At 38.3% G+C, this 72089-nt stretch overlaps 2 protein-coding genes across 4 annotated transcripts; both read right to left on the reverse strand.

Moving 5' to 3' along the window:
* Window positions 1-12225: 12225 nt before the first annotated feature.
* On the reverse strand, window positions 12226-13768 carry LOC148165942 (uncharacterized). 2 transcript variants are annotated; one of them, XM_088049580.1, is made up of 2 exons: window positions 12364-13768; window positions 12226-12310 (listed from the first exon to the last, which is right to left on the reverse strand). In XM_088049580.1, exon 1 carries the CDS (start codon window positions 13125-13127, stop codon window positions 12630-12632), a length of 498 nt encoding a protein of 165 aa, XP_087905706.1. In that variant the 5' UTR covers window positions 13128-13768; the 3' UTR covers window positions 12226-12310; window positions 12364-12629. The 2 variants fall into 2 exon arrangements, with proteins under 2 accessions (XP_087905706.1, XP_087905707.1); XM_088049581.1 differs by having other exon boundaries at window positions 12230-12310; window positions 12367-13768.
* Window positions 13769-19766: 5998 nt separating this feature from the next.
* LOC148165943 (uncharacterized) lies at window positions 19767-20772 on the reverse strand. 2 transcript variants are annotated; one of them, XM_088049582.1, is made up of 2 exons: window positions 19905-20772; window positions 19767-19851 (listed from the first exon to the last, which is right to left on the reverse strand). In XM_088049582.1, the coding sequence occupies exon 1, from the start codon at window positions 20666-20668 to the stop codon at window positions 20171-20173; it is 498 nt and encodes a 165-aa protein (XP_087905708.1). In that variant the 5' UTR covers window positions 20669-20772; the 3' UTR covers window positions 19767-19851; window positions 19905-20170. The 2 variants fall into 2 exon arrangements, with proteins under 2 accessions (XP_087905708.1, XP_087905709.1); XM_088049583.1 differs by having other exon boundaries at window positions 19771-19851; window positions 19908-20772.
* Between the last annotated feature and the right edge of the window lie 51317 nt (window positions 20773-72089).

Genomic DNA, 72089 nt, shown 5'->3' on the forward strand with positions numbered 1-72089 from the left:
TTCAACGGCTGAATTGCAAGAAAACAGCAGAATTCTGCACGAAATCATCAAAATTCTTACAGAAATCCGCATATTTCGATGCAAAACAACGATTTCTCGCCGATTTTCGTTGTTTTCTATCTTGAATTCGCCAAGAAGAGCACGAAATCTACAAAATCATGACTTTTTACCTAGATTCAACGGCTGAATTGCAAGAAAACAGCAGAATTCTGCACGAAATCATCAAAATTCTTACAGAAAACCGGATATTTCGATGCAAAACGACGATTTCTCGCCGATTTTCGTTGTTTTCTGGCTTGAATTCGCAAAGAAGAGCACGAAATCTACAAAATCATGACTTTTTACCAAGATTCATGGCTGAATTGCAAGAAAACAGCAGAATTCTGCACGAAATCATCAAAATTCTTACAGAAAACCGCATATTTCGATGCAAAACGACGATTTCTCGCTGATTTTCGCTGTTTTCTATCTTGAATTCGCAAAGAAGAGCACGAAATCTACAAAATCATCATTTTTTACCAAGATTCAACGGCTGAATTGCAAGAAAACAGCAGAATTCTGCACGAAATCATCAAAATTCTTACAGAAAACCGCATATTTCGATGCAAAACGACGATTTCTCGCCGATTTTTGTTGTTTTCTGGCATGAATTTGCAAAGAAGAGCACGAAATCCACAAAATCATGACTTTTTACCAAGATTCAACGGCTGAATTGCAAGAAAACAGCAGAATTCTGCACGAAATCATCAAAATTCTTAGAGAAAAGAAGAGCACGAAATCCACAAAATCATGAATTTTTACCAAGATTCAACGGCTGAATTGCAAGAAAACAGCAGAATTCTGCACGAAATCATCAAAATTCTTAGAGAAAACCGCATATTTCGATGCAAAACGACGATTTCTCGCTGATTTTCGTTGTTTTCTATCTTGAATTCGCAAAGAAGAGCACAAAATCTACAAAATCATGACTTTTTACCAAGATTCAACGGCTGAATTGCAAGAAAACAGCAGAATTCTGCACGAAATCGTCAAAATTCTTAGAGAAAACCGCATATTTCGATGCAAAACGACGATTTCTCGCCGATTTTCGATGTTTTCTGGCTTGAATTCGCAAAGAAGAGCACGAAATCTACAAAATCATGACTTTTTACCAAGATTCAACTGCTGAATTGCAAGAAAACAGCAGAATTCTGCACGAAATCGTCAAAATTCTTAGAGAAAACCGCATATTTCGATGCAAAACGAAGATTTCTCGCCGATTTTCGTTGTTTTCTGGCTTGAATTCGCAAAGAAGAGCACGAAATCTACAAAATCATCACTTTTTACCAAGATTCAACGGCTGAATTGCAAGAAAACAGCAGAATTCTGCACGAAATCATCAAAATTCTTAGAGAAAACCGCATATTTCGATGCAAAACGACGATTTCTCGCCGATTTTCGTTGTTTTCTGGCTTGAATTCGCAAAAGAGTACGAAATCTACAAAATCATCACTTTTTACCAAGATTCAACGGCTGAATTGCAAGAAAACAGCAGAATTCTGCACGAAATCATCAAAATTCTTAGAGAAAACTGCATATTTCGATGCAAAACAACGATTTCTCGCCGATTTTCGTTGTTTTCTATCTTGAATTCGCCAAGAAGAGCACGAAATCTACAAAATCATGACTTTTTACCAAGATTCAACTGCTGAATTGCAAGAAAACAGCAGAATTCTGCAGGAAATCATCAAAATTCTTACAGAAAACCGCATATTTCGATGCAAAACAACGATTTCTCGCCGATTTTCGTTGTTTTCTATCTTGAATTCGCCAAGAAGAGCACGAAATCTACAAAATCATGACTTTTTACCTAGATTCAACGGCTGAATTGCAAGAAAACAGCAGAATTCTGCACGAAATCATCAAAATTCTTACAGAAAACCGCATATTTCGATGCAAAACGACGATTTCTCGCCGATTTTCGTTGTTTTCTGGCTTGAATTCGCAAAGAAGAGAACGAAATCTACAAAATCATGACTTTTTACCAAGATTCAACGGCTGAATTGCAAGAAAACAGCAGAATTCTGCACGAAATCATCAAAATTCTTAGAGAAAACCGCATATTTCGATGCAAATCGACGATTTCTCGCTGATTTTCGTTGTTTTCTATCTTGAATTTGCAAAGAAGAGCACGAAATCTACAAAATCATGACTTTTTACCAAGATTCAACGGCTGAATTGCAAGAAAACAGCAGAATTCTGCACGAAATCGTCAAAATTCTTAGAGAAAACCGCATATTTCGATGCAAAACGACGATTTCTCGCCGATTTCCGTTGTTTTCTGGCTTGAATTCGCAAAGAAGAGCACGAAATCTACAAAATCATCACTTTTTACCAAGATTCTACGGCTGAATTGCAAGAAAACAGCAGAATTCTGCACGAAATCATCAAAATTCTTACAGAAAACCGCATATTTCGATGCAAAACGACGATTTCTCGCCGATTTTCGTTGTTTTCTGGCTTGAATTCGCAAAGAAGAGCACGAAATCTACAAAATCATGACTTTTTACCAAGATTCAACGGCTGAATTGCAAGAAAACAGCAGAATTCTGCACGAAATCGTCAAAATTCTTAGAGAAAACCGCATATTTCGATGCAAAACGAAGATTTCTCGCCGATTTTCGTTGTTTTCTGGCTTGAATTCGCAAAGAAGAGCACGAAATCTACAAAATCATCACTTTTTACCAAGATTCAACGGCTGAATTGCAAGAAAACAGCAGAATTCTGCACGAAATCATCAAAATTCTTAGAGAAAACCGCATATTTCGATGCAAAACGACGATTTCTCGCCGATTTTCGTTGTTTTCTATCTTGAATTCGCCAAGAAGAGCACGAAATCTACAAAATCATGACTTTTTACCTAGATTCAACGGCTGAATTGCAAGAAAACAGCAGAATTCTGCACGAAATCATCAAAATTCTTACAGAAAACCGGATATTTCGATGCAAAACGACGATTTCTCGCCGATTTTCGTTGTTTTCTGGCTTGAATTCGCAAAGAAGAGCACGAAATCTACAAAATCATGACTTTTTACCAAGATTCATGGCTGAATTGCAAGAAAACAGCAGAATTCTGCACGAAATCATCAAAATTCTTACAGAAAACCGCATATTTCGATGCAAAACGACGATTTCTCGCCGATCTTCGTTGTTTTCTGGCATGAATTTGCAAAGAAGAGCACAAAATCTACAAAATCATGACTTTTTATCAAGATTCAACTACTGAATTGCAAGAAAACAGCAGAATTCTGCACGAAATCATCAAAATTCTTAGAGAAAACCGCATATTTCGATGCAAAACGACGATTTCTCGCTGATTTTCGCTGTTTTCTATCTTGAATTCGCAAAGAAGAGCACGAAATCTACAAAATCATCATTTTTTACCAAGATTCAACGGCTGAATTGCAAGAAAACAGCAGAATTCTGCACGAAATCATCAAAATTCTCAGAGAAAACCGCATATTTCGATGCAAAACGACGATTTCTCGCCGATTTTCGTTGTTTTCTGGCTTGAATTCGCATAAGAGCACGAAATCTACAAAATCATCACTTTTTACCAAGATTCAACGGCTGAAATGCAAGAAAACAGCAGAATTCTGCACGAAATCATCAAAATTCTTAGAGAAAACTGCATATTTCGATGCAAAACAACGATTTCTCGCCGATTTTCGTTGTTTTCTATCTTGAATTCGCCAAGAAGAGCACGAAATCTACAAAATCATGACTTTTTACCTAGATTCAACGGCTGAATTGCAAGAAAACAGCAGAATTCTGCACGAAATCATCAAAATTCTTAGAGAAAACCGCATATTTCGATGCAAAACGACGATTTCTCGCTGATTTTCGTTGTTTTCTATCTTGAATTTGCAAAGAAGAGCACAAAATCTACAAAATCATGACTTTTTACCAAGATTCAACGGCTGAATTGCAAGAAAACAGCAGAATTCTGCACGAAATCGTCAAAATTCTTAGAGAAAACCGCATATTTCGATGCAAAACGACGATTTCTCGCCGATTTTCGTTGTTTTCTGACTTGAATTCGCAAAGAAGAGCACGAAATCTACAAAATCATGACTTTTTACCAAGATTCAACGGCTGAATCGCAAGAAAACAGCAGAATTCTGCACGAAATCATCAAAATTCTTACAGAAAACCGCATTTTTCGATGCAAAACGTCGATTTCTCGCCGATTTTCGTTGTTTTCTGGCTTGAATTCGCAAAGAAGAGCACGAAATCTACAAAATCATGACTTTTTACCAAGATTCAACGGCTGAATTGCAAGAAAACGGCAGAATTCTGCACGAAATCATCAAAATTCTTACAGAAAACCGCATATTTCGATGCAAAACAACGATTTCTCGCCGATTTTCGTTGTTTTCTGGCTTGAATTCGCAAAGAAGAGCACGAAATCTACAAAATCATCACTTTTTACCAAGATTCTACACTGAATTGCAAGAAAACAGCAGAATTCTGCACGAAATCATCAAAATTCTTACAGAAAACCGCATATTTCGATGCAAAACGACGATTTCTCGCCGATTTTCGTTGTTTTTTGGCTTGAATTCGCAAAGAAGAGCACGAAATCTACAAAATCATGACTTTTTACCAAGATTCAACGGCTGAATTGCAAGAAAACAGCAGAATTCTGCACGAAATCATCAAAATTCTTAGAGAAAACCGCATATTTCGATGCAAAACGACGATTTCTCGCCGATTTTCGTTGTTTTCTGGCTTGAATTCGCAAAGAAAAGCACGAAATCTACAAAATCATCACTTTTTACCAAGATTCAACGGCTGAATTGCATGAAAACAGCAGAATTCTGCACGAAATCATCAAAATTCTGAGAGAAAACTGCATATTACGATGCAAAACAACGATTTCTTGCCGATTTTCGTTGTTTTCTATCTTGAATTCGCCAAGAAGATCACGAAATCTACAAAATCATGACTTTTTACCTAGGTTCAACGGCTGAATTGCAAGAAAACAGCAGAATTCTGCACGAAATCATCAAAATTCTTACAGAAAACCGCATATATCGATGCAAAACGACGATTTCTCGCCGATTTTCGTTGTTTTCTGGCTTGAATTCGCAAAGAATAGCACGAAATCTACAAAATCATCACTTTTTACCAAGATTCTACGGCTGAATTGCAAGAAAACAGCAGAATTCTGCACGAAGTCATCAAAATTCTTACAGAAAACCGCATATTTCGATGCAAAACGACGATTTCTCGTCGATTTTCGTTGTTTTCTGGCTTGAATTCGCAAAGAAGAGCACGAAATCTACAAAATCATCACTTTTTACCAAGATTCTACGGCTGAATTGCAAGAAAACAGCAGAATTCTGCACGAAATCATCAAAATTCTTACAGAAAACCGCATTTTTCGATGCAAAACGTCGATTTCTCGCCGATTTTCGTTGTTTTCTGGCTTGAATTCGCAAAGAAGAGCACGAAATCTACAAAATCATGACTTTTTACCAAGATTCAACAGCTGAATTGCAAGAAAACAGCAGAATTCTGCACGAAATCATCAAAATTCTTACAGAAAACCGCATATTTTGATGCAAAACAACGATTTCTCGCCGATTTTCGTTGTTTTCTGGCTTGAATTCGCAAAGATGAGCACGAAATCTACAAAATCATCACTTTTTACCAAGATTCCACGGCTGAATTGCAAGAAAACAGCAGAATTCTGCACGAAATCATCAAAATTCTTACAGAAAACCGCATATTTCGATGCAAAACGACGATTTCTCGCCGATTTTCGTTGTTTTCTGGCTTGAATTCGCAAAGAAGAGCACGAAATCTACAAAATCATCACTTTTTACCAAGATTCTACGGCTGAATTGCAAGAAAACAGCAGAATTCTGCACGAAATCATCAAAATTCTTACAGAAAACCGCATATTTCGATGCAAAACGACGATTTCTCGCCGATTTTCGTTGTTTTCTGGCTTGAATTCGCAAAGAAGAGCACGAAATCTACAAAATCATGACTTTTTACCAAGATTCAACAGCTGAATTGCAAGAAAACAGCAGAATTCTGCACGAAATCATCAAAATTCTTTGAGAAAACTGCATATTTCGATGCAAAACAACGATTTCTCGCCGATTTTCGTTGTTTTCTATCTTGAATTCGCCAAGAAGAGCACGAAATCTACAAAATCATGACTTTTTATCAAGATTTAACGGCTGAATTGCAAGAAAACAGCAGAATTCTGCACGAAATCGTCAAAATTCTTAGAGAAAACCGCATATTTCGATGCAAAACGACGATTTCTCGCCGATTTTCGTTGTTTTCTGGCTTGAATTCGCAAAGAAGAGCACGAAATCAACAAAATCATCACTTTTTACCAAGATTCAACGGCTGAATTGCAAGAAAACAGCAGAATTCTGCACGAAATCATCAAAATTCTTACAGAAAACCGCATATTTCGATGCAAAACGACGATTTCTCGCCGATTTTCGTTGTTTTCTGGCTTGAATTCGCAAAGAAGAGCACGAAATCTACAAAATCGTGACTTTTTACCAAGATTCAACGGCTGAATTGCAAGAAAACGGCAGAATTCTGCACGAAATCATCAAAATTCTTACAGAAAACCGCATTTTTCGATGCAAATCGACGATTTCTCGCCGATTTTCGTTGTTTTCTGGCTTGAATTCGCAAAGAAGAGCACGAAATCTACAAAATCATGACATTTTACCAAGATTTAACGGCTGAATTGCAAGAAAACAGCAGAATTCTGCACGAAATCATCAAAATTCTTAGAGAAAACCGCATATTTCGATGCAAAACGACGATTTCTCGTCGATTTTCGTTGTTTTCTGGCTTGAATTCGCAAAGAAGAGCACGAAATCTACAAAATCATGACTTTTTACCAAGATTCAACGGCTGAATTGCAAGAAAACAGCAGAATTCTGCACGAAATCATCAAAATTCTTACAGAAAACCGCATTTTTCGATGCAAAACGACGATTTCTCGCCGATTTTCGTTGTTTTTTGGCTTGAAAGATTCAACAGCTGAATTGCAAGAAAACAGCAGAGTTCTGCACGAAATCATCAAAATTCTTAGAGAAAACCGCATATTTCGATGCAAAACGACGATTTCTCGCCGATTTTCGTTGTTTTCTGGCTTGAATTCGCAAAGAAGAGCACGAAATCTACAAAATCATCACTTTTTACCAAGATTCAACGGCTGAATTGCAAGAAAACAGCAGAATTCTGCACGAAATCATCAAAATTCTTAGAGAAAACCGCATATTTCGATGCAAAACGACGATTTCTCGCTGATTTTCGTTGTTTTCTATCTTGAATTCGCAAAGAAGAGCACGGAATCTACAAAATCATGACTTTTTACCAAGATTCAACGGCTGAATTGCAAGAAAACAGCAGAATTCTGCACGAAATCATCAAAATTCTTACAGAAAACCGCATATTTTGATGCAAAACGACGATTTCTCGCCGATTTTCGTTGTTTTCTGGCTTGAATTCGCAAAGAAGAGCACGAAATCTACAAAATCATGACTTTTTACCAAGATTCAACGGGTGAATTGCAAGAAAACAGCAGAATTCTGCACGAAATCATCAAAATTCTTACAGAAAACCGCATTTTTCGATGCAAAACGACGATTTCTCGCCGATTTTCGTTGTTTTCTGGCTTGAATTCGCAAAGAAGAGCACGAAATCTACAAAATCATGACTTTTTACCAAGATTCAACGGCTGAATTGCAAGAAAACAGTAGAATTCTGCACGAAATCATCAAAATTCTTACAGAAAACCGCATATTTCGATGCAAAACAACGATTTCTCGCCGATTTTCGTTGTTTTCTGGCTTGAATTCGCAAAGAAGAGCACGAAATCTACAAAATCATCACTTTTTACCAAGATTCTACGGCTGAATTGCAAGAAAACAGCAGAATTCTGCACGAAATCATCAAAATTCTTACAGAAAACCGCATATTTCGATGCAAAACGACGATTTCTCGCCGATTTTCGTTGTTTTCTGGCTTGAATTCGCAAAGAAGAGCACGAAATCTACAAAATCATGACTTTTTACCAAGATTCAACGGCTGAATTGCAAGAAAACAGCAGAATTCTGCACGAAATCATCAAAATTCTTAGAGAAAACTGCATATTTCGATGCAAAACGACGATTTCTCGCCGATTTTCGTTGTTTTCTGGCTTGAATTCGCAAAGAAGAGCACGAAATCTACAAAATCATCACTTTTTACCAAGATTCAACGGCTGAATTGCAAGAAAACAGCAGAATTCTGCACGAAATCATCAAAATTCTTAGAGAAAACCGCATATTTCGATGCAAAACGACGATTTCTCGCCGATTTTCGTTGTTTTCTGGCTTGAATTCGCAAAGAAGAGCACGAAATCTACAAAATCATCACTTTTTACCAAGATTCAACGGCTGAATTGCAAGAAAACAGCAGAATTCTGCACGAAATCATCAAAATTCTTACAGAAAACCGCATATTTTGATGCAAAACGACGATTTCTCGCCGATTTTCGTTGTTTTCTGGCTTGAATTCGCAAAGAAGAGCACGAAATCTACAAAATCATCACTTTTTACCAAGATTCAACGGCTGAATTGCAAGAAAACAGCAGAATTCTGCACGAAATCATCAAAATTCTTACAGAAAACCGCATATTTCGATGCAAAACGACGATTTCTCGCCGATTTTCGTTGTTTTCTGGCTTGAACTCGCAAAGAAGAGCACAAAATCTACAAAATCGTGACTTTTTACCAAGATTCAACGGCTGAATTGGAAGAAAACGGCAGAATTCTGCACGAAATCATCAAAATTCTTAAAGAAAACCGCATTTTTCGATGCAAATCGACGATTTCTCGCCGATTTTCGTTGTTTTCTGGCTTGAATTCGCAAAGAAGAGCACGAAATCTACAAAATCATGACCTTTTACCAAGATTCAACGGCTGAATTGGAAGAAAACAGCAGAATTCTGCACGAAATCATCAAAATTCTTACAGAAAACCGCATATTTCGATGCAAAACAACGATTTCTCGCCGATTTTCGTTGTTTTCTGGCTTGAATTCGCAAAGAAGAACACGAAATCTACAAAATCATCACTTTTTACCAAGATTCAACGGCTGAATTGCAAGAAAACAGCAGAATTCTGCACGAAATCATCAAAATTCTTAGAGAAAACCGCATATTTCGATGCAAAACGACGATTTCTCGTCGATTTTCGTTGTTTTCTGGCTTGAATTCGCAAAGAAGAGCACGAAATCTACAAAATCATGACTTTTTACCAAGATTCAACGGCTGAATTGCAAGAAAACAGCAGAATTCTGCACGAAATCATCAAAATTCTAACAGAAAACCGCATTTTTCGATGCAAAACGACGATTTCTCGCCGATTTTCGTTGTTTTCTGGCTTGAATTCGCAAAGAAGAGCACGAAATCTACAAAATCATGACTTTTCACCAAGATTCAACGGCTGAATTGCAAGAAAACAGCAGAATTCTGCACGAAATCATCAAAATTCTTACAGAAAACCGCATATTTCGATGCAAAACAACGATTTCTTGCCGATTTTCGTTGTTTTCTGGCTTGAATTCGCAAAGAAGAGCACGAAATCTACAAAATCATCACTTTTTACCAAGATTCTAAGGCTGAATTGCAAGAAAACAGCAGAATTCTGCACGAAATCATCAAAATTCTTACAGAAAACCGCATATTTTGATGCAAAACGACGATTTCTCGCCGATTTTCCTTGTTTTCTGGCTTGAATTTGCAAAGAAGAGCACGAAATCTACAAAATCATGACTTTTTACCAAGATTCAACGGCTGAATTGCAAGAAAACAGCAGAATTCTGCACGAAATCATCAAAATTCTTACAGAAAACCGCATATTTCGATGCAAAACGACGATTTTTCGCCGATTTTCGTTGTTTTCTGGCATGAATTTGCAAAGAAGAGCACGAAATCTACAAAATTATGACTTTTTACCAAGATTCAACGGCTGAATTGCAAGAAAACAGCAGAATTCTGCACGAAATCATCAAAATTCTTAGAGAAAACCGCATATTTCGATGCAAAACGACGTTTTCTCGCTGATTTTCGTTGTTTTCTATCTTGAATTCGCAAAGAAGAGCACGAAATCTACAAAATCATGACGTTTTACCAAGATTCAACGGCTGAATTGCAAGAAAACAGCAGAATTCTGCACAAAATCATCAAAATTCTTAGAGAAAACTGCATATTTCGATGCAAAACAACGATTTCTCGCCGATTTTCGTTGTTTTCTATCTTGAATTCGCCAAGAAGAGCACGAAATCTACAAAATCATGACTTTTTACCTAGATTCAACGGCTGAATTGCAAGAAAACAGCAGAATTCTGCACGAAATCATCAAAATTCTTACAGAAAACCGCATATTTCGATGCAAAACAACGATTTCTCGCCGATTTTCGTTGTTTTCTGGCTTGAATTCGCAAAGAAGAGCACGAAATCTACAAAATCATGACTTTTTACCAAGATTCAACGGCTGAATTGCAAGAAAACAGCAGAATTCTGCACGAAATCATCAAAATTCTTAGAGAAAACTGCATATTTCGATGCAAAACAACGATTTCTCGCCGATTTTCGTTGTTTTCTATCTTGAATTCGCCAAGAAGAGCACGAAATCTACAAAATCATGACTTTTTACCTAGATTCTACGGCTGAATTGCAAGAAAACAGCAGAACTCTGCACGAAATCATCAAAATTCTTACAGAAAACCGCATATTTCGATGCAAAACAACGATTTCTCGCCGATTTTCGTTGTTTTCTATCTTGAATTCGCCAAGAAGAGCACGAAATCTACAAAATCATGACTTTTTACCTAGATTCAACGGCTGAATTGCAAGAAAACAGCAAAATTCTGCACGAAATCATCAAAATTCTTACAGAAAACCGCATATTTCGATGCAAAACGACGATTTCTCGGCGATTTTCGTTGTTTTCTGGCTTGAATTTGCAAAGAAGAGCACGAAATCTACAAAATCATGACTTTTTACTAAGATTCAACGGCTGAATTGCAAGAAAACAGCAGAATTCTGCACGAAATCATCAAAATTCTTACAGAAAACCGCATATTTCGATGCAAAGCGACGATTTCTCGCCGATTTTCGTTGTTTTCTGGCATGAACTTGCAAAGAAGAGCACGAAATCTACAAAATCATGACTTTTTTCCAAGATTCAACGGCTGAATTGCAAGAAAACAGCAGAATTCTGCACGAAATCATCAAAATTCATAGAGAAAACCGCATATTTCGATGCAAAACGACAATTTCTCGCTGATTTTCGTTGTTTTCTGGCTTGAATTCGCAAAGAAGAGCACGAAATCTACAAAATCATCACTTTTTACCAAGATTCAACGGCTGAATTGCAAGAGAACATGTCACGCAATAAAAAAACAAACTGACCGACTAAAGTCGCTCGGGCCGGCTGGTGACAAAATTACGCCGGTAGCTCAGTCTGGGTGGGTTCGTTAAAACTCACCGACCCGACAATCTTGAGGGCGCCAGGATCCTCCGGCTACGACTTGCGAGTACCCGGATCCAAAGTACTCGGTGTAGCTTACCCGAACGAGAGAAAAAAAAAGAAAACGAAAAGAATTCTAACCAGGAACGAATATATTAAAAAAAACACACTAATAAAACCTAAACAAAAAAATACAGGAAAACAAAGACGTCGTCTTTACACCGGCAATCGTTGCTGTTAGATTTACGACGATTCGCTGTAGACCGAACGCTTGCGCAAGCCGACGGCACACCGAAAATCCGCGCAACAATTCGATCGTACAAACTCGCAATTACCGGGTCCCGACTTACAAGGACGTCTGTACAACAAAAAAACAGAAAAAGAAATGACCAAGTGTGAAACGGTTGATTACAGTGAAGCTGTAATCTCCCAACTACTAATTACAAGTAACAATTAACAAGGACGGTTACGGTGAAGCCGTAAACTCCTACAGGAACAAGTTAACAAAACGGTGACACGATGACTCGAACAAAACGTGGATAAAACGATCTGACCTTGACTCCTACAGCTCCTCCTACCGACTCTCCTCTAGGTGCTCCCGACTGGTGAGCCTTCCCGAATCCAACAGGGAAGAGGTTGTACGGCTCGGTCAAAACGGTCAGCCGCAATCCAGTTTCGAACTTCCAGTTCGCACCCCCAACCAAAAGGGGAAAAAAACGAAACAGAGAATAGCCCAGAATAGAACAGGCTAGAACCCAAAATAGAAGGCCCTAGGGTGGAAAATACCCTTAGGAAGATGAATACACTGGAATACTTTACTTACTACGATGGAAAGCGGCCTTAAAGTTTTCCACGTGGTTCACGTCGTGGTGGCTTTACTCGATCTCGAGACCCGACAAATTCCGGTTGCCTCCAGGAACCTTAGTGACCCAATCCAGATACCAATGTACCAATCAAACCAAAAAGGCCACTAAGTCACACTCCAAATTCCAAAATACCGAAACACTCTGGAGCACCGTACGCCACGAGATCTAAAACGCAAGAGAACCACGGAACCAGAATGGCTGCTATCGCTTCTTCGGCTCTACGTCACATTTCGTCATTGAGAAGGTGACCCCTTGACAGGTGAAAATTTGGGGTTATTCGAATCAAAACAAAGAATGAAAGTGATCGTAAAGAGTAGCAAAACGAAGCCAACGGTAAGTAAACAGCTGGAAAATTATTCATCAACCAATCGTAGACCTCAACGCACACTATGAACAAAATAAACAATCGCCAGAAGACAAAAATAGCAAGAGTAGCACCGTTGATGTTGCGGTCAAAAAGAAGAACGACCCACGACACGATCAACACCAAGCAGGCTAACGTGGTTGTGAAAAGGAAGAAAATAGAAGTTAGAAAAGTTGAAGCAAAGACGAAAACTAAAGAGTTGCAACCTAGACAACCCCGAGGAACTTGTAGCAGTCCTCCAGCTAAAATTCTGAGGCTCAAACGTATTCCTCCAGTCACCTCCGAACTGGTACCTAACAAACTGGTAACTATAAACATAATTGAGCAGAATTCGTAACGGACAATGTAACTCGCCATGCGGTTACACTAAAATAGGCAACCAATAAATTACAGGAGTCAAAAGGTCTCGAAAATCAACCCTTTCTAACACCTTCCCGTTTAACTCGAAATTGTCACGTTACAAATCCCTAACACAAATTTATACCGTTACATAAATCCCACCCTTTCCTCGTTAGAAATTTTCCCAAAATTTCTCAGTGTGAGGTATCGGCGAAATTTGTACTTCTCAACCTAATGTTCTCCACAACTTACTAAAACCCGAAAATATTACATTTGTTACGAGCGATTGGATCACCCTTGTGCCCACACTCTAAATTATGCAGCTACCTTAAAGGTTGGGCGCTTGATCCTCTCGTCAAAACAAAAACCACTAAACAAAATCAAAATAAAACTCTCTCGAAAAGAACAATACAACGGAGTGTCAAAAGTTCACCGACGACCACGAAAATCGACCGGATCATCACAACATGAGGTCAAAGGCTCAGCTCGGACCCTCGACTCCTTGCATCATAGCTCCTTAGTGAGACGAAAGTTCTCAATACATAATTGTCAACAACAAAAGAAAAGAAGACGTAGCCGAACACCTGTATAGCCAATGGAAGACCGAATCAAACTCCCTAATCAAGGCGCCAATGCCAACTTCGGAACTTCACTAGCTGTATAAGAGGCTGAGGTACAGATCGATACGACTCAACATCCCGACTGCAGCGGAAAACAACCTAACGAATCGCACCTACCCGTACAAACTGTCAAATCCTAAACCAAAACGGAATCAATCACAATATACCAAAGAACAACCAAACCAAATTGCGAATGATCCCCAATACAGTAACACAGCCGATGGAATCAAAACTACACCTCATACAAGGACTAATCAACGTAGCACACCGCAAAACGAATCTCCACTCCACACAGGAAAATTCGGTGTCAACCTAGCCTTAAACAAAAGAGGTTTGTCGGCGTTGCGAACTACTTCGACTTTACGACAATTATACCATCTACAAATATCAACACCAAAACCATCAAGAAAACCACAGATCCAAAGATACAAAAATACACGAACGATGACACTATTAACGTCGCTCCTCTGGAGACAGACACGATAACAGCTCATTATTGGACACAACCACACGACCGCTTCTTCGAAGACAGACGCCGAAGTGGCTGATTTCGGTAGCCGACCACTCTGGTGCAGACGCTACTGAAATCCACACTGGGGAAACTGGCTGTACGGACTACCCATATCACCGTAGCAGGTTACCCTGGCCAGACATTCCTGGGGTTTACACGTCGGGGGGATCTCCGGGGTCTTCCTTAAGGTCTTTGATGTTCCAAACTCCACTTCTCTTACCTTGAAGGTCCTCTAATTCGTAATTCCAGGGGTTCAAGCGTTTCCGAATCACAAATGGCCCTACAAACTTAGGCAATAGCTTGGAGGTGACATACGCAGCGGCATTCGATTGTGCCATATTCCTTCGCCAAACCCGCTGGCCCTCCGAAAATTGTACCTTCCGGTGTCGTAGGTCGTAAATTCGGCGGTTGCGTTCAAAAGCCTTATCAAGTCGTTTACGAATATCCTTGTACAGTTCTCCAAAAGCAGTAGCACGGTGTTCTGGTGAGGGTGGTTCGACTTCCTCCTCGGCTGTTGGTACAGAGCGGGGTCGCCCATCTAAACGAATTTCGCGACCGAAATTTATAAAGAATGGCGTTTGGTTGGTGGTCTCGTGTTTCGATGTCCGAAGACAACATGCCACCTTTTGGAGGTCTTTGTCCCAGTGTCTATGGTTGTCCGTCGTATATGACCTCAGAATCATATTGAGGGTCCGATGTCGTCTCTCCACCGCATTAGCCTGGGGATGATAAAGGGAAGTAAACTGCACCCGAACTCCATACCTCTGCAGCATGTCACTCAGTTCACGACTAACCAGTTGTTTCCCATTGTCACACACCAAGACTTCAGGCACCCCAAATACACAGAACACGTGATCTTCCAGTAACTTCGCCATAGACTTTGCGACGGCCTTACGCAGTGGGAATAACAAAACGAACTTACTAAAATAATCCTCCACTGTCATAATATACTCGTGACCCTGCGTCGAGCGCGGAAGCTTGCCAACAATGTCGATGCAGATAAGTTGCCAGGGCCTGGTGATGTTCGGTCGGCCTGCCATTTGTCCAGCTGGTGGCTTATTGTCAGTTTTGCTGGCGATGCATGTCCTGCAGTGCTTCACGTAACGAGCGACGTCGGCTCTCATGCGCGGCCAATAGTACCGTTCCGCGAGGCGGTGGTAAGTTTTGAAGACGCCGGTGTGACCGGCAAAGACGTCGTCGTGGTTCTCTCGCAGGAGGGTTAGTCGTCGGTCCTTCGGCACTACAATTTTCCAGGCAAACTCCGAGCCCCGTAAATCTGTGTTGGGTGTCTTCGTCCTTTTATACAAGACCCCATCCTCTACGCGCCACAACGGGTATGACAACGGCTTATCCTCGACCTCTGTCGTCATACGCTTGTGCCAAGCGTCACCATTGCCTACGACATCCACTCGAGGAACCGCTCGGGATAACGCATCAGGCACCACATTGTCCTTGCCCTTCCTATGCACCACGGCAAAATCGTATTGTTGTAGGGTCACACTCCACCTTGACAGCCGACCTGAGGGCGACTTCAAACTATGCAGCCATTTTAGACTGTAATGATCCGTGACGACAGTGAACTTATATCCTTCCACGTAAGCTCGAAATTTCTCTATCGCAAAGACCACAGCCAAACACTCCTTTTCGGTGACCGTAAACTTGCGCTCACTCGCTGACAAGGATCTACTCGCATAGGCAATCACGTGATCACCATCAGGATAGTTTTGATAGAGCACTCCCCCTAGACCATAGTCGCTGGCGTCGGTTTGCACAAAAAATTCTCGCTCGAAGTCCGGACAATACAAAACGGGGGCGGAAACGAGTGCCTCTTTCAAAGTCCTGAAGGCGTCCCTGCACTCAGGTGTCCATAGGAATTTCTTGTTCTTCTGTAGCAGTGCGTTGATGGGTGCGACAATCGCGGAAAAATCCGGTATAAACCTGCGGTACCACGAAGCCATGCCATGTAGGCGACGCACTTCCCGTACGTTGTTGGGAACAGGGAAGTTAATGATCGCGTCTACTTTATCCGGATCCACCCGAAGGCCTCTCGAATCCACCACATAACCTAAAAACTTAAGCTCCGACCGACATAGACAACACTTATCACGACTGACCGTCAACCCAGCTTCCCTGAGACGACGGAAGACTTCGCCCAGAATCCGCATATGCGACTCGAAGTCACTAGAAACCACGATAATGTCATCCAGGTAAACGAAAACCGACGGTGCCAAGTCAAAACCTAAAACGTGGTCTATAAATCGTTGCCAAGTCGCTGGGGCATTATGGAGGCCGAATGGCATTCTTCGGAACTGAAAGAGTCCGCGTCCGGGAACAGCAAAGGCGGTTTTTGGACGACTTATTTCCTCCACAGGAATGTGCCAGTAGGCCGATTTGATGTCTATCGAGGAGAGGAAGGTAGCGTCACGGAGACGATCTAAAATTGTGCTCACCCGTGGCAATGGGTAAGAGTCTCGCTGAGTAACCGCATTGAGTTTGCGGTAATCCACGCAAAACCTGTAGCTATTGTCCTTCTTCTTGACCAGCACTATCGGCGAGCTCCACGGGGATGAACTCGGTTCCACAACACCCTCTCGTATCATGGTGTCAAGTTCTTTGTTTACGTGCTTCCACAACGCCGGTGAAATGGGGTATGTTCTTTGCCGTATAGGCTCAGCCTCCGTCCTGATCTTGTGTTCCACTTGATGTGTGACACCTATGCCATGGTCCGCGAATGGAATGGTTAACCTCAATTCTTCCAGGCGTCTGGTCTGCTCCGCTGTTAAGCTGTGAGAGCTTTCGATGGCGTTGATTTGCGTTGGCTGACCCTTACTGTACACCCATTCCCCACGTCTGACATCTGGAACTAATCCAACGTTTGTCCAAAAATCTATCCCCAAAATCAGGACATGTGGGAGAGACGGTATTGCTAGAACCTCCAAAACATGCACACGATCCTTTACCCTAAACGGTACGTGAAAGATACCCTTAACCTGACATCTATCCCCATTAGCCACCACGCACGACGATACATTGGCGGGGTGGTCCAGCCTTAACCCTAACGATTCAAAGATGGAAATACCGGGTTGCCCAACGCAAGTCCTACTGGCTCCTGAATCCAATAAACCTAACACCCTATGACCTAAAACAACAACACTCAAATAAGGTCGTTCATCTCCGACCGCACCTTCCAAAATAAAATCCAGCCGAGCTCTCAGCGAGGTCGCTAGCCTAACCCGATCACCGTTAGATCCAGAACCCACGGAGCGGTTGAACTTCTTGAAACCAGCCAGCCGCCCTACTGTTGGTTTCGTGCGTCGTTTCCCGACGTCGACGGTCTATCGCGGTTACAATCCGGGCAGTTCCTCGTAGTGACGCCTTCGCGCTGGCATCGAAAGCAACGTAGTCTCCGAGGTTGTCGACATTCTCTGGAGAAGTGGCCTGTCCGTTGGCAGTTGTAACAACGACGATCGTTGTCTGGAGTTGATCGTTGGACAGCCGAAATTTCGGTGGGAGCCACGTACGCTAGCGAGGGTTCCACGAGATCGCGACTTCTTCGCGGTGGCGGCTGGTAGCTGTCTACTCGATACTTGGTTACCTCTAATCTAAGACATTGTCTCTCCAATTCCTCTAAGCTTTCCACAACTGGTAATTGTTGGACGTAGAACGGAGCGAGGTTACGGGTAAGGATGTCCAATCTCAGCTCCCTCGGAATGGCTCCATGTCGATCAAACAGTGACGTCATACACGCGAGGTACTCGATAAACTTCTCTTGCTCGCCCTGCTTCCGTGCCAAGATCTCTCCAAATAACCGGTGGCTGTAGTCCGGCGGCAAATAGTGGTACCGTAGCAGATCCACCAACTCTCCCCAATTGTGTACTCGAGGCCGTACCGAACGGAACCACGTTAGGGCCTTTCCCTCAAACAAATCGATGGCCGCAATGAATAAATCGCGTTCGGAGAACCTTCGTGCTACCCTCAACTCGGAAACCCTATCTAAAAATTCGGGCACCGATAATCCTGATGGCTCTCCCGAAAATTTGACACCCCATTTGTGTACGGGCATATCGCGATGCTCCGTCGGGCCTCTCACGACGCGACTGGAGTTACCCTGCGGGCTGCCCTCCGTGTCGTCTAAATCACCAGACTCCTCATCCTCCGACTCCACGGATTCGTCTCCCGAAGGTGGAACCACTCCCATAATGGCGCTAAGGTTGAAGTTGCCAAGGCTGCGACGGGCCTTGGTTGCTTTATCCAGAGTTTCAAACAGCTCCGACACCTGGGAAACCAAGGAAGCCCGGGACGCTAGATGTTCCGCCGCAGCATCTTCCAACGGTGCGCGGTTAACCCTGTGGAGGAGGTGAAGCAACCGACTATAAATGCGTTTGAGCCTATTATCACGCGTCGAAGGTTCCTGATACACGTTGATCGCCGTCAGCAGTTCCTTATACTTGGCCTTTATCCTCGGCACCTCGACCTCATACTCATACACAAACTGTGCGTCGGTAGGGTGAGAGGTACCGTCCGCTTCCGCTTTGAGAAATACCCCCAATTCCTCTCGTAACACCTCCACCGACCTCCCGCTGGGGTCTACTCCCCTAACCCGCAGTTCAAATTCGAGCTCGTCGCGTCTTAGGTGCCTTGCCTCCATCACCACGGCCGCAAAAAAAATAATTTCCAAAAGAGCAGGAAAAAAAATAAATAAAAAATTGAGTTAAATGAGCTGTCTCTACTTGGGCCCCACGTTGGGCGCCAAAAATGTCACGCAATAAAAAAACAAACTGACCGACTAAAGTCGCTCGGGCCGGCTGGTGACAAAATTACGCCGGTAGCTCAGTCTGGGTGGGTTCGTTAAAACTCACCGACCCGACAATCTTGAGGGCGCCAGGATCCTCCGGCTACGACTTGCGAGTACCCGGATCCAAAGTACTCGGTGTAGCTTACCCGAACGAGAGAAAAAAAAAGAAAACGAAAAGAATTCTAACCAGGAACGAATATATTAAAAAAAACACACTAATAAAACCTAAACAAAAAAATACAGGAAAACAAAGACGTCGTCTTTACACCGGCAATCGTTGCTGTTAGATTTACGACGATTCGCTGTAGACCGAACGCTTGCGCAAGCCGACGGCACACCGAAAATCCGCGCAACAATTCGATCGTACAAACTCGCAATTACCGGGTCCCGACTTACAAGGACGTCTGTACAACAAAAAAACAGAAAAAGAAATGACCAAGTGTGAAACGGTTGATTACAGTGAAGCTGTAATCTCCCAACTACTAATTACAAGTAACAATTAACAAGGACGGTTACGGTGAAGCCGTAAACTCCTACAGGAACAAGTTAACAAAACGGTGACACGATGACTCGAACAAAACGTGGATAAAACGATCTGACCTTGACTCCTACAGCTCCTCCTACCGACTCTCCTCTAGGTGCTCCCGACTGGTGAGCCTTCCCGAATCCAACAGGGAAGAGGTTGTACGGCTCGGTCAAAACGGTCAGCCGCAATCCAGTTTCGAACTTCCAGTTCGCACCCCCAACCAAAAGGGGAAAAAAACGAAACAGAGAATAGCCCAGAATAGAACAGGCTAGAACCCAAAATAGAAGGCCCTAGGGTGGAAAATACCCTTAGGAAGATGAATACACTGGAATACTTTACTTACTACGATGGAAAGCGGCCTTAAAGTTTTCCACGTGGTTCACGTCGTGGTGGCTTTACTCGATCTCGAGACCCGACAAATTCCGGTTGCCTCCAGGAACCTTAGTGACCCAATCCAGATACCAATGTACCAATCAAACCAAAAAGGCCACTAAGTCACACTCCAAATTCCAAAATACCGAAACACTCTGGAGCACCGTACGCCACGAGATCTAAAACGCAAGAGAACCACGGAACCAGAATGGCTGCTATCGCTTCTTCGGCTCTACGTCACATTTCGTCATTGAGAAGGTGACCCCTTGACAGGTGAAAATTTGGGGTTATTCGAATCAAAACAAAGAATGAAAGTGATCGTAAAGAGTAGCAAAACGAAGCCAACGGTAAGTAAACAGCTGGAAAATTATTCATCAACCAATCGTAGACCTCAACGCACACTATGAACAAAATAAACAATCGCCAGAAGACAAAAATAGCAAGAGTAGCACCGTTGATGTTGCGGTCAAAAAGAAGAACGACCCACGACACGATCAACACCAAGCAGGCTAACGTGGTTGTGAAAAGGAAGAAAATAGAAGTTAGAAAAGTTGAAGCAAAGACGAAAACTAAAGAGTTGCAACCTAGACAACCCCGAGGAACTTGTAGCAGTCCTCCAGCTAAAATTCTGAGGCTCAAACGTATTCCTCCAGTCACCTCCGAACTGGTACCTAACAAACTGGTAACTATAAACATAATTGAGCAGAATTCGTAACGGACAATGTAACTCGCCATGCGGTTACACTAAAATAGGCAACCAATAAATTACAGGAGTCAAAAGGTCTCGAAAATCAACCCTTTCTAACACCTTCCCGTTTAACTCGAAATTGTCACGTTACAAATCCCTAACACAAATTTATACCGTTACAAACAGCAGAATTCTGCACGAAATCATGAAAATTCTTACAGAAAACCGCATATTTCGATGCAAAACGACGATTTCTCGCCGATTTTCGTTGTTTTCTGGCTTGAATTCGCAAAGAAGAGCACGAAATCTACAAAATCATGACTTTTTACCAAGATTCAACGGCTGAATTGCAAGAAAACAGCAGAATTCTGCACGAAATCATCAAAACTCTTACAGAAAACCGCATTTTTCGATGCAAAACGACGATTTCTCGCCGATTTTCGTTGTTTTCTGGCTTGAATTCGCAAAGAAGAGCACTAAATCTACAAAATCATGACTTTTTACCAAGATTCAACGGCTGAATTGCAAGAAAACAGCAGAATTCTGCACGAAATCATCAAAATTCTTAGAGAAAACTGCATATTACGATGCAAAACAACGATTTCTCGCCGATTTTCGTTGTTTTCTATCTTGAATTCGCCAAGAAGAGCACGAAATCTACAAAATCATGACTTTTTACCTAGATTCAACGGCTAAATTGCAAGAAAACAGCAAAATTCTGCACGAAATCATCAAAATTCTTACAGAAAACCGCATATTTCGATGCAAAACGACGATTTCTCGCCGATTTTCGTTGTTTTCTGGCTTGAATTCGCAAAGAAGAGCACGAAATCTACAAAATCGTGACTTTTTACCAAGATTCAACGGCTGAATTGCAAGAAAACGGCAGAATTCTGCACGAAATCATCAAAATTCTTACAGAAAACCGCATTTTTCGATGCAAATCGACGATTTCTCGCCGATTTTCGTAGTTTTCTGGCTTGAATTCTCAAAGAAGAGCACGAAATCTACAAAATCATGACATTTTACCAAGATTTAACGGCTGAATTGCAAGAAAACAGCAGAATTCTGCACGAAATCATCAAAATTCTTAGAGAAAACCGCATATTTCGATGCAAAACGACGATTTCTCGTCGATTTTCGTTGTTTTCTGGCTTGAATTCGCAAAGAAGAGCACGAAATCTACAAAATCATGACTTTTTACCAAGATTCAACGGCTGAATTGCAAGAAAACAGCAGAATTCTGCACGAAATCATCAAAATTCTTACAGAAAACCGCATTTTTCGATGCAAAACGACGATTTCTCGCCGATTTTCGTTGTTTTCTGGCTTGAAAGATTCAACAGCTGAATTGCAAGAAAACAGCAGAGTTCTGCACGAAATCATCAAAATTCTTAGAGAAAACCGCATATTTCGATGCAAAACGACGATTTCTCGCCGATTTTCGTTGTTTTCTGGCTTGAATTCGCAAAGAAGAGCACGAAATCTACAAAATCATCACTTTTTACCAAGATTCAACGGCTGAATTGCAAGAAAACAGCAGAATTCTGCACGAAATCATCAAAATTCTTAGAGAAAACCGCATATTTCGATGCAAAACGACGATTTCTCGCTGATTTTCGTTGTTTTCTATCTTGAATTCGCAAAGAAGAGCACGGAATCTACAAAATCATGACTTTTTACCAAGATTCAACGGCTGAATTGCAAGAAAACAGCAGAATTCTGCACGAAATCATCAAAATTCTTACAGAAAACCGCATATTTTGATGCAAAACGACGATTTCTCGCCGATTTTCGTTGTTTTCTGGCTTGAATTCGCAAAGAAGAGCACGAAATCTACAAAATCATGACTTTTTACCAAGATTCAACGGGTGAATTGCAAGAAAACAGCAGAATTCTGCACGAAATCATCAAAATTCTTACAGAAAACCGCATTTTTCGATGCAAAACGACGATTTCTCGCCGATTTTCGTTGTTTTCTGGCTTGAATTCGCAAAGAAGAGCACGAAATCTACAAAATCATGACTTTTTACCAAGATTCAACGGCTGAATTGCAAGAAAACAGTAGAATTCTGCACGAAATCATCAAAATTCTTACAGAAAACCGCATATTTCGATGCAAAACAACGATTTCTCGCCGATTTTCGTTGTTTTCTGGCTTGAATTCGCAAAGAAGAGCACGAAATCTACAAAATCATCACTTTTTACCAAGATTCTACGGCTGAATTGCAAGAAAACAGCAGAATTCTGCACGAAATCATCAAAATTCTTACAGAAAACCGCATATTTCGATGCAAAACGACGATTTCTCGCCGATTTTCGTTGTTTTCTGGCTTGAATTCGCAAAGAAGAGCACGAAATCTACAAAATCATGACTTTTTACCAAGATTCAACGGCTGAATTGCAAGAAAACAGCAGAATTCTGCACGAAATCATCAAAATTCTTAGAGAAAACTGCATTTTCGATGCAAAACAACGATTTCTCGCCGATTTTCGTTGTTTTTTATCTTGAATTCGCCAAGAAGAGCACGAAATCTACAAAATCATGACTTTTTACCTAGATTCAACGGCTGAATTGCAAGAAAACAGCAGAATTCTGCACGAAATCATCAAAATTCTTACAGAAAATCGCATATTTCGATGCAAAACGACGATTTCTCGCCGATTTTCGTTGTTTTCTGGCTTGAATTTGCAAAGAAGAGCACGAAATCTACAAAATCATGACTTTTTACCAAGATTCAACAGCTGAATTGCAAGGAAAACAGCAGAATTCTGCACGAAATCATCAAAATTCTTACAGAAAACCGCATATTTCGATGCAAAACGACGATTTCTCGCCGATTTTCGTTGTTTTCTGGCTTGAATTCGCAAAGGAGAGCACGAAATCTACAAAATCATGACTTTTTACCAAGATTCAACGGCTGAATTGCAAGAAAACAGCAGAATTCTGCACGAAATCATCAAAATTCTTAGAGAAAACTGCATATTTCGATGCAAAACGACGATTTCTCGCCGATTTTCGTTGTTTTCTGGCTTGAATTCGCAAAGAAGAGCACGAAATCTACAAAATCATCACTTTTTACCAAGATTCAACGGCTGAATTGCAAGAAAACAGCAGAATTCTGCACGAAATCATCAAAATTCTTAGAGAAAACCGCATATTTCGATGCAAAACGACGATTTCTCGCCGATTTTCGTTATTTTCTGGCTTGAATTCGCAAAGAAGAGCACGAAATCTACAAAATCATCACTTTTTACCAAGATTCAACGGCTGAATTGCAAGGAAAACAGCAGAATTCTGCACGAAATCATCAAAATTCTTACAGAAAACCGCATATTTTGATGCAAAACGACGATTTCTCGCCGATTTTCGTTGTTTTCTGGCTTGAATTCGCAAAGAAGAGCACGAAATCTACAAAATCATCACTTTTTACCAAGATTCAACGGCTGAATTGCAAGAAAACAGCAGAATTCTGCACGAAATCATCAAAATTCTTAGAGAAAACCGCATATTTCGATGCAAAACGACGATTTCTCGCCGATTTTCGTTGTTTTCTGGCTTGAATTCGCAAAGAAGAGCACGAAATCTACAAAATCGTGACTTTTTACCAAGATTCAACGGCTGAATTGCAAGAAAACGGCAGAATTCTGCACGAAATCATCAAAATTCTTACAGAAAACCGCATTTTTCGATGCAAATCGACGATTTCTCGCCGATTTTCGTTGTTTTCTGGCTTGAATTCGCAAAGAAGAGCACGAAATCTACAAAATCATGACCTTTTACCAAGATTCAACGGCTGAATTGGAAGAAAACAGCAGAATTCTGCACGAAATCATCAAAATTCTTACAGAAAACCGCATATTTCGATGCAAAACAACGATTTCTCGCCGATTTTCGTTGTTTTCTGGCTTGAATTCGCAAAGAAGAACACGAAATCTACAAAATCATCACTTTTTACCAAGATTCAACGGCTGAATTGCAAGAAAACAGCAGAATTCTGCACGAAATCATCAAAATTCTTAGAGAAAACCGCATATTTCGATGCAAAACGACGATTTCTCGTCGATTTTCGTTGTTTTCTGGCTTGAATTCGCAAAGAAGAGCACGAAATCTACAAAATCATGACTTTTCACCAAGATTCAACGGCTGAATTGCAAGAAAACAGCAGAATTCTGCACGAAATCATCAAAATTCTTACAGAAAACCGCATATTTCGATGCAAAACAACGATTTCTTGCCGATTTTCGTTGTTTTCTGGCTTGAATTCGCAAAGAAGAGCACGAAATCTACAAAATCATCACTTTTTACCAAGATTCTAAGGCTGAATTGCAAGAAAACAGCAGAATTCTGCACGAAATCATCAAAATTCTTACAGAAAACCGCATATTTCGATGCAAAACGACGATTTCTCGCCGATTTTCCTTGTTTTCTGGCTTGAATTTGCAAAGAAGAGCACGAAATCTACAAAATCATGACTTTTTACCAAGATTCAACGGCTGAATTGCAAGAAAACAGCAGAATTCTGCACGAAATCATCAAAATTCTTACAGAAAACCGCATATTTCGATGCAAAACGACGATTTTTCGCCGATTTTCGTTGTTTTCTGGCATGAATTTGCAAAGAAGAGCACGAAATCTACAAAATTATGACTTTTTACCAAGATTCAACGGCTGAATTGCAAGAAAACAGCAGAATTCTGCACGAAATCATCAAAATTCTTAGAGAAAACCGCATATTTCGATGCAAAACGACGTTTTCTCGCTGATTTTCGTTGTTTTCTATCTTGAATTTGCAAAGAAGAGCACGAAATCTACAAAATCATGACGTTTTACCAAGATTCAACGGCTGAATTGCAAGAAAACAGCAGAATTCTGCACAAAATCATCAAAATTCTTAGAGAAAACTGCATATTTCGATGCAAAACAACGATTTCTCGCCGATTTTCGTTGTTTTCTATCTTGAATTCGCCAAGAAGAGCACGAAATCTACAAAATCATGACTTTTTACCTAGATTCAACGGCTGAATTGCAAGAAAACAGCAGAATTCTGCACGAAATCATCAAAATTCTTACAGAAAACCGCATATTTCGATGCAAAACAACGATTTCTCGCCGATTTTCGTTGTTTTCTGGCTTGAATTCGCAAAGAAGAGCACGAAATCTACAAAATCATGACTTTTTACCAAGATTCAACGGCTGAATTGCAAGAAAACAGCAGAATTCTGCACGAAATCATCAAAATTCTTAGAGAAAACTGCATATTTCGATGCAAAACAACGATTTCTCGCCGATTTTCGTTGTTTTCTATCTTGAATTCGCCAAGAAGAGCACGAAATCTACAAAATCATGACTTTTTACCTAGATTCTACGGCTGAATTGCAAGAAAACAGCAGAACTCTGCACGAAATCATCAAAATTCTTACAGAAAACCGCATATTTCGATGCAAAACAACGATTTCTCGCCGATTTTCGTTGTTTTCTATCTTGAATTCGCCAAGAAGAGCACGAAATCTACAAAATCATGACTTTTTACCTAGATTCAACGGCTGAATTGCAAGAAAACAGCAAAATTCTGCACGAAATCATCAAAATTCTTACAGAAAACCGCATATTTCGATGCAAAACGACGATTTCTCGGCGATTTTCGTTGTTTTCTGGCTTGAATTTGCAAAGAAGAGCACGAAATCTACAAAATCATGACTTTTTACAAAGATTCAACGGCTGAATTGCAAGAAAACAGCAGAATTCTGCACGAAATCATCAAAATTCTTACAGAAAACCGCATATTTCGATGCAAAGCGACGATTTCTCGCCGATTTTCGTTGTTTTCTGGCATGAATTTGCAAAGAAGAGCACGAAATCTACAAAATCATGACTTTTTTCCAAGATTCAACGGCTGAATTGCAAGAAAACAGCAGAATTCTGCACGAAATCATCAAAATTCATAGAGAAAACCGCATATTTCGATGCAAAACGACAATTTCTCGCTGATTTTCGTTGTTTTCTGGCTTGAATTCGCAAAGAAGAGCACGAAATCTACAAAATCATCACTTTTTACCAAGATTCAACGGCTGAATTGCAAGAGAACAGCAGAATTCTGCACGAAATCATGAAAATTCTTACAGAAAACCGCATATTTCGATGCAAAACGACGATTTCTCGCCGATTTTCGTTGTTTTCTGGCTTGAATTCGCAAAGAAGAGCACGAAATCTACAAAATCATGACTTTTTACCAAGATTCAACGGCTGAATTGCAAGAAAACAGCAGAATTCTGCACGAAATCATCAAAATTCTTACAGAAAACCGCATTTTTCGATGCAAAACGACGATTTCTCGCCGATTTTCGTTGTTTTCTGGCTTGAAATCGCAAAGAAGAGCACTAAATCTACAAAATCATGACTTTTTACCAAGATTCAACGGCTGAATTGCAAGAAAACAGCAGAATTCTGCACGAAATCATCAAAATTCTTAGAGAAAACTGCATATTACGATGCAAAACAACGATTTCTCGCCGATTTTCGTTGTTTTCTATCTTGAATTCGCCAAGAAGAGCACGAAATCTATAAAATCATGACTTTTTACCTAGATTCAACGGCTAAATTGCAAGAAAACAGCAAAATTCTGCACGAAATCATCAAAATTCTTACAGAAAACCGCATATTTCGATGCAAAACGACGATTTCTCGCCGATTTTCGTTGTTTTCTGGCTTGAATTCGCAAAGAAGAGCACGAAATCTACAAAATCATGACTTTTTACCAAGATTCAACGGCTTAATTGCAAGAAAACAGCAGAATTCTGCACGAAATCATCAAAATTCTTACAGAAAACCGCATATTTCGATGCAAAACGACGATTTCTCGCCGATTTTCGTTGTTTTCTGGCATGAATCCGCAAAGAAGAGCACGAAATCTACAAAATCATGACTTTTTACCAAGATTCAACGGCTGAATTGCAAGAAAACAGCAGAATTCTGCACTAAATCATCAAAATTCTTAGAGAAAACCGCATATTTCGATGCAAAACAACCATTTCTCGCTGATTTTCGTTGTTTTCTATCTTGAATTTGCAAAGAAGAGCACGAAATCTACAAAATCATGACTTTTTACCAAGATTCTACGGCTGAATTGCAAGAAAACAGCAGAATTCTGCACGAAATCATCAAAATTCTTACAGAAAACCGCATATTTCGATGCAAAACAACGATTTCTCGCCGATTTTCGTTGTTTTCTGGCTTGAATTCGCAAAGAAGAGCACGAAATCTACAAAATCATCACTTTTTACCAAGATTCAACGGCTGAATTGCAAGAAAACAGCAGAATTCTGCACGAAATCATCAAAATTCTTAGAGAAAACCGCATATTTCGATGCAAAACGACGATTTCTCGCCGATTTTCGTTGTTTTCTGGCTTGAATTCGCAAAGAAGAGCACGAAAACTACAAAATCATCACTTTTTACCAAGATTCAACAGCTGAATTGCAAGAAAACAGCAGAATTCTGCACGAAATCATCAAAATTCTTACAGAAAACCGCATATTTTGATGCAAAACGACGATTTCTCGCCGATTTTCGTTGTTTTCTGGCTTGAATTCGCAAAGAAGAGCACGGAATCTACAAAATCATCACTTTTTACCAAGATTCAACGGCTGAATTGCAAGAAAACAGCAGAATTCTGCACGAAATCATCAAAATTCTTACAGAAAACCGCATATTTCGATGCAAAACGACGATTTCTCGCCGATTTTCGTTGTTTTCTGGCTTGAATTCGCAAAGAAGAGCACGAAATCTACAAAATCGTGACTTTTTACCAAGATTCAACGGCTGAATTGCAAGAAAACGGCAGAATTCTGCACGAAATCATCAAAATTCTTACAGAAAACCGCATTTTTCGATGCAAATCGACGATTTCTCGCCGATTTTCGTAGTTTTCTGGCTTGAATTCGCAAAGAAGAGCACGAAATCTACAAAATCATGACCTTTTACCAAGATTCAACGGCTGAATTGGAAGAAAACAGCAGAATTCTGCACGAAATCATCAAAATTCTTACAGAAAACCGCATATTTCGATGCAAAACAACGATTTCTCGCCGATTTTCGTTGTTTTCTGGCTTGAATTCGCAAGGAAGAGCACGAAATCTACAAAATCATCACTTTCTACCAAGATTCAACGGCTGAATTGCAAGAAAACAGCAAAATTCTGGACGAAATCATCAAAATTCTTAGAGAAAACCGCATATTTCGATGCAAAACGACGATTTCTCGTCGATTTTCGTTGTTTTCTGGCTTGAATTCGCAAAGAAGAGCACGAAATCTACAAAATCATGACTTTTTACCAAGATTCAACGGCTGAATTGCAAGAAAACAGCAGAATTCTGCACGAAATCATCAAAATTCTTACAGAAAACCGCATTTTTCGATGCAAAACGACGATTTCTCGCCGATTTTCGTTGTTTTCTGGCTTGAATTCGCAAAGAAGGGCACGAAATCTACAAAATCATGACTTTTCACCAAGATTCAACGGCTGAATTGCAAGAAAACAGCAGAATTCTGCACGAAATCATCAAAATTCTTACAGAAAACCGCATATTTCGATGCAAAACAACGATTTCTTGCCGATTTTCGTTGTTTTCTGGCTTGAATTCGCAAAGAAGAGCACGAAATCTACAAAATCATCACTTTTTACCAAGATTCTACGGCTGAATTGCAAGAAAACAGCAGAATTCTGCACGAAATCATCAAAATTCTTACAGAAAACCGCATATTTCGATGCAAAACGACGATTTCTCGCCGATTTTCCTTGTTTTCTGGCTTGAATTTGCAAAGAAGAGCACGAAATCTACAAAATCATGACTTTTTACCAAGATTCAACGGCTGAATTGCAAGAAAACAGCAGAATTCTGCACGAAATCATCAAAATTCTTACAGAAAACCGCATATTTCGATGCAAAACGACGATTTTTCGCCGATTTTCGTTGTTTTCTGGCATGAATTTGCAAAGAAGAGCACGAAATCTACAAAATTATGACTTTTTACCAAGATTCAACGGCTTAATTGCAAGAAAACAGCAGAATTCTGCACGAAATCATCAAAATTCTTACAGAAAACCGCATATTTCGATGCAAAACGACGATTTCTCGCCGATTTTCGTTGTTTTCTGGCATGAATCCGCAAAGAAGAGCACGAAATCTACAAAATCATGACTTTTTACCAAGATTCAACGGCTGAATTGCAAGAAAACAGCAGAATTCTGCACTAAATCATCAAAATTCTTAGAGAAAACCGCATATTTCGATGCAAAACAACCATTTCTCGCTGATTTTCGTTGTTTTCTATCTTGAATTTGCAAAGAAGAGCACGAAATCTACAAAATCATGACTTTTTACCAAGATTCTACGGCTGAATTGCAAGAAAACAGCAGAATTCTGCACGAAATCATCAAAATTCTTACAGAAAACCGCATTTTTCGATGCAAAACGACGATTTCTCGCCGATTTTCGTTGTTTTCTGGCTTGAATTCGCAAAGAAGAGCACGAAATCTACAAAATCATGACTTTTTACCAAGATTCAACGGCTGAATTGCAAGAAAACAGCAGAATTCTGCACGAAATCATCAAAATTCTTACAGAAAACCGCATATTTCGATGCAAAACAACGATTTCTCGCCGATTTTCGTTGTTTTCTGGCTTGAATTCGCAAAGAAGAGCACGAAATCTACAAAATCATCACTTTTTACCAAGATTCAACGGCTGAATTGCAAGAAAACAGCAGAATTCTGCACGAAATCATCAAAATTCTTAGAGAAAACCGCATATTTCGATGCAAAACGACGATTTCTCGCCGATTTTCGTTGTTTTCTGGCTTGAATTCGCAAAGAAGAGCACGAAATCTACAAAATCATCACTTTTTACCAAGATTCAACAGCTGAATTGCAAGAAAACAGCAGAATTCTGCACGAAATCATCAAAATTCTTACAGAAAACCGCATATTTTGATGCAAAACGACGATTTCTCGCCGATTTTCGTTGTTTTCTGGCTTGAATTTGCAAAGAAGAGCACGAAATCTACAAAATCATGACTTTTTACCAAGATTCAACGGCTGAATTGCAAGAAAACAGCAGAATTCTGCACGAAATCATCAAAATTCTTACAGAAAACCGCATATTTCGATGCAAAACGACGATTTTTCGCCGATTTTCGTTGTTTTCTGGCATGAATTTGCAAAGAAGAGCACGAAATCTACAAAATTATGACTTTTTACCAAGATTCAACGGCTTAATTGCAAGAAAACAGCAGAATTCTGCACGAAATCATCAAAATTCTTAGATAAAACTGCATATTTCGATGCAAAACAACGATTTCTCGCCGATTTTCGTTGTTTTCTATCTTGAATTCGCAAAGAAGAGCACGAAATCTACAAAATCATGACTTTTTACCAAGATTCAACGGCTGAATTGCAAGAAAACAGCAGAATTCTGCACGAAATCGTCAAAATTCTTAGAGAAAACCGCATATTTCGATGCAAAACGACGATTTCTCGCCGATTTTCGTTGTTTTCTGGCTTGAATTCGCAAAGAAAAGCACGAAATCTACAAAATCATCACTTTTTACCAAGATTCAACGGCTGAATTGCAAGAAAACAGCAGAATTCTGCACGAAATCATCAAAATTCTTAGAGAAAACCGCATATTTCGATGCAAAACGATTATTTCTCGCCGATTTTCGTTGTTTTCTGGCTTGATTTCGCAAAGAAGAGCACGAAATCTACAAAATCATGACTTTTTACCAAGATTCAACGGCTGAATTGCAAGAAAACAGCAGAATTCTGCACGAAAACATCAAAATTCTTAGAGAAAACCGCATATTTCGATGCAAAACGACGATTTCTCGCTGATTTTCGTTGTTTTCTATCTTGAATTCGCAAAGATGAGCACGAAATCTACAAAATCATGACTTTTTACCAAGATTCAACGGCTGAATTGCAAGAAAACAGCAGAATTCTGCACGAAATCATCAAAATTCTTAGAGAAAACTGCATATTTCGATGCAAAACGACGATTTCTCGCAGATTTTCGTTGTTTTCTGGCTTGAATTCGCAAAGAAGAGCACGAAATCTACAAAATCATGACTTTTTACCAAGATTCAATGGCTGAATTGCAAGAAAACAGCAGAATTCTGCACGAAATCATCAAAATTCTTAGAGAAAACCTCATATTTCGATGCAAAACGACGATTTCTCGCTGATTTTCGTTGTTTTCTATCTTGAATTCGCAAAGAAGAGCACGAAATCTACAAAATCATGACTTTTTACCAAGATTCAACGGCTGAATTGCAAGAAAACAGCTGAATTCTGCACGAAAACATCAAAATTCTTAGAGAAAACCGCATATTTCGATGCAAAACGACGATTTCTCGCTGATTTTCGTTGTTTTCTATCTTGAATTCGCAAAGATGAGCACGAAATCAACAAAATCATGACTTTTTACCAAGATTCAACGGCTGAATTGCAAGAAAACAGCAGAATTCTGCACGAAATCATCAAAATTCTTAGAGAAAACCGCATATTTCGATGCAAAACGACGATTTCTCGCCGATTTTCGTTGTTTTCTGGCTTGAATTCGCAAAGAAGAGCACGAAATCTACAAAATCATGACTTTTTATCAAGATTCAACGGCTGAATTACAAGAAAACAGCAGAATTCTGCACGAAATCATCAAAATTCTTAGAGAAAACCGCATATTTCGATGCAAAACGACGATTTCTCGCCGATTTTCGTTGTTTTCTGGCTTGAATTCGCAAAGAAGAGCACGAAATCTACAAAATCATGACTTTTTATCAAGATTCAACGGCTGAATTACAAGAAAACAGCAGAATTCTGCACGAAATCATCAAAATTCTTACAGAAAACCGCATTTTTCGATGCAAAACGACGATTTCTCGCCGATTTTCGTTGTTTTCTGGCTTGAATTCGCAAAGAAGAGCACGAAATCTACAAAATCATAACTTTTTACCAAGATTCAAGGGCTGAATTGCAAGAAAACAGCAGAATTCTGCACGAAATCATCAAAATTCTTACAGAAAACCGCATATTTCGATGCAAAACAACGATTTCTCGCCGATTTTCGTTGTTTTCTGGCTTGAATTCGCAAAGAAGAGCACGAAATCTACAAAATCATCACTTTTTACCAAGATTCTACGGCTGAATTGCAAGAAAACAGCAGAATTCTGCACGAAATCATCAAAATTCTTACAGAAAACCGCATATTTCGATGCAAAACGACGATTTCTCGCCGATTTTCGTTGTTTTCTGGCTTGAATTCGCAAAGAAAAGCACGAAATCTACAAAATCATCACTTTTTACCAAGATTCAACGGCTGAATTGCAAGAAAACAGCAGAATTCTGCACGAAATCATCAAAATTCTTAGAGAAAACCGCATATTTCGATGCAAAACGATTATTTCTCGCCGATTTTCGTTGTTTTCTGGCTTGATTTCGCAAAGAAGAGCACGAAATCTACAAAATCATGACTTTTTACCAAGATTCAACGGCTGAATTGCAAGAAAACAGCAGAATTCTGCACGAAAACATCAAAATTCTTAGAGAAAACCGCATATTTCGATGCAAAACGACGATTTCTCGCTGATTTTCGTTGTTTTCTATCTTGAATTCGCAAAGATGAGCACGAAATCTACAAAATCATGACTTTTTACCAAGATTCAACGGCTGAATTGCAAGAAAACAGCAGAATTCTGCACGAAATCATCAAAATTCTTAGAGAAAACCGCATATTTCGATGCAAAACGACGATTTCTCGCCGATTTTCGTTGTTTTCTGGCTTGAATTCGCAAAGAAGAGCACGAAATCTACAAAATCATGACTTTTTATCAAGATTCAACGGCTGAATTACAAGAAAACAGCAGAATTCTGCACGAAATCATCAAAATTCTTAGAGAAAACCGCATATTTCGAAGCAAAACGATGATTTCTCGCCGATTTTCGTTGTTTTCTGGCTTGAATTCGCAAAGAAGAGCACGAAATCTACAAAATCATCACTTTTTACCAAGATTCTACGGCTGAATTGCAAGAAAACAGCAGAATTCTGCACGAAATCATCAAAATTCTTACAGAAAACCGCATATTTCGATGCAAAACGACGATTTCTCGCAGATTTTCGTTGTTTTCTGGCATGAATTCGCAAAGAAGAGCACGAAATCTACAAAATCATGACTTTTTACCAAGATTCAATGGCTGAATTGCAAGAAAACAGCAGAATTCTGCACGAAATCATCAAAATTCTTAGAGAAAACCGCATATTTCGATGCAAAACGACGATTTCTCGCTGATTTTCGTTGTTTTCTATCTTGAATTCGCAAAGAAGAGCACGAAATCTACAAAATCATGACTTTTTACCAAGATTCAACGGCTGAATTGCAAGAAAACAGCAGAATTCTGCACGAAAACATCAAAATTCTTAGAGAAAACCGCATATTTCGATGCAAAACGACGATTTCTCGCTGATTTTCGTTGTTTTCTATCTTGAATTCGCAAAGATGAGCACGAAATCTACAAAATCATGACTTTTTACCAAGATTCAACGGCTGAATTGCAAGAAAACAGCAGAATTCTGCACGAAATCATCAAAATTCTTAGAGAAAACCGCATATTTCGATGCAAAACGACGATTTCTCGCCGATTTTCGTTGTTTTCTGGCTTGAATTCGCAAAGAAGAGCACGAAATCTACAAAATCATGACTTTTTATCAAGATTCAACGGCTGAATTACAAGAAAACAGCAGAATTCTGCACGAAATCATCAAAATTCTTAGAGAAAACCGCATATTTCGATGCAAAACGACGATTTCTCGCCGATTTTCGTTGTTTTCTGGCTTGAATTCGCAAAGAAGAGCACGAAATCTACAAAATCATGACTTTTTATCAAGATTCAACGGCTGAATTACAAGAAAACAGCAGAATTCTGCACGAAATCATCAAAATTCTTACAGAAAACCGCATTTTTCGATGCAAAACGACGATTTCTCGCCGATTTTCGTTGTTTTCTGGCTTGAATTCGCAAAGAAGAGCACGAAATCTACAAAATCATAACTTTTTACCAAGATTCAAGGGCTGAATTGCAAGAAAACAGCAGAATTCTGCACGAAATCATCAAAATTCTTACAGAAAACCGCATATTTCGATGCAAAACAACGATTTCTCGCCGATTTTCGTTGTTTTCTGGCTTGAATTCGCAAAGAAGAGCACGAAATCTACAAAATCATCACTTTTTACCAAGATTCTACGGCTGAATTGCAAGAAAACAGCAGAATTCTGCACGAAATCATCAAAATTCTTACAGAAAACCGCATATTTCGATGCAAAACGACGATTTCTCGCCGATTTTTGTTGTTTTCTGGCTTGAATTTGCAAAGAAGAGCACGAAATCTACAAAATCATGACTTTTTACAAAGATTCAACGGCTGAATTGCAAGAAAACAGCAGAATTCTGCACGAAATCATCAAAATTCTTAGAGAAAACCGCATATTTCGATGCAAAACGACGATTTCTCGCTGATTTTCGTCGTTTTCTATCTTGAATTCGCAAAGAAGAGCACGGAATCTACAAAATCATGACTTTTTACCAAGATTCAACAGCTGAATTGCAAGAAAACAGCTGAATTCTGCACGAAATCATCAAAATTCTTACAGAAAACCGCATATTTCGATGCAAAACGACGATTTCTCGCCGATTTTCGTTGTTTTCTGGCTTGAATTCGCAAAGAAGAGCACGAAATCTACAAAATCATGACTTTTTACCAAGATTCAACGGCTGAATTGCAAGAAAACAGCAGAATTCTGCACGAAATCATCAAAATTCTTACAGAAAACCGCATATTTCGATGCAAAACGACGATTTCTCGCCGGTTTTCGTTGTTTTCTGGCTTGAATTCGCAAAAAAGAGCACGAAATCTACAAAATCATGATTTTTTACCAAGATTCAACGGCTGAATTGCAAGAAAACAGCAGAAATCTGCACGAAATCATCAAAATTCTTACAGAAAACCGCATATTTCGATGCAAAACGACGATTTCTCGCCGATTTTCGTTGTTTTCTGGCTTGAATTCGCATAGAAGAGCACGAAATCTACAAAATCATGACTTTTTACCAAGATTCAACGGCTGAATTGCAAGAAAACAGCAGAATTCTGCAGGAAATCATCAAAATTCTTACAGAAAACCGCATATTTCGATGCAAAACGATGATTTCTCGCCGATTTTCGTTGTTTTCTGGCTTGAATTCGCAAAGAAGAGCACGAAATCTACAAAATCATCACTTTTTACCAAGATTCTACGGCTGAATTGCAAGAAAACAGCAGAATTCTGCACGAAATCATCAAAATTCTTACAGAAAACCGCATATTTCGATGCAAAACGACGATTTCTCGCCGATTTTCGTTATTTTCTGGCATGAATTCGCAAAAAAGAGCACGAAATCTACAAAATCATGACTTTTTACCAAGATTCAACGGCTGAATTGCAAGAAAACAGCAGAATTCTGCACGAAATCATCAAAATTCTTAGAGAAAACCGCATATTTCGATGCAAAACGACGATTTCTCGCTGATTTTCGTTGTTTTCTATCTTGAATTCGCAAAGAAGAGCACGAAATCTACAAAATCATGACTTTTTACCAAGATTCAACGGCTGAATTGCAAGAAAACAGCAGAATTCTGCACGAAATCGTCAAAATTCTTAGAGAAAACCGCATATTTCGATGCAAAACGACGATTTCTCGCCGATTTTCGTTGTTTTCTGGCTTGAATTCGCAAAGAAAAGCACGAAATCTACAAAATCATCACTTTTTACCAAGATTCAACGGCTGAATTGCAAGAAAACAGCAGAATTCTGCACGAAATCATCAAAATTCTTAGAGAAAACCGCATATTTCCATGCAAAACGATTATTTCTCGCCGATTTTCGTTGTTTTCTGGCTTGATTTCGCAAAGAAGAGCACGAAATCTACAAAATCATGACTTTTTACCAAGATTCAACGGCTGAATTGCAAGAAAACAGCAGAATTCTGCACGAAAACATCAAAATTCTTAGAGAAAACCGCATATTTCGATGCAAAACGACGATTTCTCGCTGATTTTCGTTGTTTTCTATCTTGAATTCGCAAAGATGAGCACGAAATCTACAAAATCATGACTTTTTACCTAGATTCAACGGCTGAATTGCAAGAAAACAGCAGAATTCTGCACGAAATCATCAAAATTCTTAGAGAAAACCGCATATTTCGATGCAAAACGACGATTTCTCGCCGATTTTCGTTGTTTTCTGGCTTGAATTCGCAAAGAAGAGCACGAAATCTACAAAATCATGACTTTTGATCAAGATTCAACGGCTGAATTACAAGAAAACAGCAGAATTCTGCACGAAATCATCAAAATTCTTAGAGAAAACCGCATATTTCGATGCAAAACGATGATTTCTCGCCGATTTTCGTTGTTTTCTGGCTTGAATTCGCAAAGAAGAGCACGAAATCTACAAAATCATCACTTTTTACCAAGATTCTACGACTGAATTGCAAGAAAACAGCAGAATTCTGCACGAAATCATCAAAATTCTTGCAGAAAACCGCATATTTCGATGCAAAACGACGATTTCTCGCAGATTTTCGTTGTTTTCTGGCATGAATTCGCAAAGAAGAGCACGAAATCTACAAAATCATGACTTTTTACCAAGATTCAATGGCTGAATTGCAAGAAAACAGCAGAATTCTGCACGAAATCATCAAAATTCTTAGAGAAAACCGCATATTTCGATGCAAAACGACGATTTCTCGCCGATTTTCGTTGTTTTCTGGCTTGAATTCGCAAAGAAAAGCACGAAATCTACAAAATCATCACTTTTTACCAAGATTCAACGGCTGAATTGCAAGAAAACAGCAGAATTCTGCACGAAATCATCAAAATTCTTAGAGAAAACCGCATATTTCGATGCAAAACGATTATTTCTCGCCGATTTTCGTTGTTTTCTGGCTTGATTTCGCAAAGAAGAGCACGAAATCTACAAAATCATGACTTTTTACCAAGATTCAACGGCTGAATTGCAAGAAAACAGCAGAATTCTGCACGAAAACATCAAAATTCTTAGAGAAAACCGCATATTTCGATGCAAAACGACGATTTCTCGCTGATTTTCGTTGTTTTCTATCTTGAATTTGCAAAGATGAGCACGAAATCTACAAAATCATGACTTTTTACCAAGATTCAACGGCTGAATTGCAAGAAAACAGCAGAATTCTGCACGAAATCATCAAAATTCTTAGAGAAAACCGCATATTTCGATGCAAAACGACGATTTCTCGCCGATTTTCGTTGTTTTCTGGCTTGAATTCGCAAAGAAAAGCACGAAATCTACAAAATCATCACTTTTTACAAAGATTCAACAGCTGAATTGCAAGAAAACAGCAGAATTCTGCACGAAATCATCAAAATTCTTAGAGAAAACCGCATATTTCGATGCAAAACGATTATTTCTCGCCGATTTTCGTTGTTTTCTGGCTTGATTTCGCAAAGAAGAGCACGAAATCTACAAAATCATGACTTTTTACCAAGATTCAACGGCTGAATTGCAAGAAAACAGCAGAATTCTGCACGAAATCATCAAAATTCTTACAGAAAACCGCATATTTCGATGCAAAACGACGATTTCTCGCCGATTTTCGTTGTTTTCTGGCATGAATTCGCAAAGAAGAGCACGAAATCTACAAAATCATGACTTTTTACCAAGATTCAACGGCTGAATTGCAAGAAAACAGCAGAATTCTGCACGAAATCATCAAAATTCTTAGAGAAAACCGCATATTTCGATGCAAAACGACGATTTCTCGCTGATTTTCGTTGTTTTCTATCTTGAATTCGCAAAGAAGAGCACGAAATCTACAAAATCATGACTTTTTACCAAGATTCAACGGCTGAATTGCAAGAAAACAGCAGAATTCTGCACGAAATCGTCAAAATTCTTAGAGAAAACCGCATATTTCGATGCAAAACGACGATTTCTCGCCGATTTTCGTTGTTTTCTGGCTTGAATTCGCAAAGAAAAGCACGAAATCTACAAAATCATCACTTTTTACCAAGATTCAACGGCTGAATTGCAAGAAAACAGCAGAATTCTGCACGAAATCATCAAAATTCTTAGAGAAAACCGCATATTTCCATGCAAAACGATTATTTCTCGCCGATTTTCGTTGTTTTCTGGCTTGATTTCGCAAAGAAGAGCACGAAATCTACAAAATCATGACTTTTTACCAAGATTCAACGGCTGAATTGCAAGAAAACAGCAGAATTCTGCACGAAAACATCAAAATTCTTAGAGAAAACCGCATATTTCGATGCAAAACGACGATTTCTCGCTGATTTTCGTTGTTTTCTATCTTGAATTCGCAAAGATGAGCACGAAATCTACAAAATCATGACTTTTTACCTAGATTCAACGGCTGAATTGCAAGAAAACAGCAGAATTCTGCACGAAATCATCAAAATTCTTACAGAAAACCGCATATTTCGATGCAAAACGACGATTTCTCGCCGGTTTTCGTTGTTTTCTGGCTTGAATTCGCAAAAAAGAGCACGAAATCTACAAAATCATGATTTTTTACCAAGATTCAACGGCTGAATTGCAAGAAAACAGCAGAAATCTGCACGAAATCATCAAAATTCTTACAGAAAACCGCATATTTCGATGCAAAACGACGATTTCTCGCCGATTTTCGTTGTTTTCTGGCTTGAATTCGCATAGAAGAGCACGAAATCTACAAAATCATGACTTTTTACCAAGATTCAACGGCTGAATTGCAAGAAAACAGCAGAATTCTGCAGGAAATCATCAAAATTCTTACAGAAAACCGCATATTTCGATGCAAAACGATGATTTCTCGCCGATTTTCGTTGTTTTCTGGCTTGAATTCGCAAAGAAGAGCACGAAATCTACAAAATCATCACTTTTTACCAAGATTCTACGGCTGAATTGCAAGAAAACAGCAGAATTCTGCACGAAATCATCAAAATTCTTACAGAAAACCGCATATTTCGATGCAAAACGACGATTTCTCGCCGATTTTCGTTATTTTCTGGCATGAATTCGCAAAAAAGAGCACGAAATCTACAAAATCATGACTTTTTACCAAGATTCAACGGCTGAATTGCAAGAAAACAGCAGAATTCTGCACGAAATCATCAAAATTCTTAGAGAAAACCGCATATTTCGATGCAAAACGACGATTTCTCGCTGATTTTCGTTGTTTTCTATCTTGAATTCGCAAAGAAGAGCACGAAATCTACAAAATCATGACTTTTTACCAAGATTCAACGGCTGAATTGCAAGAAAACAGCAGAATTCTGCACGAAATCGTCAAAATTCTTAGAGAAAACCGCATATTTCGATGCAAAACGACGATTTCTCGCCGATTTTCGTTGTTTTCTGGCTTGAATTCGCAAAGAAAAGCACGAAATCTACAAAATCATCACTTTTTACAAAGATTCAACAGCTGAATTGCAAGAAAACAGCAGAATTCTGCACGAAATCATCAAAATTCTTAGAGAAAACCGCATATTTCGATGCAAAACGATTATTTCTCGCCGATTTTCGTTGTTTTCTGGCTTGATTTCGCAAAGAAGAGCACGAAATCTACAAAATCATGACTTTTTACCAAGATTCAACGGCTGAATTGCAAGAAAACAGCAGAATTCTGCACGAAATCATCAAAATTCTTACAGAAAACCGCATATTTCGATGCAAAACGACGATTTCTCGCCGATTTTCGTTGTTTTCTGGCATGAATTCGCAAAGAAGAGCACGAAATCTACAAAATCATGACTTTTTACCAAGATTCAACGGCTGAATTGCAAGAAAACAGCAGAATTCTGCACGAAATCATCAAAATTCTTAGAGAAAACCGCATATTTCGATGCAAAACGACGATTTCTCGCTGATTTTCGTTGTTTTCTATCTTGAATTCGCAAAGAAGAGCACGAAATCTACAAAATCATGACTTTTTACCAAGATTCAACGGCTGAATTGCAAGAAAACAGCAGAATTCTGCACGAAATCGTCAAAATTCTTAGAGAAAACCGCATATTTCGATGCAAAACGACGATTTCTCGCCGATTTTCGTTGTTTTCTGGCTTGAATTCGCAAAGAAAAGCACGAAATCTACAAAATCATCACTTTTTACCAAGATTCAACGGCTGAATTGCAAGAAAACAGCAGAATTCTGCACGAAATCATCAAAATTCTTAGAGAAAACCGCATATTTCCATGCAAAACGATTATTTCTCGCCGATTTTCGTTGTTTTCTGGCTTGATTTCGCAAAGAAGAGCACGAAATCTACAAAATCATGACTTTTTACCAAGATTCAACGGCTGAATTGCAAGAAAACAGCAGAATTCTGCACGAAAACATCAAAATTCTTAGAGAAAACCGCATATTTCGATGCAAAACGACGATTTCTCGCTGATTTTCGTTGTTTTCTATCTTGAATTCGCAAAGATGAGCACGAAATCTACAAAATCATGACTTTTTACCTAGATTCAACGGCTGAATTGCAAGAAAACAGCAGAATTCTGCACGAAATCATCAAAATTCTTAGAGAAAACCGCATATTTCGATGCAAAACGACGATTTCTCGCCGATTTTCGTTGTTTTCTGGCTTGAATTCGCAAAGAAGAGCACGAAATCTACAAAATCATGACTTTTGATCAAGATTCAACGGCTGAATTACAAGAAAACAGCAGAATTCTGCACGAAATCATCAAAATTCTTAGAGAAAACCGCATATTTCGATGCAAAACGATGATTTCTCGCCGATTTTCGTTGTTTTCTGGCTTGAATTCGCAAAGAAGAGCACGAAATCTACAAAATCATCACTTTTTACCAAGATTCTACGACTGAATTGCAAGAAAACAGCAGAATTCTGCACGAAATCATCAAAATTCTTGCAGAAAACCGCATATTTCGATGCAAAACGACGATTTCTCGCAGATTTTCGTTGTTTTCTGGCATGAATTCGCAAAGAAGAGCACGAAATCTACAAAATCATGACTTTTTACCAAGATTCAATGGCTGAATTGCAAGAAAACAGCAGAATTCTGCACGAAATCATCAAAATTCTTAGAGAAAACCGCATATTTCGATGCAAAACGACGATTTCTCGCCGATTTTCGTTGTTTTCTGGCTTGAATTCGCAAAGAAAAGCACGAAATCTACAAAATCATCACTTTTTACCAAGATTCAACGGCTGAATTGCAAGAAAACAGCAGAATTCTGCACGAAATCATCAAAATTCTTAGAGAAAACCGCATATTTCGATGCAAAACGATTATTTCTCGCCGAGTTTCGTTGTTTTCTGGCTTGATTTCGCAAAGAAGAGCACGAAATCTACAAAATCATGACTTTTTACCAAGATTCAACGGCTGAATTGCAAGAAAACAGCAGAATTCTGCACGAAAACATCAAAATTCTTAGAGAAAACCGCATATTTCGATGCAAAACGACGATTTCTCGCTGATTTTCGTTGTTTTCTATCTTGAATTCGCAAAGATGAGCACGAAATCTACAAAATCATGACTTTTTACCAAGATTCAACGGCTGAATTGCAAGAAAACAGCAGAATTCTGCACGAAATCATCAAAATTCTTAGAGAAAACCGCATATTTCGATGCAAAACGACGATTTCTCGCCGATTTTCGTTGTTTTCTGGCTTGAATTCGCAAAGAAAAGCACGAAATCTACAAAATCATCACTTTTTACAAAGATTCAACAGCTGAATTGCAAGAAAACAGCAGAATTCTGCACGAAATCATCAAAATTCTTAGAGAAAACCGCATATTTCGATGCAAAACGATTATTTCTCGCCGATTTTCGTTGTTTTCTGGCTTGATTTCGCAAAGAAGAGCACGAAATCTACAAAATCATGACTTTTTACCAAGATTCAACGGCTGAATTGCAAGAAAACAGCAGAATTCTGCACGAAATCATCAAAATTCTTACAGAAAACCGCATATTTCGATGCAAAACGACGATTTCTCGCCGATTTTCGTTGTTTTCTGGCATGAATTCGCAAAGAAGAGCACGAAATCTACAAAATCATGACTTTTTACCAAGATTCAACGGCTGAATTGCAAGAAAACAGCAGAATTCTGCACGAAATCATCAAAATTCTTAGAGAAAACCGCATATTTCGATGCAAAACGACGATTTCTCGCTGATTTTCGTTGTTTTCTATCTTGAATTCGCAAAGAAGAGCACGAAATCTACAAAATCATGACTTTTTACCAAGATTCAACGGCTGAATTGCAAGAAAACAGCAGAATTCTGCACGAAATCGTCAAAATTCTTAGAGAAAACCGCATATTTCGATGCAAAACGACGATTTCTCGCCGATTTTCGTTGTTTTCTGGCTTGAATTCGCAAAGAAAAGCACGAAATCTACAAAATCATCACTTTTTACCAAGATTCAACGGCTGAATTGCAAGAAAACAGCAGAATTCTGCACGAAATCATCAAAATTCTTAGAGAAAACCGCATATTTCCATGCAAAACGATTATTTCTCGCCGATTTTCGTTGTTTTCTGGCTTGATTTCGCAAAGAAGAGCACGAAATCTACAAAATCATGACTTTTTACCAAGATTCAACGGCTGAATTGCAAGAAAACAGCAGAATTCTGCACGAAAACATCAAAATTCTTAGAGAAAACCGCATATTTCGATGCAAAACGACGATTTCTCGCTGATTTTCGTTGTTTTCTATCTTGAATTCGCAAAGATGAGCACGAAATCTACAAAATCATGACTTTTTACCTAGATTCAACGGCTGAATTGCAAGAAAACAGCAGAATTCTGCACGAAATCATCAAAATTCTTAGAGAAAACCGCATATTTCGATGCAAAACGACGATTTCTCGCCGATTTTCGTTGTTTTCTGGCTTGAATTCGCAAAGAAGAGCACGAAATCTACAAAATCATGACTTTTGATCAAGATTCAACGGCTGAATTACAAGAAAACAGCAGAATTCTGCACGAAATCATCAAAATTCTTAGAGAAAACCGCATATTTCGATGCAAAACGATGATTTCTCGCCGATTTTCGTTGTTTTCTGGCTTGAATTCGCAAAGAAGAGCACGAAATCTACAAAATCATCACTTTTTACCAAGATTCTACGACTGAATTGCAAGAAAACAGCAGAATTCTGCACGAAATCATCAAAATTCTTGCAGAAAACCGCATATTTCGATGCAAAACGACGATTTCTCGCAGATTTTCGTTGTTTTCTGGCATGAATTCGCAAAGAAGAGCACGAAATCTACAAAATCATGACTTTTTACCAAGATTCAATGGCTGAATTGCAAGAAAACAGCAGAATTCTGCACGAAATCATCAAAATTCTTAGAGAAAACCGCATATTTCGATGCAAAACGACGATTTCTCGCCGATTTTCGTTGTTTTCTGGCTTGAATTCGCAAAGAAAAGCACGAAATCTACAAAATCATCACTTTTTACCAAGATTCAACGGCTGAATTGCAAGAAAACAGCAGAATTCTGCACGAAATCATCAAAATTCTTAGAGAAAACCGCATATTTCGATGCAAAACGATTATTTCTCGCCGATTTTCGTTGTTTTCTGGCTTGATTTCGCAAAGAAGAGCACGAAATCTACAAAATCATGACTTTTTACCAAGATTCAACGGCTGAATTGCAAGAAAACAGCAGAATTCTGCACGAAAACATCAAAATTCTTAGAGAAAACCGCATATTTCGATGCAAAACGACGATTTCTCGCTGATTTTCGTTGTTTTCTATCTTGAATTCGCAAAGATGAGCACGAAATCTACAAAATCATGACTTTTTACCAAGATTCAACGGCTGAATTGCAAGAAAACAGCAGAATTCTGCACGAAATCATCAAAATTCTTAGAGAAAACCGCATATTTCGATGCAAAACGACGATTTCTCGCTGATTTTCGTTGTTTTCTATCTTGAATTCGCAAAGAAGAGCACGAAATCTACAAAATCATGACTTTTTACCAAGATTCAACGGCTGAATTGCAAGAAAACAGCAGAATTCTGCACGAAATCGTCAAAATTCTTAGAGAAAACCGCATATTTCGATGCAAAACGACGATTTCTCGCCGATTTTCGTTGTTTTCTGGCTTGAATTCGCAAAGAAAAGCACGAAATCTACAAAATCATCACTTTTTACCAAGATTCAACGGCTGAATTGCAAGAAAGCAGCAGAATTCTGCACGAAATCATCAAAATTCTTAGAGAAAACCGCATATTTTGATGCAAAACGATTATTTCTCGCCGATTTTCGTTGTTTTCTGGCTTGATTTCGCAAAGAAGAGCACGAAATCTACAAAATCATGACTTTTTCCAAGATTCAACGGCTGAATTGCAAGAAAACAGCAGAATTCTGCACGAAAACATCAAAATTCTTAGAGAAAACCGCATATTTCGATGCAAAACGACGATTTCTCGCTGATTTTCGTTGTTTTCTATCTTGAATTCGCAAAGATGAGCACGAAATCTACAAAATCATGACTTTTTACCAAGATTCAACGGCTGAATTGCAAGAAAACAGCAGAATTCTGCACGAAATCATCAAAATTCTTAGAGAAAACCGCATATTTCGATGCAAAACGACGATTTCTCGCCGATTTTCGTTGTTTTCTGGCTTGAATTCGCAAAGAAAAGCACGAAATCTACAAAATCATCACTTTTTACAAAGATTCAACAGCTGAATTGCAAGAAAACAGCAGAATTCTGCACGAAATCATCAAAATTCTTAGAGAAAACCGCATATTTCGATGCAAAACGATTATTTCTCGCCGATTTTCGTTGTTTTCTGGCTTGATTTCGCAAAGAAGAGCACGAAATCTACAAAATCATGACTTTTTACCAAGATTCAACGGCTGAATTGCAAGAAAACAGCAGAATTCTGCACGAAATCATCAAAATTCTTACAGAAAACCGCATATTTCGATGCAAAACGACGATTTCTCGCCGATTTTCGTTGTTTTCTGGCATGAATTCGCCAAGAAGAGCACGAAATCTACAAAATCATGACTTTTTACCAAGATTCAACGGCTGAATTGCAAGAAAACAGCAGAATTCTGCACGAAAACATCAAAATTCTTAGAGAAAACCGCATATTTCGATGCAAAACGACGATTTCTCGCTGATTTTCGTTGTTTTCTATCTTGAATTCGCAAAGAAGAGCACGAAATCTACAAAATCATGACTTTTTATCAAGATTCAACGGCTGAATTACAAGAAAACAGCAGAATTCTGCACGAAATCATCAAAATTCTTAGAGAAAACCGCATATTTCGATGCAAAACGACGATTTCTCGACGATTTTCGTTGTTTTCTGGCTTGAATTCGCAAAGAAGAGCACGAAATCTACAAAATCATGACTTTTTATCAAGATTCAACGGCTGAATTACAAGAAAACAGCAGAATTCTGCACGAAATCATCAAAATTCTTACAGAAAACCGCATTTTTCGATGCAAAACGACGATTTCTCGCCGATTTTCGTTGTTTTCTGGCTTGAATTCGCAAAGAAGAGCACGAAATCTACAAAATCATAACTTTTTACCAAGATTCAAGGGCTGAATTGCAAGAAAACAGCAGAATTCTGCACGAAATCATCAAAATTCTTACAGAAAACCGCATATTTCGATGCAAAACAACGATTTCTCGCCGATTTTCGTTGTTTTCTGGCTTGAATTCGCAAAGAAGAGCACGAAATCTACAAAATCATCACTTTTTACCAAGATTCTACGGCTGAATTGCAAGAAAACAGCAGAATTCTGCAGGAAATCATCAAAATTCTTACAGAAAACCGCATATTTCGATGCAAAACGATGATTTCTCGCCGATTTTCGTTGTTTTCTGGCTTGAATTCGCAAAGAAGAGCACGAAATCTACAAAATCATCACTTTTTACCAAGATTCTACGGCTGAATTGCAAGAAAACAGCAGAATTCTGCACGAAATCATCAAAATTCTTACAGAAAACCGCATATTTCGATGCAAAACGACGATTTCTCGCCGATTTTCGTTATTTTCTGGCATGAATTCGCAAAGAAGAGCACGAAATCTACAAAATCATGACTTTTTACCAAGATTCAACGGCTGAATTGCAAGAAAACAGCAGAATTCTGCACGAAATCATCAAAATTCTTACAGAAAACCGCATATTTCGATGCAAAACGACGATTTCTCGCCGATTTTCGTTGTTTTCTGGCTTGAATTCGCAAAGAAGAGCACGAAATCTACAAAATCATGACTTTTTACCAAGATTCAACGGCTGAATTGCAAGAAAACAGCAGAATTCTGCACGAAATCATCAAAATTCTTAGAGAAAACTGCAAATTTCGATGCAAAACAACGATTTCTCCCCGATTTTCGTTGTTTTCTATCTTATATTCGCCAAGAAGAGCACGAAATCTACAAAATCATGACTTTTTACCTAGATTCAACGGCTGAATTGCAAGAAAACAGCAGAATTCTGCACGAAATCATCAAAATTCTTACAGAAAACCGCATATTTCGATGCAAAACAACGATTTCTCGCCGATTTTCGTTGTTTTCTATCTTGAATTCGCCAAGAAGAGCACGAAATCTATAAAATCATGACTTTTTACCTAGATTCAACGGCTGAATTGCAAGAAAACAGCAGAATTCTGCACGAAATCATCAAAATTCTTACAGAAAACCGCATATTTCGATGCAAAACGACGATTTCTCGCCGATTTTCGTTGTTTTCTCGCTTGAATTCGCAAAGAAGAGCACGAAATCTACAAAATCATGACTTTTTACCAAGATTCAACGGCTGAATTGCAAGAAAACAGCAGAATTCTGCACGAAATCATCAAAATTCTTACAGAAAATCGCATATTTCGATGCAAAACGACGATTTCTCGCCGATTTTCGTTGTTTTCTGGCATGAATTTGTAAAAAAGAGCACGAAATCTACAAAATCATGACTTTTTACCAAGATTCAACAGCTGAATTGCAAGAAAACAGCAGAATTCTGCACGAAATCATCAAAATTCTTAGAGAAAACCGCATATTTCGATGCAAAACGACGATTTCTCGCTGATTTTCGTTGTTTTCTATCTTGAATTCGCAAAGAAGAGCACGAAATCTACAAAATCATGACTTTTTACCAAGATTCAACGGCTGAATTGCAAGTAAACAGCAGAATTCTGCACGAAATCGTCAAAATTCTTAGAGAAAACCGCATATTTCGATGCAAAACGACGATTTCTCGCCGATTTTCGTTGTTTTCTGGCTTGAATTCGCAAAGAAGGGCACGAAATCTACAAAATCATCACTTTTTACCAAGATTCTACAGCTGAATTGCAAGAAAACAGCAGACTTCTGCACGAAATCATCAAAATTCTTAGAGAAAACCGCATATTTCGATGCAAAACGACGATTTCTCGCCGATTTTCGTTGTTTTCTGGCTTGAATTCGCAAAGAAGAGCACAAAATCTACAAAATCATCACTTTTTACCAAGATTCAACGGCTGAATTGCAAGAAAACAGCAGAATTCTTCACGAAATCATCAAAATTCTTAGAGAAAACCGCATATTTCGATGCAAAACGACGATTTCTCGCCGATTTTCGTTGTTTTCTGGCTTGAATTCGCAAAGAAGAGCACGAAATCTACAAAATCATCACTTTTTACCAAGATTCAACATCTGAATTGCAAGAAAACAGCAGAATTCTGCACGAAATCATCAAAATTCTTACAGAAAACCGCAAATTTCGATGCAAAACGACGATTTCTCGCCGATTTTCGTTGTTTTCTCGCTTGAATTCGCAAAGAAGAGCACGAAATCTACAAAATCATGACTTTTTACCAAGATTCAACGGCTGAATTGCAAGAAAACAGCAGAATTCTGCACGAAATCATCAAAATTCTTAGAGAAAACCGCATATTTCGATGCAAAACGACGATTTCTCGCTGATTTTCGTTGTTTTCTATCTTGAATTCGCAAAGAAGGGCACGAAATCTACAAAATCATGACTTTTTACCAAGATTCAACGGCTGAATTGCAAGTAAACAGCAGAATTCTTAACGAAATCGTCAAAATTCTTAGAGAAAACCGCATATTTCGATGCAAAACGACAATTTCTTACCGATTTTCGTTGTTTTCTGGCTTGAATTCGCAAAGAAGAGCACGAAATCTACAAAATCATAACTTTTTACCAAGATTCAACGGCTGAATTGCAAGAAAACAGCAGAATTCTGCACGAAATCATCAAAATTCTTACAGAAAACCGCATATTTCGATGCAAAACAACGATTTCTCGCCGATTTTCGTTGTTTTCTGGCTTGAATTCGCAAAGAAGAGCACGAAATCTACAAAATCATCACTTTTTACCAAGATTCTACGGCTGAATTGCAAGAAAACAGCAGAATTCTGCACGAAATCATCAAAATTCTTAGAGAAAACCGCATATTTCGATGCAAAACGACGATTTCTCGCTGATTTTCGTTGTTTTCTATCTTGAATTCGCAAAGAAGAGCACGAAATCTACAAAATCATGACTTTTTACCAAGATTCAACGGCTGAATTGCAAGTAAACAGCAGAATTCTGCAAGAAATCGTCAAAATTTTTAGAGAAAACCGCATATTTCGATGCAAAACGACGATTTCTCGCCGATTTTCGTTGTTTTCTGGCTTGAATTCGCAAAGAAGAGCACGAAATCTACAAAATCATCACTTTTTACCAAGATTCTACAGCTGAATTGCAAGAAAACAGCAGACTTCTGCACGAAATCATCAAAATTCTTAGAGAAAACCGCATATTTCGATGCAAAACGACGATTTCTCGCCGATTTTCGTTGTTTTCTGGCTTGAATTCGCAAAGAAGAGCACAAAATCTACAAAATCATCACTTTTTACCAAGATTCAACGGCTGAATTGCAAGAAAACAGCAGAATTCTTCACGAAATCATCAAAATTCTTAGAGAAAACCGCATATTTCGATGCAAAACGACGATTTCTCGCCGATTTTCGTTGTTTTCTGGCTTGAATTCGCAAAGAAGAGCACGAAATCTACAAAATCATCACTTTTTACCAAGATTCAACATCTGAATTGCAAGAAAACAGCAGAATTCTGCACGAAATCATCAAAATTCTTACAGAAAACCGCAAATTTCGATGCAAAACGACGATTTCTCGCCGATTTTCGTTGTTTTCTCGCTTGAATTCGCAAAGAAGAGCACGAAATCTACAAAATCATGACTTTTTACCAAGATTCAACGGCTGAATTGCAAGAAAACAGCAGAATTCTGCACGAAATCATCAAAATTCTTAGAGAAAACCGCATATTTCGATGCAAAACGACGATTTCTCGCTGATTTTCGTTGTTTTCTATCTTGAATTCGCAAAGAAGAGCACGAAATCTACAAAATCATGACTTTTTACCAAGATTCAACGGCTGAATTGCAAGTAAACAGCAGAATTCTGCACGAAATCGTCAAAATTCTTAGAGAAAACCGCATATTTCGATGCAAAACGACGATTTCTTGCCGATTTTCGTTGTTTTCTGGCTTGAATTCGCAAAGAAGAGCACGAAATCTACAAAATCATAACTTTTTACCAAGATTCAACGGCTGAATTGCAAGAAAACAGCAGAATTCTGCACGAAATCATCAAAATTCTTACAGAAAACCGCATATTTCGATGCAAAACAACGATTTCTCGCCGATTTTCGTTGTTTTCTGGCTTGAATTCGCAAAGAAGAGCACGAAATCTACAAAATCATCACTTTTTACCAAGATTCTACGGCTGAATTGCAAGAAAACAGCAGAATTCTGCACGAAATCATCAAAATTCTTACAGAAAACCGCATATTTCGATGCAAAACGACGATTTCTCGCCGATTTTCGTTGTTTTCTGGCTTGAATTCGCAAAGAAGAGCACGAAATCTACAAAATCATCACTTTTTACCAAGATTCTACGGCTGAATTGCAAGAAAACAGCAGAATTCTGCACGAAATCATTAAAATTCTTACAGAAAACCGCATATTTCGACGCATAACAACGATTTCTCGCCGATTTTCGTTGTTTTCTGGCTTGAGTTCGCAAAGAAGAGCACGAAATCTACAAAATCATAACTTTTTACCAAGATGCAACGGCTGAATTGCAAGAAAACAGCAGAATTCTGCACGAAATCATCAAAATTCTTACAGAAAACCGCATATTTCGATGCAAAACAACGATTTCTCGCCGATTTTCGTTGTTTTCTGGCTTGAATTCGCAAAGAAGGGCACGAAATCCACAAAATCATCACTTTTTACCAAGATTCTACGGCTGAATTGCAAGAAAACAGCAGAATTCTGCACGAAATCATCAAAATTCTTACAGAAAACCGCATATTTCGATGCAAAACGACGATTTCTCGCCGATTTTCGTTGTTTTCTGGCTTGAATTCGCAAAGAAGAGCACGAAATCTACAAAATCATCACTTTTTACCAAGATTCAACAGCTGAATTGCAAGAAAACAGCAAAATTCTGCACGAAATCATCAAAATTCTTAGAGAAAACCGCATATTTCGATGCAAAACGACGATTTCTCGCCGATTTTCGTGGTTTTCTGGCTTGAATTCGCAAAGAAGAGCACGAAATCTACAAAATCATGACTTTTTACCAAGATTCAACGGCTGAATTGCAAGAAAACAGCAGAATTTTGCACGAAATCATCAAAATTCTTACAGAAAACCGCATATTTCGATGCAAAACGATTATTTCTCGCCGATTTTCGTTGTTTTCTGGCTTGAATTCGCAAAGAAGAGCACGAAATCTACAAAATCATGACTTTTTACCAAGATTCAACGACTGAATTGCAAGAAAACAGCAGAATTCTGCACGAAATCATCAAAATTCTTACAGAAAACCGCATATTTCGATGCAAAACGACGATTTCTCGCCGATTTTCGTTGTTTTCTGGCTTGAATTCGCAAAGAAGAGCACGAAATCTACAAAATCATGACTTTTTACCAAGATTCAACGGCTGAATTGCAAGAAAACCGCAGAATTCTGCACGAAATCATCAAAATTCTTACAGAAAACCGCATTTTTCGATGCAAATCGACGATTTCTCGCCGATTTTCGTTGTTTTCTGGCTTGAATTCGCAAAGAAGAGCACGAAATCTACAAAATCATGACTTTTTACCAAGATTCAACGGCTGAATTGCAAGAAAACAGCAGAATTCTGCACGAAATCATCAAAATTCTTAGAGAAAACCGCATATTTCGATGCAAAACGACGATTTCTCGCCGATTTTCGTTGTTTTCTGGCTTGAATTCGCAAAGAAGAGCACAAAATCTACAAAATCATCACTTTTTACCAAGATTCAACGGCTGAATTGCAAGAAAACAGCAGAATTCTTCACGAAATCATCAAAATTCTTAGAGAAAACCGCATATTTCGATGCAAAACGACGATTTCTCGCCGATTTTCGTTGTTTTCTGGCTTGAATTCGCAAAGAAGAGCACGAAATCTACAAAATCATCACTTTTTACCAAGATTCAACATCTGAATTGCAAGAAAACAGCAGAATTCTGCACGAAATCATCAAAATTCTTACAGAAAACCGCAAATTTCGATGCAAAACGACGATTTCTCGCCGATTTTCGTTGTTTTCTCGCTTGAATTCGCAAAGAAGAGCACGAAATCTACAAAATCATGACTTTTTACCAAGATTCAACGGCTGAATTGCAAGAAAACAGCAGAATTCTGCACGAAATCATCAAAATTCTTAGAGAAAACCGCATATTTCGATGCAAAACGACGATTTCTCGCTGATTTTCGTTGTTTTCTATCTTGAATTCGCAAAGAAGAGCACGAAATCTACAAAATCATGACTTTTTACCAAGATTCAACGGCTGAATTGCAAGTAAACAGCAGAATTCTGCACGAAATCGTCAAAATTCTTAGAGAAAACCGCATATTTCGATGCAAAACGACGATTTCTTGCCGATTTTCGTTGTTTTCTGGCTTGAATTCGCAAAGAAGAGCACGAAATCTACAAAATCATAACTTTTTACCAAGATTCAACGGCTGAATTGCAAGAAAACAGCAGAATTCTGCACGAAATCATCAAAATTCTTACAGAAAACCGCATATTTCGATGCAAAACAACGATTTCTCGCCGATTTTCGTTGTTTTCTGGCTTGAATTCGCAAAGAAGAGCACGAAATCTACAAAATCATCACTTTTTACCAAGATTCTACGGCTGAATTGCAAGAAAACAGCAGAATTCTGCACGAAATCATCAAAATTCTTAGAGAAAACCGCATATTTCGATGCAAAACGACGATTTCTCGCTGATTTTCGTTGTTTTCTATCTTGAATTCGCAAAGAAGAGCACGAAATCTACAAAATCATGACTTTTTACCAAGATTCAACGGCTGAATTGCAAGTAAACAGCAGAATTCTGCAAGAAATCGTCAAAATTCTTAGAGAAAACCGCATATTTCGATGCAAAACGACGATTTCTCGCCGATTTTCGTTGTTTTCTGGCTTGAATTCGCAAAGAAGAGCACGAAATCTACAAAATCATCACTTTTTACCAAGATTCTACAGCTGAATTGCAAGAAAACAGCAGACTTCTGCACGAAATCATCAAAATTCTTAGAGAAAACCGCATATTTCGATGCAAAACGACGATTTCTCGCCGATTTTCGTTGTTTTCTGGCTTGAATTCGCAAAGAAGAGCACAAAATCTACAAAATCATCACTTTTTACCAAGATTCAACGGCTGAATTGCAAGAAAACAGCAGAATTCTTCACGAAATCATCAAAATTCTTAGAGAAAACCGCATATTTCGATGCAAAACGACGATTTCTCGCCGATTTTCGTTGTTTTCTGGCTTGAATTCGCAAAGAAGAGCACGAAATCTACAAAATCATCACTTTTTACCAAGATTCAACATCTGAATTGCAAGAAAACAGCAGAATTCTGCACGAAATCATCAAAATTCTTACAGAAAACCGCAAATTTCGATGCAAAACGACGATTTCTCGCCGATTTTCGTTGTTTTCTCGCTTGAATTCGCAAAGAAGAGCACGAAATCTACAAAATCATGACTTTTTACCAAGATTCAACGGCTGAATTGCAAGAAGACAGCAGAATTCTGCACGAAATCATCAAAATTCTTAGAGAAAAGCGCATATTTCGATGCAAAACGACGATTTCTCGCTGATTTTCGTTGTTTTCTATCTTGAATTTGCAAAGAAGAGCACGAAATCTACAAAATCATGACTTTTTACCAAGATTCAACGGCTGAATTGCAAGTAAACAGCAGAATTCTGCACGAAATCGTCAAAATTCTTAGAGAAAACCGCATATTTCGATGCAAAACGACGAATTCTTGCCGATTTTCGTTGTTTTCTGGCTTGAATTCGCAAAGAAGAGCACGAAATCTACAAAATCATAACTTTTTACCAAGATTCAACGGCTGAATTGCAAGAAAACCGCAGAATTCTGCACGAAATCATCAAAATTCTTACAGAAAACCGCATATTTCGATGCAAAACAACGATTTCTCGCCGATTTTCGTTGTTTTCTGGCTTGAATTCGCAAAGAAGAGCACGAAATCTACAAAATCATCACTTTTTACCAAGATTCTACGGCTGAATTGCAAGAAAACAGCAGAATTCTGCACGAAATCATCAAAATTCTTACAGAAAACCGCATATTTCGATGCAAAACGACGATTTCTCGCCGATTTTCGTTGTTTTCTGGCTTGAATTCGCAAAGAAGAGCACGAAATCTACAAAATCATCACTTTTTACCAAGATTCTACGGCTGAATTGCAAGAAAACAGCAGAATTCTGCACGAAATCATCAAAATTCTTACAGAAAACCGCATATTTCGACGCATAACAACGATTTCTCGCCGATTTTCGTTGTTTTCTGGCTTGAGTTCGCAAAGAAGAGCACGAAATCTACAAAATCATAACTTTTTACCAAGATGCAACGGCTGAATTGCAAGAAAACAGCAGAATTCTGCACGAAATCATCAAAATTCTTACAGAAAACCGCATATTTCGATGCAAAACAACGATTTCTCGCCGATTTTCGTTGTTTTCTGGCTTGAATTCGCAAAGAAGGGCACGAAATCCACAAAATCATCAGTTTTTACCAAGATTCTACGGCTGAATTGCAAGAAAACAGCAGAATTCTGCACGAAATCATCAAAATTCTTACAGAAAACCGCATATTTCGATGCAAAACGACGATTTCTCGCCGATTTTCGTTGTTTTCTGGCTTGAATTCGCAAAGAAGAGCACGAAATCTACAAAATCATCACTTTTTACCAAGATTCAACGGCTGAATTGCAAGAAAACAGCAAAATTCTGCACGAAATCATCAAAATTCTTAGAGAAAACCGCATATTTCGATGCAAAACGACGATTTCTCGCCGATTTTCGTGGTTTTCTGGCTTGAATTCGCAAAGAAGAGCACGAAATCTACAAAATCATGACTTTTTACCAAGATTCAACGGCTGAATTGCAAGAAAACAGCAGAATTTTGCACGAAATCATCAAAATTCTTACAGAAAACCGCATATTTCGATGCAAAACGATTATTTCTCGCCGATTTTCGTTGTTTTCTGGCTTGAATTCGCAAAGAAGAGCACGAAATCTACAAAATCATCACTTTTTACCAAGATTCTACGGCTGAATTGCAAGAAAACAGCAGAATTCTGCACGAAATCATCAAAATTCTTACAGAAAACCGCATATTTCGATGCAAAACAACGATTTCTCGCCGATTTTCGTTGTTTTCTGGCTTGAATTCGCAAAGAAGAGCACGAAATCTACAAAATCATGACTTTTTACCAAGATTCAACGGCTGAATTGCAAGAAAACAGCAGAATTCTGCACGAAATCATCAAAATTCTTAGAGAAAACCGCATATTTCGATGCAAAACGACGATTTCTCGCTGATTTTCGTTGTTTTCTATCTTGAATTCGCAAAGAAGAGCACGAAATCTACAAAATCATGACTTTTTACCAAGATTCAACGGCTGAATTGCAAGTAAACAGCAGAATTCTGCACGAAATCGTCAAAATTCTTAGAGAAAACCGCATATTTCGATGCAAAACGACGATTTCTTGCCGATTTTCGTTGTTTTCTGGCTTGAATTCGCAAAGAAGAGCACGAAATCTACAAAATCATAACTTTTTACCAAGATTCAACGGCTGAATTGCAAGAAAACAGCAGAATTCTGCACGAAATCATCAAAATTCTTACAGAAAACCGCATATTTCGATGCAAAACAACGATTTCTCGCCGATTTTCGTTGTTTTCTGGCTTGAATTCGCAAAGAAGAGCACGAAATCTACAAAATCATCACTTTTTACCAAGATTCTACGGCTGAATTGCAAGAAAACAGCAGAATTCTGCACGAAATCATCAAAATTCTTAGAGAAAACCGCATATTTCGATGCAAAACGACGATTTCTCGCTGATTTTCGTTGTTTTCTATCTTGAATTCGCAAAGAAGAGCACGAAATCTACAAAATCATGACTTTTTACCAAGATTCAACGGCTGAATTGCAAGTAAACAGCAGAATTCTGCAAGAAATCGTCAAAATTCTTAGAGAAAACCGCATATTTCGATGCAAAACGACGATTTCTCGCCGATTTTCGTTGTTTTCTGGCTTGAATTCGCAAAGAAGAGCACGAAATCTACAAAATCATCACTTTTTACCAAGATTCTACAGCTGAATTGCAAGAAAACAGCAGACTTCTGCACGAAATCATCAAAATTCTTAGAGAAAACCGCATATTTCGATGCAAAACGACGATTTCTCGCCGATTTTCGTTGTTTTCTGGCTTGAATTCGCAAAGAAGAGCACAAAATCTACAAAATCATCACTTTTTACCAAGATTCAACGGCTGAATTGCAAGAAAACAGCAGAATTCTTCACGAAATCATCAAAATTCTTAGAGAAAACCGCATATTTCGATGCAAAACGACGATTTCTCGCCGATTTTCGTTGTTTTCTGGCTTGAATTTGCAAAGAAGAGCACGAAATCTACAAAATCATCACTTTTTACCAAGATTCAACATCTGAATTGCAAGAAAACAGCAGAATTCTGCACGAAATCATCAAAATTCTTACAGAAAACCGCAAATTTCGATGCATAACGACGATTTCTCGCCGATTTTCGTTGTTTTCTCGCTTGAATTCGCAAAGAAGAGCACGAAATCTACAAAATCATGACTTTTTACCAAGATTCAACGGCTGAATTGCAAGAAGACAGCAGAATTCTGCACGAAATCATCAAAATTCTTAGAGAAAAGCGCATATTTCGATGCAAAACGACGATTTCTCGCTGATTTTCGTTGTTTTCTATCTTGAATTCGCAAAGAAGAGCACGAAATCTACAAAATCATGACTTTTTACCAAGATTCAACGGCTGAATTGCAAGTAAACAGCAGAATTCTGCACGAAATCGTCAAAATTCTTAGAGAAAACCGCATATTTCGATGCAAAACGACGATTTCTTGCCGATTTTCGTTGTTTTCTGGCTTGAATTCGCAAAGAAGAGCACGAAATCTACAAAATCATAACTTTTTACCAAGATTCAACGGCTGAATTGCAAGAAAACCGCAGAATTCTGCACGAAATCATCAAAATTCTTACAGAAAACCGCATATTTCGATGCAAAACAACGATTTCTCGCCGATTTTCGTTGTTTTCTGGCTTGAATTCGCAAAGAAGAGCACGAAATCTACAAAATCATCACTTTTTACCAAGATTCTACGGCTGAATTGCAAGAAAACAGCAGAATTCTGCACGAAATCATCAAAATTCTTACAGAAAACCGCATATTTCGATGCAAAACGACGATTTCTCGCCGATTTTCGTTGTTTTCTGGCTTGAATTCGCAAAGAAGAGCACGAAATCTACAAAATCATCACTTTTTACCAAGATTCTACGGCTGAATTGCAAGAAAACAGCAGAATTCTGCACGAAATCATCAAAATTCTTACAGAAAACCGCATATTTCGACGCATAACAACGATTTCTCGCCGATTTTCGTTGTTTTCTGGCTTGAGTTCGCAAAGAAGAGCACGAAATCTACAAAATCATAACTTTTTACCAAGATGCAACGGCTGAATTGCAAGAAAACAGCAGAATTCTGCACGAAATCATCAAAATTCTTACAGAAAACCGCATATTTCGATGCAAAACAACGATTTCTCGCCGATTTTCGTTGTTTTCTGGCTTGAATTCGCAAAGAAGGGCACGAAATCCACAAAATCATCAGTTTTTACCAAGATTCTACGGCTGAATTGCAAGAAAACAGCAGAATTCTGCACGAAATCATCAAAATTCTTACAGAAAACCGCATATTTCGATGCAAAACGACGATTTCTCGCCGATTTTCGTTGTTTTCTGGCTTGAATTCGCAAAGAAGATCACGAAATCTACAAAATCATCACTTTTTACCAAGATTCAACGGCTGAATTGCAAGAAAACAGCAAAATTCTGCACGAAATCATCAAAATTCTTAGAGAAAACCGCATATTTCGATGCAAAACGACGATTTCTCGCCGATTTTCGTGGTTTTCTGGCTTGAATTCGCAAAGAAGAGCACGAAATCTACAAAATCATGACTTTTTACCAAGATTCAACGGCTGAATTGCAAGAAAACAGCAGAATTTTGCACGAAATCATCAAAATTCTTACAGAAAACCGCATATTTCGATGCAAAACGATTATTTCTCGCCGATTTTCGTTGTTTTCTGGCTTGAATTCGCAAAGAAGAGCACGAAATCTACAAAATCATGACTTTTTACCAAGATTCAACGACTGAATTGCAAGAAAACAGCAGAATTCTGCACGAAATCATCAAAATTCTTACAGAAAACCGCATATTTCGATGCAAAACAACGATTTCTCGCCGATTTTCGTTGTTTTCTGGCTTGAATTCGCAAAGAAGAGCACGAAATCTACAAAATCATCACTTTTTACCAAGATTCTACGGCTGAATTGCAAGAAAACAGCAGAATTCTGCACGAAATCATCAAAATTCTTACAGAAAACCGCATATTTCGATGCAAAACGACGATTTCTCGCCGATTTTCGTTGTTTTCTGGCTTGAATTCGCAAAGAAGAGCACGAAATCTACAAAATCATCACTTTTTACCAAGATTCTACGGCTGAATTGCAAGAAAACAGCAGAATTCTGCACGAAATCATCAAAATTCTTACAGAAAACCGCATATTTCGACGCATAACAACGATTTCTCGCCGATTTTCGTTGTTTTCTGGCTTGAGTTCGCAAAGAAGAGCACGAAATCTACAAAATCATAACTTTTTACCAAGATGCAACGGCTGAATTGCAAGAAAACAGCAGAATTCTGCACGAAATCATCAAAATTCTTACAGAAAACCGCATATTTCGATGCAAAACAACGATTTCTCGCCGATTTTCGTTGTTTTCTGGCTTGAATTCGCAAAGAAGGGCACGAAATCCACAAAATCATCAGTTTTTACCAAGATTCTACGGCTGAATTGCAAGAAAACAGCAGAATTCTGCACGAAATCATCAAAATTCTTACAGAAAACCGCATATTTCGATGCAAAACGACGATTTCTCGCCGATTTTCGTTGTTTTCTGGCTTGAATTCGCAAAGAAGAGCACGAAATCTACAAAATCATCACTTTTTACCAAGATTCAACGGCTGAATTGCAAGAAAACAGCAAAATTCTGCACGAAATCATCAAAATTCTTAGAGAAAACCGCATATTTCGATGCAAAACGACGATTTCTCGCCGATTTTCGTGGTTTTCTGGCTTGAATTCGCAAAGAAGAGCACGAAATCTACAAAATCATGACTTTTTACCAAGATTCAACGGCTGAATTGCAAGAAAACAGCAGAATTTTGCACGAAATCATCAAAATTCTTACAGAAAACCGCATATTTCGATGCAAAACGATTATTTCTCGCCGATTTTCGTTGTTTTCTGGCTTGAATTCGCAAAGAAGAGCACGAAATCTACAAAATCATGACTTTTTACCAAGATTCAACGACTGAATTGCAAGAAAACAGCAGAATTCTGCACGAAATCATCAAAATTCTTACAGAAAACCGCATATTTCGATGCAAAACAACGATTTCTCGCCGATTTTCGTTGTTTTCTGGCTTGAATTCGCAAAGAAGAGCACGAAATCTACAAAATCATCACTTTTTACCAAGATTCTACGGCTGAATTGCAAGAAAACAGCAGAATTCTGCACGAAATCATCAAAATTCTTACAGAAAACCGCATATTTCGATGCAAAACGACGATTTCTCGCCGATTTTCGTTGTTTTCTGGCTTGAATTCGCAAAGAAGAGCACGAAATCTACAAAATCATCACTTTTTACCAAGATTCTACGGCTGAATTGCAAGAAAACAGCAGAATTCTGCACGAAATCATCAAAATTCTTACAGAAAACCGCATATTTCGACGCATAACAACGATTTCTCGCCGATTTTCGTTGTTTTCTGGCTTGAGTTCGCAAAGAAGAGCACGAAATCTACAAAATCATAACTTTTTACCAAGATGCAACGGCTGAATTGCAAGAAAACAGCAGAATTCTGCACGAAATCATCAAAATTCTTACAGAAAACCGCATATTTCGATGCAAAACAACGATTTCTCGCCGATTTTCGTTGTTTTCTGGCTTGAATTCGCAAAGAAGGGCACGAAATCCACAAAATCATCAGTTTTTACCAAGATTCTACGGCTGAATTGCAAGAAAACAGCAGAATTCTGCACGAAATCATCAAAATTCTTACAGAAAACCGCATATTTCGATGCAAAACGACGATTTCTCGCCGATTTTCGTTGTTTTCTGGCTTGAATTCGCAAAGAAGAGCACGAAATCTACAAAATCATCACTTTTTACCAAGATTCAACGGCTGAATTGCAAGAAAACAGCAGAATTCTGCACGAAATCATCAAAATTCTTACAGAAAACCGCATATTTCGATGCAAAACGACGATTCCTCGGCGATTTTCGTTGTTTTCTGGCATGAATTTGCAAAGAAGAGCACGAAATCTACAAAATCATGACTTTTTACCAAGATTCAACAGCTGAATTGCAAGAAAACAGCAGAATTCTGCACGAAATCATCAAAATTCTTACAGAAAACCGCATTTTTCGATGCAAATCGACGATTTCTCGCCGATTTTCGTTGTTTTCTGTCTTGAATTCGCAAAGAAGAGCACGAAATCTACAAAATCATGACTTTTTACCAAGATTCAACGGCTGAATTCCAAGTAAACAGCAGAATTCTGCACGAAATCGTCAAAATTCTTACAGAAAACCGCATATTTCGATGCAAAACGACGATTTCTCGCCGATTTTCGTTGTTTTCTGGCTTGAATTCGCAAAGAAGAGCACGAAATCTACAAAATCATGACTTTTTACCAAGATTCAACGGCTGAATTGCAAGAAAACCGCAGAATTCTGCACGAAATCATCAAAATTCTTACAGAAAACCGCATTTTTCGATGCAAATCGACGATTTCTCGCCGATTTTCGTTGTTTTCTGGCTTGAATTCGCAAAGAAGAGCACGAAATCTACAAAATCATGACTTTTTACCAAGATTCAACGGCTGAATTGCAAGAAAACAGCAGAATTCTGCACGAAATCATCAAAATTCTTAGAGAAAACCGCATATTTCGATGCAAAACGACGATTTCTCGCTGATTTTCGTTGTTTTCTATCTTGAATTCGCAAAGAAGAGCACGAAATCTACAAAATCATGACTTTTTACCAAGATTCAACGGCTGAATTGCAAGTAAACAGCAGAATTCTGCACGAAATCGTCAAAATTCTTAGAGAAAACCGCATATTTCGATGCAAAACGACGATTTCTCGCCGATTTTCGTTGTTTTCTGGCATGAATTCGCAAAGAAGAGCACGGAATCTACAAAATCATGATTTTTACCAAGATTCAACGGCTGAATTGCAAGAAAACAGCAGAATTCAGCACGAAATCATCAAAATTCTTACAGAAAACCGCATATTTCGATGCAAAACGACGATTTCTCGCCGATTTTCGTTGTTTTCTGGCTTGAATTCGCAAAGAAGAGCACGAAATCTACAAAATCATGACTTTTTACCAAGATTCAACGGCTGAATTGCAAGAAAACAGCAGAATTCTGCACGAAATCATCAAAATTCTTACAGAAAACCGCATTTTTCGATGCAAAACGACGATTTCTCGCCGATTTTCGTTGTTTTCTGGCTTGAATTCGCAAAGAAGAGCACGAAATCTACAAAATCATCACCTTTTACCAAGATTCTACAGCTCAATTGCAAGAAAACAGCAGAATTCTGCACGAAATCATCAAAATTCTTACAGAAAACCGCATATTTCGATGCAAAACGACGATTTCTCGCCGATTTTCGTTGTTTTCTGGCTTGAATTCGCAAAGAAGAGCACGAAATCTACAAAATCATCACTTTTTACCAAGATTCTACGGCTGAATTGCAAGAAAACAGCAGAATTCTGCACGAAATCATCAAAATTCTTACAGAAAACCGCATATTTCGATGCAAAACAACGATTTCTCGCCGATTTTCGTTGTTTTCTGGCTTGAATTCGCAAAGAAGAGCACGAAATCTACAAAATCATCACTTTTTACCAACATTCTACGGCTGAATTGCAAGAAAACAGCAGAATTCTGCACGAAATCATCAAAATTCTTACAGAAAACCGCATATTTCGATGCAAAACGACGATTTCTCGCCGATTTTCGTTGTTTTCTGGCTTGAATTCGCAAAGAAGAGCACGAAATCTACAAAATCATGACTTTTTACCAAGATTCAACGGCTAAATTGCAAGAAAACAGCAGAATTCTGCACGAAATCATCAAAATTCTTAGAGAAAACTGCATATTTCGATGCAAAACAACGATTTCTCGCCGATTTTCGTTGTTTTCTATCTTGAATTCGCCAAGAAGAGCACGAAATCTACAAAATCATGACTTTTTACCAAGATTCAACGGCTGAATTGCAAGAAAACAGAAGAATTCTGCACGAAATCGTCAAAATTCTTAGAGAAAACCGCATATTTCGATGCAAAACGACGATTTCTCGCCGATTTTCGTTGTTTTCTGGCTTGAATTCGCAAAGAAGAGCACAAAATCTACAAAATCATCACTTTTTACCAAGATTCAACGGCTGAATTGCAAGAAAACAGCAGAATTCTGCACGAAATCATCAAAATTCTTAGAGAAAACCGCAAATTTCGATGCAAAACGACGATTTCTCGCCGATTTTTGTGGTTTTCTGGCTTGAATTCGCAACAAAGAGCACGAAATCTACAAAATCATGACTTTTTACCAAGATTCAACGGCTGAATTGCAAGAAAACAGCAGACTTCTGCACGAAATCATCAAAATTCTTACAGAAAACCGCATATTTCGATGCAAAACGACGATTTCTCGCCGATTTTCGTTGTTTTCTGGCATGAATTTGCAAAGAAGAGCACGAAATCTACAAAATCATGACTTTTTACCAAAATTCAACAGCTGAATTGCAAGAAAACAGCAGAATTCTGCACGAAATCATCAAAATTCTTACAGAAAACCGCATATTTCGATGCAAAACGACGATTTCTCGCTGATTTTCGTTGTTTTCTATCTTGAATTCGCAAAGAAGAGCACGGAATCTACAAAATCATGACTTTTTACCAAGATTCAACGGCTGAATTGCAAGAAAACAGCAGAATTCTGCACGAAATCATCAAAATTCTTACAGAAAACCGCATAATTCGATGCAAAACGACGATTTTTCGCGGATTTTCGTTGTTTTCTGGCTTGAATTTGCAAAGAAGAGCACGAAATCTACAAAATCCTGACTTTTTACCAAGATTCAACGGCTGAATTGCAAGAAAACAGCAGAATTCTGCACGAAATCATCAAAATTCTTAGAGAAAACCGCATATTTCGATGCAAAACGACGATTTCTCGCCGATTTTCGTTGTTTTCTGGCTTGAATTCGCAAATAAGAGCACGAAATCTACAAAATCATGACTTTTTACCAAGATTCAACGGCTGAATTGCAAGAAAACAGCAGAATTCTGCACGAAATCATCAAAATTCTTAGAGAAAACCGCATATTTCGATGCAAAACGACGATTTCTCGCCGATTTTCGTTGTTTTCTGGCTTGAATTCGCAAAGAAGAGCACGAAATCTACAAAATCATCACTTTTTACCAAGATTCAACGGCTGAATTGCATGAAAACAGCAGAATTCTGCAAGAAATCATCAAAATTCTTAGAGATAACTGCATATTTCGATGCAAAACAACGATTTCTCGCCGATTTTCGTTGTTTTCTATCTTGAATTCGCCAAGAAGAGCACGAAATCTACAAAATCATGACTTTTTACCTAGATTCAACGGCTGAATTGCAAGAAAACAGCAGAATTCTGCACGAAATCATCAAAATTCTTACAGAAAACCGCATATTTCGATGCAAAACGACGATTTCTCGCCGATTTTCGTTGTTTTCTGGCTTGAATTTGCAAAGAAGAGCACGAAATCTACAAAATCATGACTTTTTACCAAGATTCAACGGCTGAATTGCAAGAAAACAGCAGAATTCTGCACGAAATCGTCAAAATTCTTAGAGAAAACCGCATATTTTGATGCAAAACGACGATTTCTCGCCGATTTTCGTTGTTTTCTGGCTTGAATTCGCAAAGAAGAGCACGAAATCTACAAAATCATGACTTTTTACCAAGATTCAACGGCTGAATTGCAAGAAATAAGCAGAATTCTGCACGAAATCGTCAAAATTCTTAGAGAAAACCGCATATTGCGATGCAAAACGACGATTTCTCGCCGATTTTCGTTGTTTTCTGGCTTGAATTCGCAAAGAAGAGCACGAAATCTACAAAATCATCACTTTTTACCAAGATTCAACGGCTGAATTGCAAGAAAACAGCAGAATTCTGCACGAAATCATCAAAATTCTTAGAGAAAACCGCATATTTCGATGCAAAACGACGATTTCTCGCCGATTTTCGTTGTTTTCTGGCTTGAATTCGCCAAGAAGAGCACGAAATCTACAAAATCATGACTTTTTACCTAGATTCAACGGCTGAATTGCAAGAAAACAGCAGAATTCTGCACGAAATCATCAAAATTCTTACAGAAAACCGCATATTTCGATGCAAAACGACGATTTCTCGCCGACTTTCGTTGTTTTCTGGCTTGAATTCGCAAAGAAGAGCACGAAATCTACAAAATCATGACTTTTTACCAAGATTCAACGGCTGAATTGCAAGAAAACAGCAGAATTCTGCACGAAATCATCAAAATTCTTAGAGAAAACCGCATATTTCGATGCAAAACGACGATTTCTCGCCGATTTTCGTTGTTTTCTGGCTTGAATTCGCAAAGAAGAGCACGAAATCTACAAAATCATGACTTTTTACCAAGATTCAACGGCTGAATTGCAAGAAAACAGCAGAATTCTGCACGAAATCATCAAAATTCTTAGAGAAAACCGCATATTTCGATGCAAAACGACGATTTCTCGCCGATTTTCGTTGTTTTCTGGCTTGAATTCGCAAAGAAGAGCACGAAATCTACAAAATCATCACTTTTTACCAAGATTCAACGGCTGAATTGCATGAAAACAGCAGAATTCTGCAAGAAATCATCAAAATTCTTAGAGATAACTGCATATTTCGATGCAAAACAACGATTTCTCGCCGATTTTCGTTGTTTTCTATCTTGAATTCGCCAAGAAGAGCACGAAATCTACAAAATCATGACTTTTTACCTAGATTCAACGGCTGAATTGCAAGAAAACAGCAGAATTCTGCACGAAATCATCAAAATTCTTACAGAAAACCGCATATTTCGATGCAAAACGACGATTTCTCGCCGATTTTCGTTGTTTTCTGGCTTGAATTTGCAAAGAAGAGCACGAAATCTACAAAATCATGACTTTTTACCAAGATTCAACGGCTGAATTGCAAGAAAACAGCAGAATTCTGCACGAAATCGTCAAAATTCTTAGAGAAAACCGCATATTTTGATGCAAAACGACGATTTCTCGCCGATTTTCGTTGTTTTCTGGCTTGAATTCGCAAAGAAGAGCACGAAATCTACAAAATCATGACTTTTTACCAAGATTCAACGGCTGAATTGCAAGAAATAAGCAGAATTCTGCACGAAATCGTCAAAATTCTTAGAGAAAACCGCATATTGCGATGCAAAACGACGATTTCTCGCCGATTTTCGTTGTTTTCTGGCTTGAATTCGCAAAGAAGAGCACGAAATCTACAAAATCATCACTTTTTACCAAGATTCAACGGCTGAATTGCAAGAAAACAGCAGAATTCTGCACGAAATCATCAAAATTCTTAGAGAAAACCGCATATTTCGATGCAAAACGACGATTTCTCGCCGATTTTCGTTGTTTTCTGGCTTGAATTCGCCAAGAAGAGCACGAAATCTACAAAATCATGACTTTTTACCTAGATTCAACGGCTGAATTGCAAGAAAACAGCAGAATTCTGCACGAAATCATCAAAATTCTTACAGAAAACCGCATATTTCGATGCAAAACGACGATTTCTCGCCGACTTTCGTTGTTTTCTGGCTTGAATTCGCAAAGAAGAGCACGAAATCTACAAAATCATGACTTTTTACCAAGATTCAACGGCTGAATTGCAAGAAAACAGCAGAATTCTGCACGAAATCATCAAAATTCTTACAGAAAACCGCATATTTCGATGCAAAACAACGATTTCTCGCCGATTTTCGTTGTTTTCTGGCTTGAATTCGCAAAGAAGAGCACGAAATCTACAAAATCATGACTTTTTACCAAGATTCAACGGCTGAATTGCAAGAAAACAGCAGAATTCTGCACGAAATCATCAAAATTCTTAGAGAAAACCGCATATTTCGATGCAAAACGACGATTTCTCGCCGATTTTCGTTGTTTTCTGGCTTGAATTCGCAAAGAAGAGCACGAAATCTACAAAATCATGACTTTTTACCAAGATTCAACGGCTGAATTGCAAGAAAACAGCAGAATTCTGCACGAAATCATCAAAATTCTTAGAGAAAACCGCATATTTCGATGCAAAACGACGATTTCTCGCTGATTTTCGTTGTTTTCTATCTTGAATTCGCAAAGAAGAGCACGAAATCTACAAAATCATGACTTTTTACCAAGATTCAACGGCTGAATTGCAAGAAAACAGCAGAATTCTGCACGAAATCATCAAAATTCTTAGAGAAAACCGCATATTTCGATGCAAAACGACGATTTCTCGCCGATTTTCGTTGTTTTCTGGCTTGAATTCGCAAAGAAAAGCACGAAATCTACAAAATCATCACTTTTTACCAAGATTCAACGGCTGAATTGCATGAAAACAGCAGAATTCTGCACGAAATCATCAAAATTCTGAGAGAAAACTGCATATTACGATGCAAAACAACGATTTCTTGCCGATTTTCGTTGTTTTCTATCTTGAATTCGCCAAGAAGATCACGAAATCTACAAAATCATGACTTTTTACCTAGGTTCAACGGCTGAATTGCAAGAAAACAGCAGAATTCTGCACGAAATCATCAAAATTCTTACAGAAAACCGCATATATCGATGCAAAACGACGATTTCTCGCCGATTTTCGTTGTTTTCTGGCTTGAATTCGCAAAGAAGAGCACGAAATCTACAAAATCATTACTTTTTACCAAGATTCAACGGCTGAATTGCAAGAAAACAGCAGAATTCTGCACGAAATCATCAAAATTCTTACAGAAAACCGCATATTTCGATGCAAAACGACGATTTCTCGCCGATTTTCGTTGTATTCTGGCTTGAATTCGCAAAGAAGAGCACGAAATCTACAAAATCATGACTTTTTACCAAGATTCAACGGCTGAATTGCAAGAAAACAGCAGAATTCTGCACGAAATCATCAAAATTCTTAGAGAAAACCGCATATTTCGATGCAAAACGACGATTTCTCGCCGATTTTCGTTGTTTTCTGGCTTGAATTCGCAAAGAAGAGCACGAAATCTACAAAATCATGACTTTTTACCAAGATTCAACGGCTGAATTGCAAGAAAACAGCAGAATTCTGCACGAAATCATCAAAATTCTTAGAGAAAACCGCATATTTCGATGCAAAACGACGATTTCTCGCTGATTTTCGTTGTTTTCTATCTTGAATTCGCAAAGAAGAGCACGAAATCTACAAAATCATGACTTTTTACCAAGATTCAACGGCTGAATTGCAAGAAAACAGCAGAATTCTGCACGAAATCATCAAAATTCTTAGAGAAAACCGCATATTTCGATGCAAAACGACGATTTCTCGCCGATTTTCGTTGTTTTCTGGCTTGAATTCGCAAAGAAAAGCACGAAATCTACAAAATCATCACTTTTTACCAAGATTCAACGGCTGAATTGCATGAAAACAGCAGAATTCTGCACGAAATCATCAAAATTCTTAGAGAAAACTGCATATTTCGATGCAAAACAACGATTTCTTGCCGATTTTCGTTGTTTTCTATCTTGAATTCGCCAAGAAGAGCACGAAATCTACAAATCATGAGTTTTTACCTAGATTCAACGGCTGAATTGCAAGAAAACAGCAGAATTCTGCACGAAATCACCAAATTCTTACAGAAAACCGCATATTTCGATGCAAAACGACGATTTCTTGCCGATTTTCGTTGTTTTCTGGCTTGAATTCGCAAAGAAAAGCACGAAATCTACAAAATCATGACTTTTTACCAAGATTCAACGGCTGAATTGCAAGAAAACAGCAGAATTCTGCACGAAATCATCAAAATTCTTACAGAAAACCGCATATTTCGATGCAAAACGACGATTTCTCGCCGATTTTCGTTGTTTTCTGGCTTGAATTCGCAAAGAAAAGCACGAAATCTACAAAATCATCACTTTTTACCAAGATTCAACGGCTGAATTGCATGAAAACAGCAGAATTCTGCACGAAATCATCAAAATTCTTAGAGAAAACTGCATATTACGATGCAAAACAACGATTTCTTGCCGATTTTCGTTGTTTTCTATCTTGAATTCGCAAAAAAGAGCACGAAATCTACAAAATCATGACTTTTTACCAAGATTCAACGGCTGAATTGCAAGAAAACAGCAGAATTCTGCACGAAATCATCAAAATTCTTAGAGAAAACTGCATATTTCGATGCAAAACAACGATTTCTTGCCGATTTTCGTTGTTTTCTGGCTTGAATTCGCAAAGAAGAGCACGAAATCTACAAAATCATCACTTTTTACCAAGATTCAACGGCTGAATTGCATGAAAACAGCAGAATTCTGCACGAAATCATCAAAATTCTTACAGAAAACCGCATATTTCGATGCAAAACGACGATTTCTCGCCGATTTTCGTTGTTTTCTGGCTTGAATTCGCAAAGAAAAGCACGAAATCTACAAAATCATCACTTTTTACCAAGATTCAACGGCTGAATTGCATGAAAACAGCAGAATTCTGCACGAAATCATCAAAATTCTTAGAGAAAACTGCATATTACGATGCAAAACAACGATTTCTTGCCGATTTTCGTTGTTTTCTATCTTGAATTCGCAAAGAAGAGCACGAAATCTACAAAATCATGACTTTTTACCAAGATTCAACGGCTGAATTGCAAGAAAACAGCAGAATTATGCACGAAATCATCAAAATTCTTAGAGAAAACTGCATATTTCGATGCAAAACAACGATTTCTCGCCGATTTTCGTTGTTTTCTGGCTTGAATTCGCAAAGAAGAGCACGAAATCTACAAAATCATCACTTTTTACCAAGATTCAACGGCTGAATTGCATGAAAACAGCAGAATTCTGCACGAAATCATCAAAATTCTTAGAGAAAACTGCATATTACGATGCAAAACAACGATTTCTTGCCGATTTTCGTTGTTTTCTATCTTGAATTCGCCAAGAAGATCACGAAATCTACAAAATCATGACTTTTTACCTAGGTTCAACGGCTGAATTGCAAGAAAACAGCAGAATTCTGCACGAAATCATCAAAATTCTTAGAGAAAACCGCATATTTCGATGCAAAACGACGATTTCTCGCCGATTTTCGTTGTTTTCTGGCTTGAATTCGCAAAGAAGAGCACGAAATCTACAAAATCATGACTTTTTACCAAGATTCAACGGCTGAATTGCAAGAAAACAGCAGAATTCTGCACGAAATCATCAAAATTCTTAGAGAAAACCGCATATTTCGATGCAAAACGACGATTTCTCGCTGATTTTCGTTGTTTTCTATCTTGAATTCGCAAAGAAGAGCACGAAATCTACAAAATCATGACTTCTTACCAAGATTCAACGGCTGAATTGCAAGAAAACAGCAGAATTCTGCACGAAATCATCAAAATTCTTAGAGAAAACCGCATATTTCGATGCAAAACGACGATTTCTCGCCGATTTTCGTTGTTTTCTGGCTTGAATTCGCAAAGAAAAGCACGAAATCTACAAAATCATCACTTTTTACCAAGATTCAACGGCTGAATTGCATGAAAACAGCAGAATTCTGCACGAAATCATCAAAATTCTTAGAGAAAACTGCATATTTCGATGCAAAACAACGATTTCTTGCCGATTTTCGTTGTTTTCTATCTTGAATTCGCCAAGAAGAGCACGAAATCTACAAATCATGAGTTTTTACCTAGATTCAACGGCTGAATTGCAAGAAAACAGCAGAATTCTGCACGAAATCACCAAATTCTTACAGAAAACCGCATATTTCGATGCAAAACGACGATTTCTTGCCGATTTTCGTTGTTTTCTGGCTTGAATTCGCAAAGAAAAGCACGAAATCTACAAAATCATGACTTTTTACCAAGATTCAACGGCTGAATTGCAAGAAAACAGCAGAATTCTGCACGAAATCATCAAAATTCTTACAGAAAACCGCATATTTCGATGCAAAACGACGATTTCTCGCCGATTTTCGTTGTTTTCTGGCTTGAATTCGCAAAGAAAAGCACGAAATCTACAAAATCATCACTTTTTACCAAGATTCAACGGCTGAATTGCATGAAAACAGCAGAATTCTGCACGAAATCATCAAAATTCTTAGAGAAAACTGCATATTACGATGCAAAACAACGATTTCTTGCCGATTTTCGTTGTTTTCTATCTTGAATTCGCAAAAAAGAGCACGAAATCTACAAAATCATGACTTTTTACCAAGATTCAACGGCTGAATTGCAAGAAAACAGCAGAATTCTGCACGAAATCATCAAAATTCTTAGAGAAAACTGCATATTTCGATGCAAAACAACGATTTCTTGCCGATTTTCGTTGTTTTCTGGCTTGAATTCGCAAAGAAGAGCACGAAATCTACAAAATCATCACTTTTTACCAAGATTCAACGGCTGAATTGCATGAAAACAGCAGAATTCTGCACGAAATCATCAAAATTCTTACAGAAAACCGCATATTTCGATGCAAAACGACGATTTCTCGCCGATTTTCGTTGTTTTCTGGCTTGAATTCGCAAAGAAAAGCACGAAATCTACAAAATCATCACTTTTTACCAAGATTCAACGGCTGAATTGCATGAAAACAGCAGAATTCTGCACGAAATCATCAAAATTCTTAGAGAAAACTGCATATTACGATGCAAAACAACGATTTCTTGCCGATTTTCGTTGTTTTCTATCTTGAATTCGCAAAGAAGAGCACGAAATCTACAAAATCATGACTTTTTACCAAGATTCAACGGCTGAATTGCAAGAAAACAGCAGAATTATGCACGAAATCATCAAAATTCTTAGAGAAAACTGCATATTTCGATGCAAAACAACGATTTCTCGCCGATTTTCGTTGTTTTCTGGCTTGAATTCGCAAAGAAGAGCACGAAATCTACAAAATCATCACTTTTTACCAAGATTCAACGGCTGAATTGCATGAAAACAGCAGAATTCTGCACGAAATCATCAAAATTCTTAGAGAAAACTGCATATTACGATGCAAAACAACGATTTCTTGCCGATTTTCGTTGTTTTCTATCTTGAATTCGCCAAGAAGATCACGAAATCTACAAAATCATGACTTTTTACCTAGGTTCAACGGCTGAATTGCAAGAAAACAGCAGAATTCTGCACGAAATCATCAAAATTCTTACAGAAAACCGCATATTTCGATGCAAAACGACGATTTCTCGCCGATTTTCGTTGTTTTCTGGCTTGAATTCGCAAAGAAGAGCACGAAATCTACAAAATCATGACTTTTTACCAAGATTCAACGGCTGAATTGAAAGAAAACAGCAGAATTCTGCACGAAATCATCAAAATTCTTACAGAAAACCGCATATTTCGATGCAAA

This window comes from Gnatocerus cornutus, unplaced genomic scaffold (assembly GCF_029298725.1).
Source record: "Gnatocerus cornutus isolate USDA-ARS CGAHR unplaced genomic scaffold, icGnaCorn1.1 ctg00000106.1, whole genome shotgun sequence".
Lineage (NCBI taxonomy): Eukaryota > Metazoa > Arthropoda > Insecta > Coleoptera > Tenebrionidae > Gnatocerus > Gnatocerus cornutus.

Bases quoted from the DNA above. Each gene is read 5' to 3' on its own strand.
- LOC148165942 (XM_088049580.1), bottom strand. From the start codon at position 13,127: ATGGCGAGTTACATTGTCCGTTACGAATTCTGCTCAATTATGTTTATA.
- LOC148165943 (XM_088049582.1), bottom strand. From the start codon at position 20,668: ATGGCGAGTTACATTGTCCGTTACGAATTCTGCTCAATTATGTTTATA.